Source organism: Gavia stellata, chromosome 3, assembly GCF_030936135.1.
Source record: "Gavia stellata isolate bGavSte3 chromosome 3, bGavSte3.hap2, whole genome shotgun sequence".
Classification (NCBI taxonomy): domain Eukaryota; kingdom Metazoa; phylum Chordata; class Aves; order Gaviiformes; family Gaviidae; genus Gavia; species Gavia stellata.
Window position 1 is genome coordinate 91,624,678 of NC_082596.1, and position 61,784 is coordinate 91,686,461.

General features: G+C 41.6%; 4 protein-coding genes across 4 annotated transcripts; all 4 read left to right on the forward strand.

Annotated features, from left to right (window-relative positions):
• Positions 1–387: 387 nt before the first annotated feature.
• On the forward strand, positions 388–6,953 carry LOC104254597 (ovalbumin-related protein X). The gene is made up of 7 exons (XM_009808413.2): positions 388–555; positions 1,214–1,264; positions 2,537–2,665; positions 3,450–3,567; positions 4,329–4,471; positions 4,791–4,946; positions 6,552–6,953. Exons 1-7 carry the CDS (start codon positions 388–390, stop codon positions 6,951–6,953), a joined length of 1,167 nt encoding a protein of 388 aa, XP_009806715.2.
• A 9,885-nt stretch (positions 6,954–16,838) lies between these two features.
• On the forward strand, positions 16,839–21,502 carry LOC132316807 (ovalbumin-related protein Y-like). The gene is made up of 7 exons (XM_059815886.1): positions 16,839–17,006; positions 17,660–17,710; positions 18,397–18,525; positions 19,299–19,416; positions 19,654–19,796; positions 20,144–20,299; positions 21,101–21,502. The coding sequence occupies exons 1-7, from the start codon at positions 16,839–16,841 to the stop codon at positions 21,500–21,502; spliced, it is 1,167 nt and encodes a 388-aa protein (XP_059671869.1).
• Positions 21,503–35,255: 13,753 nt separating this feature from the next.
• On the forward strand, positions 35,256–40,812 carry LOC104253013 (ovalbumin). Its single transcript, XM_009811000.2, has 7 exons — positions 35,256–35,423; positions 36,060–36,110; positions 36,706–36,834; positions 37,513–37,630; positions 38,873–39,015; positions 39,188–39,343; positions 40,417–40,812. Exons 1-7 carry the CDS (start codon positions 35,256–35,258, stop codon positions 40,810–40,812), a joined length of 1,161 nt encoding a protein of 386 aa, XP_009809302.1.
• An 11,234-nt stretch (positions 40,813–52,046) lies between these two features.
• LOC104261610 (serpin B10) lies at positions 52,047–58,139 on the forward strand. Its single transcript, XM_009817733.2, has 7 exons — positions 52,047–52,214; positions 53,158–53,271; positions 54,923–55,057; positions 55,455–55,572; positions 55,953–56,095; positions 56,675–56,830; positions 57,735–58,139. The coding sequence occupies exons 1-7, from the start codon at positions 52,047–52,049 to the stop codon at positions 58,137–58,139; spliced, it is 1,239 nt and encodes a 412-aa protein (XP_009816035.2).
• The last annotated feature ends 3,645 nt before the right edge of the window (positions 58,140–61,784 follow it).

Consider the following 61,784-nt stretch of genomic DNA (forward strand, 5'->3'; position numbering starts at 1 on the left):
TGAAATATGAAGTTTGCATTGTCTCAAACATCATTCAGAGTCCTCTGGATGGCCACAGGGGAACTCATACATTCAGTGTTATATTCATCATATTAAAGCATGGATGAAATTATCTTTTTCCTAAAAGGCAAGTACAAGATACTATCTTGATGATGAGCTAGTATCTTTCTGAAAGAAAACAGCATTCAGAGATAAATGGGTCAGGAGTTACAATGTTTCTAGCGATCACAGAATGTGTAGGCTTCACATCATTCATTGGTTCAGCATCACAAAACCAGCGATGAACTAGCAATTTCTGGGCTATTGACAGTACTTTTTAAAACAAGTGCCACGTATCACCACTATAGTGTCATATTTCTGTTTGCTTCAGACAACATTGATTTCACAATGGGCTCCATCAGTGCAGCAAATGCAGAATTTTGTTTTGATGTGTTCAAAGAGTTGAAAGTCCACCACGCCAACGACAACATCTTCTATTCCCCCCTGAGCATCATTGCAGCCTTGGCCATGGTTTATCTGGGAGCAAGAGGTAACACTGAGTATCAGATGGAGAAGGTAAGTTACAAATGGATACAAACTCCTTTTGATCCCATTCAACACAGCAACATATTATCCATTTACATCTTGGAGACTTCCTCCAGTTGAGGGGAGAAAGTCACACAGTCACATTTGGCACTGGATTCAAACCTGCCTAGAAAAGGAATGGCATTCCAAACTGTAAGGTTTGGATTTGGAGGTGAGTTTTCACTTACCATTGCTTTTCCCCATGAAGGGCAAGCCAAAACCAGCACAGATTTCCATTAAGAAAGAGTGGTCTTGAAGAATGGTTAAGGCAGGTCTCTTGCTTCCGCTTATAATATCTCACAGACCTTATTCCTTCCAGGTGGAAAGGACAACTTGTAATATACAAAAGGTGAAACATCCAGAAAAGAAGAATCACAGTTAGAAATACAATACAGTAAGGTTGTAGCTGTTTTATAGACTGAATACCATTAACCGGAAAAGAAGGTATCTAAGCTGAGGATCTTAGTCACCAATTTTCAGTGTGGCACATGCAGTAAAAAAACTGATTTAAAGCTCACATAAAACTTCTCAGTTCATCTAAGTGCTAATCAGACCTGGTTAGCCCGAATCTATAGTTTCAACACAAACATCAGTGACTCTCAGTGGACTTCACGTACTTAATTTTTTCTATTGCTACTTTCAATTGCAGGTTCTTCACTTTGACAAAATTGCAGGACTTGGAGGAGCTATTCAGACCAAGGTACAGAAATCTAAGGTACATTTATTTCTCTTTCACATTTTTCTCCTGAGAACAGACTGTTCTGACTGTGCTTCAAGTAGGTTTAAGACCTTCCCAAACCTTTGCTAATGCTCTTAATTTAAGAGATGTAAGTTAAAAAAACAGAAAAAGAAGAGAGACGGCACATGTTGCACCAGAATAAGTGACAGGACAGGATAGGATGCTTTGGGCAACCTTCTTGTGTTAGATGAGCATCTGCACACCTGCAAGTGCTTCTGGGGGACAGCACTTGAAAGGGGCTCAGCACCTGGAGCCAGGGTACAGCAGTCAGACTTGCAGCTGAGACTCCAAAGTGGGGCAGGAAGACATTTCAGCAGAAAAGAGCCCGCAAGCCTCAAAGGCTGGAAAGTAACCACACTCTTCTGAAAGCTACAGGGACTTTTCCAGCCTCCAATTCCCACTGCTACCTCAAGAGTACCATGAGGTGTCCCAGTACTTTGATACCATCTGTGTGCTTTCCTCCGTGTTAATCTGCTGCCTCTGTAAAGATAACACGAGCCATGCTCCCTGGCCTGTCCCCATCCACTTGAGATCCACAAGCACAAGGTGGGACTTGCAAAGAACAAGAAGACTTTTTTTTTAATAAAGAAAAATAAAAGTAATATCAGCTAGAGCATTTAGTGGATGGTTAAGCATTTAGAAAGGAGCAGTTCAACACAATTCTCCTCATAAAATGAAGTTCCCATCGCTGTTTATCATTGTGCATTTTTCTTACACGCTTTTGGCCTGTGTCACCTGGAACACTATTGTTGGGGCATTAGACAGCTGATCCATTTTTTCAGTCTATTATGAGATAGATACTTCCTGACTCCCTTGTCATCTTACACTCTTCTCCCATCTGCAGCTTCAGCAGAAAGCTACCATGAAAATGCAAGCAGAAGCTGGGAACTAGAGGCTCTGTATCTATGACAAGTCACCAATTGCAATCATTGGCACCTGAATTTTTCTTTTTGTCACCTCACTCCTGAGCCATTTGGTTTCAGATTCATCACTGAGTTTTTCTGCTTGTTATCACCTAGAATGAGTGCCATCATAAGCTATGAATTAATTGTACATCATTAGTTGCTTATATTGAACATGCCTTCCATGGAGCTTTTAGACTGTAGTACACGTTCATTTGCAAATGTCCAAACACTGTGCATTTTCCCATATTATTTGTACCTTATAAATAATTCTCTTGCTCGTGAAATAAGCTAACAGCTATACCTTTTTATCTTCTTATCAACAACTCAGTGTGGGAAGTCTGTGAATATCCACATACTGTTTAAAGAACTCCTTTCTGATATCACTGCACCAAAAGCCAATTATTCACTCCACATTGCCAACAGACTCTATGCTGAAAAGACAAGTCCAATACTACCGGTGAGTTATACATTGGAGTGATTTCTTGCTAAACCCTGTATAAACCTGTAATCCAGGAGGACTGGCCAGAGTAGGTGATCTGTTAATCCAGTGGTACCCACTGGTGGGGACTTCTATGGCTTTTCCCATTGCCACAGCTTTGACAAAAGCCTGAATGGAAAGCAATTGCAGGCAAAAAGATGGCCCTGTTAAAAAAAGAATGGAGTAATAAACAAAATTCTTTGTAATGTAATTCCCCCCTCCCTGCTTGCTCCCCCAAAGTTTTTTCATTTTAATAGGTTGTTTCTTTTTTTTCAGGAAATAATTTGACTTCAGCACATTTCTTCACTTGAAAACATCACCTCAAAAACAACTTTTGAAAGTCTCAAAATCTTTCATTTGACATTTTCAAAACAAGACATACAAATATTCTAAATCAGAGAAACTTATTATCCTTAAAAATAAGGGAAAATGCTTTAAAAAAAAAGAAGTGGACATAATGACAATAAAACACTCTGAAATGAACCTAAACCAGTGGTTTTGGATCAGGCTTTCTTCAAGAAAACATGTAAACATTTCTAATATATAGTCTTAATGGTCAAGTACTAAAAATGTCAGATCTGAAAATGTCATGGTTCAGAATAATTTTTCTGGCCCAGTTTTAGCAGGTTCTTCCAGGAAGTAAGCAATGAGAACAGCATAGCCGTGGCATCACTATAAAAATCCTTTTAGCCATATTTTATTTCACCTTCATACTGTTTTTAAAAAATGACTAGTTTGGTGGCTATAATTGCTGTCTTTACAGATCTACTTAAAATGTGTAAAGAAACTGTACAGAGCAGGTCTGGAAATGGTCAACTTCAAAACAGCATCAGATAAAGCCAGACAGCTCATTAACTCCTGGGTGGAAAATCAGACAAACGGTAAGGTCAGACAAGATTTTGAAATATACTTCCCTCTCACAACTGTTTTTGAACAACTTCTGGAAAGACTAAACATTAGAGGAGAAATTTCCTCCTCCTGTCCGCATTAGTGGATATTTCCTGTGGAATGTGATGACTCCACTGCACCTGTGTGGCAATGACAGTGTGTTTTAAACATATCTGGCAAAGGCAGAGGTGCCAGGATATGCACACTTTATATGCACACTTTTTGTGTCTGGAGAGCTTAACTCATCCAAGGTTAGTCCCAGCTTCTCTAGAATATTGGCATAATTTCACAAGGATATGCTGGATGGGTAAGAAGTGGGCTTCCAGGGGAGAAAGTAATGCATACACTAGGCTGATGGTGGGAAAGGAATGATTCAGGAGCTTGTGTACATTTATCGTGCTGAGATGGGAGGAAAACCAAGAGTGAAGTGTGAAAAGGAAGCACAGTGAGAAACAGAAAATCTATATCGCTGCTTCCCTCTCCTGTTCCTTCTTTTCTATATAAATCTTTTTCCAAGCACTGGTTAGAAATATTCCTGGGGATGTATACCACTTTTGAACCAGCTGTCTTCTTGCAGAAATCTCTGGCCAGGTGCCAGCTGTTCTGTATTAAATCATCCTCATGAACTCGAATTCCACACACAGACCTTTGAAGAAGAGGAAGTCAAATCAAGCAGCAGCATGTCAACTGACCTCTAAAATGCAAGACTATTACTGTGAAACTTACCACTTTCTGCCCTGCTTCTTCCTTAAAGGACAGATACAAGATTTCCTTCAACCAGGCTCTGTTCATGTTGATACTATGCTGGTCCTTGTGAATGCCATTTACTTCAAAGGGATATGGAAGACAGCATTTAAAGAAGAAGACACTCAGGAATTTCCCTTCAGAGTGACAAAGGTATGGGCACAGAGACAGAGCATCTGGCCAGGAAGCGAGGCTCTTGGCTTGCACAGCCAGCAGGCTGGGTGTTACACATACAACATGCTGTGGTCATTGCCCGGGTGATCTAGCTGGGCCCCTCACTGTCAGGTTTGCAAGAGCTGTGTCTGACCAGAGTGCACCAGCAGACAAGAGAGGAAAAAGGAGACACAGCTCTTCTTCAAAGGCAGCATGCTTGAAGATCAAGTCCCGTCCCTTTTAAAGGGCTTGTACATTTGCCTGCCTACAGAAAAAATTGCTGCCCAGTCACATTGTCTCACGTTTCTGTTCTTTGCAGCAAGAAAGCAGACCTGTGCAAATGATGTGTCAGAACAGTACCTTCAAAGTGGCAGCAGTGGCTGCAGAGAGAATGAAGATCCTGGAGCTTCCGTACGCCAGCGGGGAGCTGAGCATGTTGGTGCTGCTGCCTGATGACGTCTCTGGCCTGGAGCAGGTATGGCCCTGGCAGGGGAAGGAGAAGAGTTATCACTTCAGTGGGACTTGGCTACTGGCAGACCTTTTGCTCTCCGTTTGCACCCCCGCTGCCCACATCACGGCTGTGCTGGGCAGAGGGGAGCACAGCAGCTGCCCAAGTGCTACCAGGTGCTCAGGCAGAGACAGGTCTCCTAGGAGAGCCCTGGACTCAGCCTAATAAAATGAAGGTAAAGGAGCGTAGTGCTGCTGTAGCCTTGCAGAATAGGATGTATGTGTGGGCAGATATTTTTTTTTTCATTGAAAGGTAATTTCACCCACTCCCCCATATAAATTATTGAGGAAATGTTGCTAAAACTGATGAGAATTAGGCATTCTTTGCAGGAATCACTAATGGTTTTTTTTTTTAACAAAATCCTCATTAAACAAAATAAATGGGCTGCTTTCAAAAATTGCTCTGATTATGTTATCATGGAATGAAAAACAAAGTTAGATAAAGCATGTTTTTAATAAAATGTTCTTGATTTTGAAATGGTGAAACCAATGAAGTTAAACTAACTGATCAAGAACACTTCATCAGTTAAGACTTCGAGTCTTAAATATAGAGATGGAAAGGAAATGCATGGAAGATATTTGGAAATTACACATCAAACAAAGAAAACAGAAACGACTTGGTTGTAATGGGATGAACATAAACAGCAGAAAGAATCCATGAACATATAAGGAGAGAAAATGAGAACAGCATAAAAAGTAAAAGAAACCAGCAAAACTGCTTTAAGTAAGGTTGAGTCAGTTTTTGCCAGATGCATGAAAACTAGTAAAAAAAATGGGTTTGTCCTTTAAAGAAAAAAAAGTGGGACCAGCATGCAGTGAGGCAAGAATACAAATATAATCTACTGACCGTGCAAAGCTAAACAGAACTTTTGTCTTGGTCTTGGAAGAAAATGAAGCTAAACAACTGAGTGAGTGCAGGATGCTACTGGCAAAGAGGAAATAAAAATGGACAGATGCAAGGGAGAAACAAAATTTGAAACCTTAGTTTGTTTCAGTCAGGTGGACTGGATTATCTTCATGCGGGATTTTTGAAAAAAGTAGCAAAAAATCAGAATTCCAATGTCAATCATTTAAAATAAAGTTATCAAGGTGTTATCAAATTACCTACCTGTATTCAAGAAAGGGAAAAAATGATGAAGCCTGCATTACATAACCCATTATTCTTATTTCAGCAATTTTTTGGAATTATGTTATAAAGTAGAGTTATTAAAGATGTAGAAGAGTTTGCATTTCTTATGTACTATCAACTGTAGGTAAATTTTCATGGCCTTTTTTGCCATATCTTTCACAAGCTGACTAATTTACTAGTCTGTGAAACTGTTGGGTTGTGCCTCATGAGACACAAGATTAGTTGGACAGAAAGGGATGTGTCAGGTGGGTAAGGAACTGAATAAAAGGACAGTGACACAGGAGTACTGAAGAGGCAAATAATAAACTACAAGAAGGATGTTCATAGGATGCACTTCAGGAACCATTCTGGTTTAGTTTTTTTATGATAGCCTTGATTGAAATGAATGGTAGGAAGAAGTTGTATTAGCATCCCAGGCATTTCATTCCCTGCCTCTCTTTGCAGCTTGAGGACAAAATCAACTTTGAAAAACTTACGGAATGGACCAGTCCCAATGTGATGGAAAAGAAGAGAGTGAAAGTGTACCTCCCACGCATGAAGATTGAGGAAAAATATAACCTCACATCTGTCTTAAAGGCCTTGGGTATGACCGACCTGTTCAGTCCTTCGGCCAATCTGTCTGGCATCTCTTCAGAAGAGAGCCTGAAGATATCTGAGGCCATCCATGAGGCGTACATGGAAGTCAATGAAGAGGGCACCGAGATGGCAGGCTCAGCGGGGGTGGTGGGACACATCAAACATTCCTCTGAGTTTGAAGAGTTTAGGGCTGACCACCCTTTCCTTTTCTTGATCAAACACAATCCAACTAACATCATCCTCTTCTTTGGTAAATATTGTTCCCCCTAAAGAAAGAAAGAGCTGGAAAGAATGCTTTGCCTTCCCCTCAGAAACAGACCCCCTTCACCGTAACATTGTAGTGTAATCTCATCTCTTAAATACTTTCTCCAAGTGGAAAGCCTAATCTAAGAAATGCCCATTTGGGAAGCTTCCATAGCAAAGACATACCTGCAGGTGAGGAAACAGCAGTAAGCATGTTTACTCCTTTCCCATCTCATACTGGTTTCAGGATTGCTTGGGCTGAGCAAAGACTGAGCCAAGAGAGGCACCCACCAGCCAGGAAGGGGCCAAGTGATTTTCACTCAAGGAACAAGTTGCAGGCATGACTCCAAGTCTTTGGGAGTCCATTACATAGAAAGCCATGGGCTGTGCTCATCCCATTCCCCGGTAGCATCCTGCTGACAAACCCATGTTGCTGTTCCTGAAACACGGGCTTTGAGATCTCCAGTCTGGAGGAGGTGCTTGTGGATAAGATTCTGCTATGCAGGTTATTGACTGGTGCCTATGTAAATTTTAATTTTCTTTTACTTAGCTGTTGGGAAATGGTGTATGTCCACTATCACCGGAGTTGTCCTCTCACCATGAGTTCCTCACCTAATTCTGAATTTCTTGCAGAGGTTCTCCAAAGTCATGGATATTCTCCGTTACACTCCAGAGAGCATAAAGAGATCTAACTTTGTGTAAGTGCAGTTATGCCTTCTCACAGAGTGTAGATTCAAAACCCGAAACATGGATATCCAGATGATCCAGAACTCAATGAGAACTGCTAGGCAAAAAAGCTGTCTGAATTCTTGTTTAAAACATTGGAAAACACTTCAAATTTGAGAACATTTTGATTTTTGTGAAAACTCCTCCAAGTGGTATTAAAGAATCTGATTTCTCCATGGCAGTTTTGTGAAAAAACACAGCTTTAAAAATAATCCCTGTCTCTGTTGAACTTGCTTAGCAAGTAAACTTCAATTAGACCCTGGAAAGCCCTCAGGTGAGGTTCAAAACTTGAGTACATTATTCTTCCATGAATGCAGCTGGGCTTTTTTGTTCCTATGATACGTTCAAGGCTACATCTCTTGTTTTTAAGAAATATGTGAGAATCCTAATATTCTCTGTCTTTTTCTTCCTATGTGTTCATTGCCATCTCCAATATGGATATAATGGCTCAATAATATGTCCTATTTTCATTGTAATAATTCATTATTGATTTTGATGCATACAATTGATTTTTTTTTGTTAACATAATAAAAGAAAATCACAAATGGTTGTCATGAGAATTATATTAATTTTCTGGACCACAAACCCTTAAAAATATCATTACATTGGTAACTGTTGCGAGTAAAATGGGATTCAGTACAAAATCCTATTTTTAGACTGAAAAAAGCATGTAGATAGGAAGTTTCCTAGGCATTTATGAAATGCATAAATGCATACATCTAGAGTTTGATTCCTCTCTGTATTACAGATTACCAAGAAATAGCCCAATGGAATACTAATTTATTCTTATGTATTTTTCAATACAATTCCAATGGGTATTAAAGATGCACTGACAATTAGTCTGGTAAATATTTCAAGGAATAACTATTCCAGCAGCTCTGCCATTTTGGATGATGAAATCATCTGAAAATCATGTAACTCAAAAGGCATAAGAAAGAATAAGTAGATTGACAACTGTTAGGCAAAGCATTTTCCCATTGAGACTCTTGAGAGGAGGAACTGTGATGTTAATATCAGCTATTTCCACATGAGCACATAGTGTGGTATGATGAAAGCAGATCTGTAAAGGAAAGCAGCTAGTGCTACAGGTCTGACATCTACATTATTTGAATATCATCAGGATATTTGTGATACAGACTCAGCTGTTTTTCAGTGGTAAAACCAGCTGTTTTATCAAGTATACTTTAATTTTTGTTCTTTAGAAATGAAAGCAGTGATACAAACAGTTCCAAAAGATGTAAAAATTCAAATTCTCAAGGTTTATCACAAGCAGTTTATTCACCTTTTGCATCTCTTGTAGCCAGAAGCAGTTGATCCAGTCTGTTAAATTTAAAAGCTCGTACACTTAAACAATAAGAAGACTTGAAAAGGGCTACATTTGCAAACTAGCCTTACTATGATTATGAAACTGGAAAGTGCCTAAAGTACATAGATATGCCTCAGTGACCAGTGTTGTTTCCTGAACGATAACAAAGTAGGTCAAAATGAAGTAATGGGAAAAAAGCAAAGGAGCCATAATGCTTACTAGCAGGTACAAAGCTTCCCCTTTTTCAAAAGGGAAAACAGGAGGCAGCAAAAAGTGCAAATTCAGAAATACTGGACAAACCTGCAACAAAGTACCAACGGCTAGGACCTAGCCCTGGCCACCACAGACCAGGAAGGAGGCACATTATTTAAAGGGTATTGGAAAAGTATTCCCATGAAGGGGGTGGCAGCCCTGGATGGTGGAATGATGAATGCCTGCTGTGGCCTCTGAACTCTTCAAAACGCTGGGGAGATTTGGGAGAAGCAGCCCTTCGTGTGCCCCAGAGAGATGGGGTCTGTGGTTCGGCCTCTCTGTGCTCTCACCCACCAAGCAAGCATGCAGTGGAAAGGTGCAGCTGCTCCATGAGCATGGCTGGACCCTGTGCTCTGAGCACCTCTGTGCTTTCACCTGGCAAGTTTCATTTCTCAGGCATGGTTCTGGTTCTCATGCCAATAGGCAGCTGAGCATATTTGCTTCAAAAAAAAAAAAATGGCCAAAATTTTAACAATATTAAAATGCTCCAGAAGTTTTTATTTGAAAAAAGACAAAAATAAATAAACCTTGAAAACCTCCTTGTTGCTACTGGCATTTTTCTTGCAGCCTTCCAAAGGCTTCTGGCATTTTTGTTTTCTGAAGAATTGAGACCCTGTTTCTCTGACAGACTGCTGTGCAGCACCAGAAGGAAGGCTTGGAAGGTAACACATGGGGGGCAAGACAAAGTCTGAAACCTTCTGCACCTCTTGGTGCAACTAACACACCACCAGAAAGCACAAGAAGAGGTCCAAGGGCCTCCCAGTATGAGGTGACATTGCTCCCCGTACAACATGGAAAGAGTGCTCCTCTGTGGGACTTGCCATGCACTCCCATTCCAAGTGCCTCACCTACACCACAGTACTTTCTTTGCACATTAATGTGCCATAACCCCGCTGTCTCCATCTCCCTTGAGATCTTCCTCTACATGTAACACAAAATCACAGAACAGCTGAGATTGGAAGTGACCTCTGCCGATTGTCTGTTCCAAGCTCCTCCCTTCAGGCAGTGTCAGCTACAGCAGGTTGCTTGGGAACATGTCCTGCTGCATTTTGAATATTTCTGAGGATGGAGACTCCACAGCCTCTTTAGGCAACCTGGCTTTACCTCCCTCCCCATAAACAAATGTTTAAATGTTCTTATGCTTAAATGGAATTTATGCTATTTCAAGTTGTGTCCATTCCCTCTTGTCTGTTCACTGGAGAAAGCCTCCACCCCCCCATCAAGTGAGTTATGCACATGGATAAGATCCCCCCTGTACTTTCTCCTCCCCAGGGTAATAAGCCCCATCTCTCTGAGCCTCTCCTCTCATAACAGATGCTTTAATAACTTTATCATCTTTGTGGCTCTTCTCTGGTCCTGCTCCAGTATATCCACATCTCCGGAAAGCCCAGAGCTGGACACAGTGCTCCAGCTGTGGTCCCACCAGTGCTGAGCAGAGGGGAAGGTTAACCTCCCTTTACCTGCTAGCAATGCTTTTTCTAATGCAGCCCATGATGCTGTTGACTTTCTTTGCCACAAGGACACACTGCTGACTCATGGTCAACTTGGTGTCCACCAGGACCCCCAGTTCTTTTCTGCAAAGCTGACATGATGGCATGGAGCTTTATGCAGTGACATTTCTCCTTCTCTCCTTTTCTGCAGCAGTCTTTTCCTGCAGAGGAGGCAGGAAACATACCAGCAATATTATTAAGAACCTCAGTAGGCTACTAGTCAGAGGAGAGGAAGGCTTCATGGAAGGATGTCTGAGTTGAAACAAATGAAGAGGTTAGTTTATCCTGTTTTGTGCAGAAGAAAAATGCTGATTTTCCTGGGAGTGTGTGCCAAGATAACTGGCATGTTGGGCAGCCTTCCAGTGAATGGTGGGAAGTAAAGTGACAGGCATGGTGACATGAGCAGTGCTAGTCACAGGCTGCCACAAACAGTCTTCTCTGTGGGGAGGGACCCTGCTAACTAAGCTCCCATATGGCACAGACAGTAAACTAGTTCTGCCAACACCAGTGGCCACCTCGCCTGCACCACGTGTGTGCTGGGTGTAAGGGCCTCGTTACCATGCTGCCGCCTTAGGACCCAGTGAGGTAAGGCCATCCACAGCCTCACCCTGGTTGTTGGTTGATCCCAGGGACTTGAGGGATGATTAAGGGACTTCACATGTGCTGTGGTGACTGATAAAGGGACTGCTGTGTGAGCTGGTCCAGACCTGTATAGCAGCAGACCCTGGACGCTGTGTGCACTGCTAAGCAGACGCAGTGAGTAAGTGTGAGAGACTTGTGACCAAGGCCATCATAGGAACCTTCTGAAGGTGCCTTCACTGGAGAAATCCATTCTGCCAACACTGAGGTAGGCACATCCCTGTCACAGTCTGTGAATGATAAAGGCAGCACTGCAGGCAACAATGTCTGTCTCTTCAGAATGGCACAGTGCTGCTGCAGAAAGATGCCGGGTGAGCTACAAGCTCCTGCCTAAAGTAGCTTGACCAGACACCTCATTTTCTTCAGACTGGGGAAAGAACACAGTCCTACAGGACAACTGAGAGAGAAACCATCATTGATAGCTACAGCACCAAGGTCTGCAATGGCAAATAACTAAACAATCACTTGCAGTCACTCTGAGTAAGACAAACACAAAACAATCAACTTGCTCCGTCCTACTGGCAAAAGAGCAGCAGTGTGGATGAGAACAAAATCTCGAGTTCTGTGTGGATTGTTGTGATTGGATGAGAGGCTTTGGTCTGTGAGCTGACCTGGACTTCATATCCTTTTGGAAAGGCTCAAATGTCCAAGAGTCTGTTGGTTTAGGGACAGCTCCACAATGAAATGCCCGGCAGAGCAAAGGACAGCAGAGCCTTAGCTGACCTCCTTCTCGGGACAAGCATTGTCGAAACAAGGACATGTGGCAAAACACATCCTTTTGTGTTTGTGCTGCATTACACATGGCAATCCATTATCTTTTATCCCAGGAAGCGTTTCAACTACAGGAAGGTTTGCTTAATCTCACTAGACTCCATGACAGATCTAAAGTCTCTGAGTAGACTATGCAGTACCTCTTATATTATTTCGATTCTGCACTGATGGCTGATCAAGATTTTTACTTACTTGTGGAATGATTTTGTTGCTTCTGCAACGTGCTTTACATTAATCATTCATCTGACCAACAAAAAATAGAAATGCTAACAAAAACAGTAACCTGGGTTGTGTATTAAGGTACTTCTGGAGGAGTGTACTGCCCCTTCTCTACTGCAAAACAAACAATTCCTATCATTAATGAATATATTCAACTCAGAAGTATTTTGAAAACCGTGCCATTGCTAACAACATTAATGCTGCGAATTGGCTGTTATGAAACAACTGTACTGACTCACTAGACATCTTCGTAGCTACTAAGTTATAGGCTGTCTATGATGATCCAAATGTGATTCAGGTAGATGGTGCACAAATGGCAAGGTGGGTCACATATGGTGAGCTGGAGCATACTGCTAGACAATTTGATTGTCAAGGAAAAAGATTCAAGGCATAATCAAAAGTTAGAAGTGACAGGGTAAAACACATTGGCTAATCCTTTGACTTCTGAGCTGTAAAGTATACAACAATGGACCATGGCTGAGAGTGTTAAAGCCTGTTTGAACAGAAACAAAGCAGTCTTAAGCAGGAAAGGCAGAAGGGGCAGCAGCTGCAGGAACAGCTTGCAGTTTAGGGACCACTCCCAATTGTGTGATTAAAGGTATTCACCGTGTACGTACACATTCACCCATTTGACCCCTCTTTCCACCAGCATGGTGACACCATTTTCAGCTAAACGGGACTCACAACAGTGCTGAGCAATTTATGTACTGCTCCTGTGAGAGAATAACTCATTCTGTTTACAGAAGATTTGCAGAGATGGGCCACCAACATGAGGCAAGGCCTGAAGTTCTTTTCTCAAAAGCGTTGTTGCTGCATAGCAATGGCTGTAGCAGACCGGCCTGTTCTACACACTGTGCCATGTAAAGTACTAGTGGTGTGTAAGTGCACCAGTCCAGACTGAGCTCTTCATGGTTATTACTGCACTAGCATCTTCAGCTGAACGGGACTAATAAGGACTGTATTAGGGAGAAAGGTATGGATGGTTCAGAGGCTTTCCACTTGCACAGACAACTAAAAGGGTTAAAGAGTCCACCTCTTCTCTCCAGAGGCATAATTTGTTCTAGACAATTTCAGAGGCATTTTGTGTATTGACTTTGGATTTCTGTTTTAAAATCACATGGCATTCAGAGAGGTCAAAGCAGTTTCTTTTATTGTCTGTTCATTCTTTTATTTCAAAGGAATTATGCGACTGCTTTCTGCTTGCTATTGTATATTATGACTGTCCTGCAGACCATGAATATTTCTTCATCTGGTTTGTTCACTTGATGTGCCATGAAGTTACTTGTGGAAGATCTGTAAGAATGGTCTCTGTATGTACAAAAGGCACATTGTGAACCTAGCATCTGGTGCTGTGACCTGTGGAAAAGGAAAAGAACAGCTCACCTTAAACTACCCTTCAAAATTTTAGCAGTGAGTTCAAATCCTTTTCTGGTAGCATCTGACTGGGATCTAAATATCCTGATGCCTGAATTTAAAAAGCAACAGAAGCCTTGTCTTTCTCTTCTGCTCAACCCCTCTTTCCCCAACACACCTTTCTTCAGCTCTCTAATTATTCTCTATACAGATGCTCTGAATATTGCTTTTGAAATTAATTTGTATTCCCACAATATGGTCACTGAAGGTTTTGTTCCACTGATGTGCTGCGCAGACTGTGACTATGTCTGAGTTCCCTGAGCTAGATTGCTCTGGGATGAAAAACTGTGCTCTGTGAAACACTATGTCTGTGGTCTTTTACAACGTAGGCTGTAAGTGGCACCGGGCAATTACATACAAGTTTTTGCAGAATAATCTATTTCAATATTATTAAATTTGGCAACTAACATTTGAAGAATGTGCTCTTTCTGAAGTTCCTTGGTAGCAGAAGTTTCTCCATTCCTCATCAAGAGCTATGGATTCTGGTGGGAAGAAAGACTAGTGATATTGGTAGTCCAGCCAACAACAGGAGAGAGAAAAGTTGCAATAAGTGTAGCATGGGCATACCATAGCAAGCAGTCCTGCATATGCTGATCTTACTCAATTTTTTGAGTTCACAGAATGGTGACTCTGAGAGGCATCTGGCCTGTCAGTACTCATTACAGAGGAATAATAAGGAAATTAACTAAAAATTCCTTGGAGACATTCTGCAAGACTGAATTTCTCACTTTTTTTTGTTTTATTTTCATAAGCTGTGCCATGCTATTTGCTGCCATAACCACATCACACTTACTATTCAAGTTCCAATGAATAGCTTTTATCATTATTTTTCTTTCAGCCATTTCAATATGCTCCTTCCTTTTCTGCAAGGTTTCACATGCTATGATGAAAGAATCTTCCATTCTGGAAATTTTAGGGTAAAATCCTTCCATTCCAGCATTATCTTTTTTTTTGAAAGAATGGACTTATTCCAAGTAAAAGTGCATGTGTGACATTAAGCTCCATCCATCACTTTATTTGGTAAACACAGAACAGGCAGTGTGGGGCGTGTCACAAAATTCCACAAGATATATTTCAAGGAGTTCAGCAAGTCTGCCCCAAGTACAGCTGAGAAGCTGTACTATTACCTTTACAGGTGAAGCTGATAAGGTAAGCATTTCTTTTGATTATGATTTAAGTTCTAATCTGCAATTTTTAAAAAAATTATCTGTTACAAAACTTGCAAAAAGATTGATGTAACCTCATGTTTATGACCTTCAATATCAGTTGAAGAAACAAACGATTAAAAGATGCCTTCTGCAGAAACCTCATCTCACCTTCACATGTGTGTTCTGCATTATTTTACTGTTTCACATTCTGCCATGCATAAAGTCAAAGTATTTGTTTGTATGAACTAAAGCTTTTTTTACTAACTCTTGCAGGTTGAAAAGCTGGTGAAATGTTATGATAGCCTTTCTTTCTTCTTCCTGTATCGCTTTAATTTTTCATTTAGAATGAAAAGACAAAATTGAATGTGTTTCAATTCCAGTGGATGCAACTAAAGTTCAGTTGCAGGGTTTATGGAAGATTTTCTCTGTATGAAATTAATGAATGCAGCATATTGAGGTGACCCCAGCATACTGCAGCTCTGTGTTATCTTTGATAGTTACATTTTCTAACATTGAAAAAAAATAAAAACATCTTTTTCATGAATATGCTTCTTCACCATGGAGCTTAAACCCTAAAATATAATAGCTAGCAGAAATGGTAAAAAATAAAAAAATCTGCTTTATATCACCTATATAAGTGATTCAATTTAGAGACAAACTGAGCACCCATTCTAGCAGGGGAACAGCTACATGCACTGTTCAAATTCTCCCACATTAAGAAATGACTGTCACATGAATGCGTCGATTCCATAGGGACTGTGATATATATGGCAGAGTATACTGGATTTTGTTCTCTAGCAGCCACAGAGGGAAAAAACCTAAATTTTGCACTGCTTGAAGATCCCCAAGAGCTAGGGGCAATTCCATTCTAGCAAGGTTCTCTCTGCTTGTGTCAACATGTGGGAAGTTATAAGTGGTATAAACACTACATATTAGACTTTACAGTACTGTATTTTCTACTCTGTGTTGTCTTCTTTACTAAAAAATCCTTCCCTTCAGTGTTAGATGAAATGCTAAGTGCTGAAACTACAGGGAAAATATTACAAGAATATCAGAAAAAGTGCAGAAAAAATATTTAAATACTGAAGATGTGAAGATCTCTGCAAATTAAACACAAGGCTAAACAAGCACTGTCTTATTAAAAGGTGGATTTTATGGAAAAGGTGATAATAAAAATTAAAGAACACTTTTTTAAAACAGAGTGAGATATAATTGAGTCAACAATGAATGGAACGTACTAGTTATAAATGCTTGTCATAAGCCGGATGAATTTCGTAAATCATTTGCAGTTTCTGTTGCTGTGCCTTCATTATCCTATTTTAAAAAAATGGAGGTAGTATTGCTAACAGTGGAGACGTCTGATAAAGTAGCTGGTGTAATAACCTAGCTTCCGTTTACACTAGGCTGAAATTAGAGTAAATCTAGCAAAATTTATGCTGTTGCTTTAGACTTGCACACTGTATACTGGAATTAACTGTAGTTTGGATCATAGAGGGCAGATCTGCTAACTGATCTTAAAAGTGATGTTAAAAACTATAGTGAAGAACCTGGTTTGGGCTTTCAAAAAAATGAAGATTCTGAGAACAAATCTATGTGTGTTTTTTCCTTAAGAGATGAGAAAAGACTGTTAGTGAGCTTCTTTCAAGGTAACTAATATTCTTCGCAACATTTTTGACAATATGGTACACATGTACAGAGAAAGAGAACTCAAGTTTCAAATAAAAGAATCACCAGCCTATGCATAACTGGTAGCTATCCAGCATGTTGATTGTTCATGAATCCAAAAGCATGTCTGCCTTTTAAATCCACGCCACTGTGTTTGCTGAAAAACCCCCTGCACACCAATTTCAGGGGTTCAAGTGCACTGACTTTCTTGCATTGAAATTAATGTTTTTCATCATAATAAGTCAGATTCTTTCTGTTTGCTTTAGACAACATTGATTTCACAATGGGCTCCATCGGTACAGCAAATGCAGAATTTTGTTTTGATGTATTCAAAGAGCTGAAAGTCCATCATGCCAACGACAACATCTTCTATTCCCCCCTGAGCATCATTTCAGCCCTGGCTATGGTCTATCTGGGAGCAAGAGGTAACACTCAATCTCAGATGGAGAAGGTAAGTTACTTACATGGGTGTAAAGGGACCTCTACTTGTTTTTGTTGTCCCTTCTAACTAACATCACTGAAATATATTATTCACTGATGAGGTTCTCACCTGTTTTAATGTGCAAGAAATAAGCCAAAGTCACAAAATGGAGAACTGGATTGAGAGGTATTTAGAGAAAATACTAAAAAAATATGTATATTTTCACTATAAGGGGCAGTTACTTTTGACTTAGGAAAACAAATATCTCAAGGACAATAACAAAATGGATTACCAGTCAGAAAATTTTATTACATGATTTTTTTCTAAATTCTGACATCTTCCAGATAATGTGATCAGATTTTTTTTTAATAGAAAAAAAAAATAAATCCCAGGAAGACAGAATATTATTAGCAGTACATAATATGTAACTCAGTTAATTTCTAGACATTCACTAGAAAAAATATCATCTAAGCAAAGAGTGGTATTTACAGTTTCCAAGAAGGCCCCAGAGGGCATAAACTAGTTGCAAGCTCACTTGTAAATTTTTAGTTCATCTGTGTTCTCAGTTAGCACTTTTTCTTTTCTGAGCCAACAGCTTTACCTGAAGCATCATGTGTAAATCTCAAATTTACATCATTTTTGGTCATGCTTGTTATTTCCTCCACTGACATTTTTTCTTACAGGTTCTTCACTTCGATAACGTTACAGGAGTTGGAGACACTACTGACTCCCAGGTAAAGAAATAACCTGATCTCCCTTTCTGTCTTATTTCATCCTCAGAACAAAACTAGAACTGTTCTGCCTCTCCTCCTGGCAGTTTCAGACCCTGTCAAAAACTACGGCAATGCTCTCAAACCAAGAAGACTTGTGGAGGGAGGGAGGGAGGGAGGGAGGGAGGGAGGGAGGGAGGGAGGGAAAGAGGGTGTAACTCACCTATTTGTTAAAAACCAGGGAAAGAAAGCAGGTTGCACATCTTGCACCAGAACAAGGGATGGTGTGGGGCAGGATGCTTTGGGCACCAGGGTGCCTTCCTGGGCAAATGCTGCTGGGGGACAGCATGTGAAAGGGGCTCAGCACCTGGAGCCAGGGTACAGCAGTCAGACTTGCAGCTGAGAGACTCCAAAGCAGGCCAGGAAGATGCTGGGCAGAGAAGATCCGAGAACTCTCAGTGACAGGAACACAACTGCACTCTTACGAAAAGCATATTTCAGGGGACTTATCTTGAGAAGGATGAACTTGTCAGTTCAATGCACCATCACCACAGCACCTGCTGTCCCAAAGGTGACAGCCCAGTGTCTGTGGGGGAGGACTCCACTGCAGCATGACTCTTAACTGATAGGGACAATCCTTTAGGGTCTTATTTCCTAAATAAGAAGAAGCTAATGCAATGTATCTTCTTGTTTCCATGTCATCACCTCAGTGTGGCACTTCTGAATACATCCACAATTCATTCAAGGATCTTCTCTCAGACATGACCATGCCAAATGCTACATACTCACTCAAGATTGCTGACAGACTCTATTTTGAAAAAACATACCCCATTCTTCCGGTGAGTTGTACTGTGGCCTGACTTCAGCGAGATTCCCCATAAAGGCCCCTGTGATTCTGCCCTAGAGAAGCACCACCACCAACAGCCCACTGTCTGTCGATGAAGAGGTGGTTGTGAGCCATGAGGGGAACTGGTTCTGAATGAGTTTGAACCTTCCTGTGGCTGTTAGGTGGAGGCTAGGCAAAAGTATAATGGCATAAAATAAGCCCATGTTGCAACAGTGCCAGGGAGTAATCAAGATTGCTGTTCATTTGCTAGAAAATAGCTTTTAATGAAAAATGTAACTCTTAAGGGAAATGAAATACATGTTATGACTTTAAAGTATGAAGCCTGAAATTGTCAAATTTGGATTTTTTCAAAGCCAAATATCAAATCTTCCCAATGAAAGGAAGCTTTGTTTTTGAAATCTAATAATGTAAGAACATAGTATTCAAAATAAGAAGTGGGCACAAAGAGAAGGAAACAAACACTGTCTGCCTTTAAAAATGTTTGTTAAACTGAAAGTGTTTTGGTAAAACAAAGAAAATATTTCAAAATTTTAACTTAGAATCCTATCTGAAAAACAAGTGCCAGACCTAAATATATGAAGTAGTCTTTCTTGTCTGGCTTTAAGATTCAGTTACAGGAAGACAGCTGTGACTGACATGTTCAAACACAAGGGTAAAAGCTAACTGTTCTTTTAAATATTCTGCTTCATTTCACAATCTTGCATTTCACATTCATACGTTTTCAAGTTCTCATCAGTCTGACAACTGCAATCCTTCTGCTTACAGGAATACTTAAAGTGTGCAAGGAAATTCTACAACGCAGGGCTGGAAGAAGTTAACTTCAAAACAGCTACAGAAGAAGCAAGACAGCTCATTAATTCCTGGGTGGAGAAAGAGACAAATGGTAAGGACTGAAAAATGGGTAGCAGATATTTTCCCCTACCTACCATAATCTATACCCTTGTCTTCCTCTCCTTATAATGTCTAGAAAAAGTGGGTCAAGCAAGAGCAGGTTGCTCAATGCTATGAAAACAAAACTCCAGAAAGCAGCACCCCCCACCCCCATGCCCTTCATTGCAGGCATTTGTGCATACTGGAGGAGGTGTATCTGACCACTTTCTGCCCTGCTTCTTTCTTAAAGGACAGATACAAGATTTCCTTGAGTCAGGCTCTGTTGATCCCGATACTGTGCTGGTCCTTGTGAATGCCATTTACTTCAAAGGCGTATGGAAGACAGCGTTTAAAGAAGAACACACTCGGGAAGTGCCCTTCAATGTGACAGAGGTAGGAGGGCATAGACACAGCTTCTGGCCAGGACGGCTGTTGGCTCACACAGCCAGCACTCTGGGTGTTACACAGACAACCTTTTGCTGTCACAGGTCGGGTGATTTAGCTGGGCCCCTCACTGTCAGCGCCTGGGCCTAAGGCCAAGGAGTGTTTGCAAGGGCTGTGTCTGACCAGGCTTCCAGAGCACACCAGCAGACAAGAGAGGAAAAAAGAGACACAGCTCTTCTTCAAAGGCAGCATGCTTGAAGATCAAGTCCCGTCCCTTTCAAAGGGCTTGTACATTTGCCTGCCTACAGAAAAAATTGCTGCCCAGTCACATCATCTCACGTTTCTGTTCTTTGCAGCAAGAAAGCAGACCTGTGCAAATGATGTGTCAGAACAGTACCTTCAAAGTGGCAGCAGTGGCTGCAGAGAGAATGAAGATCCTGGAGCTTCCGTATGCCAGCGGGGAGCTGAGCATGTTGGTGCTGCTGCCTGATGACGTCTCTGGCCTGGAGCAGGTATGGCCCTGGCAGGGGAAGGAGAAGAGTTATCACTTCAGTGGGACTTGGCTACTGGCAGACCTTTTGCTCTCCGTTTGCACCCCCGCTGCCCACATCACGGCTGTGCTGGGCAGAGGGGAGCGCAGCAGCTGCCCAAGTGCTACCAGGTGCTCAGGCAGAGACAGGTCTCCTAGGAGAGCCCCGGACTCAGCCTAATAAAATGAAGGTAAAGGAGTGTAGTGCTGCTGTAGCTCTGCAGTAGAGGATGTTGCTATACACAGCGATCTCCATAGGTACCAGAAACAGAGATGCCAGCAGGATTTTTTTTTCATTTCGAGTGATTTCAATCTTCCAGGAGAGCACTCAATGGTTTGGTAAACAAAGAAAAGTTTATCCAAGCAGAAATAAAAAATGAAGTGATGAGGAAAGCATTCCAAGAGCTGACTAAAAGGAAAATGGAAGAGTAGCATTAAAAGGAACTAAGATGAGGGAAGGGATAAATAAAATATGCTCTAGGAGGAACAGTTTGGGGGCCAATTTGATTTAATGTTTTCAAGAACTGTATTTTCACAAAAGAAGCCTTGATCTGATGAAGAAATTTTCATATGACAAAGCTTTGGAGAACTTCATCAAGGCAATGAGCTATAGGCTGTAATCAGGAGGAAGCATACAGGATAAGCAAATACATTTAAGATTAAGTATCAGTTCTATTGTGTACATGAAGTAAATGGAAAAAAATAGTAACAAGTGGTATAAACATAGTGGTTAAGGCCACTGCCCTCTTGTCTCAGGCATTTCATTCCCTGCCTCTCTTTGCAGCTTGAGGACAAAATCAACTTTGAAAAACTCACGGAATGGACCAGTCCCAATGTGATGGAAAAGAAGAGAGTGAAAGTGTACCTCCCACGCATGAAGATTGAGGAAAAATATAACCTCACATCTGTCTTAAAGGCCTTGGGTATGACCGACCTGTTCAGTCCTTCGGCCAATCTGTCTGGCATCTCTTCAGAAGAGAGCCTGAAGATATCTGAGGCCATCCATGAGGCGTACATGGAAGTCAATGAAGAGGGCACCGAGATGGCAGGCTCAGCTGGGGTGGTGGGAGACATCAAACATTCCTCTGAGTTTGAAGAGTTTAGGGCTGACCACCCTTTCCTTTTCTTGATCAAACACAATCCAACCAACATCATCCTCTTCTTTGGTAAATATTGTTCCCCCTAAGAAGAAAAAGTGCTGGAAAGAATGCTTGCCTTCCTCTCAAAAACAGACCCCCTCCTTATTGTAGTATTGTAGTGTAATCTCATCTCTTAAATACTTTCTCCAAGTGGAAAGCCTTCAATACCTAGGGAGATACTCTTGAAGAAGTGTGCGACTTTTCAGATCTTTAGGTGCAGGTATTTCTGCTCACACAACTTGTATTCAGGACTTATATCCAGGATTGAATGAGAATTTCAGAAGGTAGCTTAGGAAGTTTTTCCATCATTACTGAATAACTTGAGAGACAGGGCCAGTGTTTTGATTTTTGTGAAAAATCCTGCCACTGCTATTGAGAAACTGGTTTCTCTATAGGAGTTCTTTGAAATAAACACAGCTTTCAGACTAATCCTGGCCGTTTCTGTTGAACTTGCTGGGCTACCATCCTGGAATTGATGCTTGGACAACTTGCAGATGAAATTCTAAACTTCAGCAAAGCATTCTTCTTCCAGGAATGCATTTGGGCTTCTTTGTGCTATATGTACTGTAAGGCTGTGTCTCTTGTTCTGAGGGAGCTTCCAGAAAGTCTACCATTTATTCATAAATCATCATCTCCAAATACAACATCTTCCTGACTGATATAATTTCCTGTCTTCATTCCAGTGACATATCCTTGATTGATGAATGTTAATTGGTGGTCCTTCTATTTATTCTAATAAAAGCATTGCAAACTAAATGCATCATTACCTATTCTGGGTTACCACACCACCCAGCCTGAAAAATGGTACAGTGGGTAGGTTTATTGACAGAAGCGGTTTAGACTAGGATTTGGATCCTATTTTCAAAACCGGAATGTACCCATACATGAAGTCACTGAACAGCTTAACAATGTTTTTAAAAATTTTGAGCTTAAAAAGGTAAACCCTACAGCTCCTATACTTACCTTGAGCTTATACATACAGCATGTCAAATAACTAAATTATTTGAATTTACCATTGCATTTCCAGATAGTTTTAAAAGATTTCCTCTAAGTAAATATACCAAGGTGATGCCTAAGAGATATAAATTCAAAAGCATGAGAAGAGTGTTTGTCTTAAAAGGTGGACAGCTTCAGCTCTCTCATACCCACAAGAATCATACAAGGAAATCTTTCTTATTGCCACTTGATGTGATAAGCCTCTAGAGATGTTATTTCCTAATTCACAGTCTTTAGAGGGAAGGTTCTTTATGTTACAGTTTATCTACTTAAAAAGATTATTAGTGTTAATTGCTGAGTTAAGCAATCTCCCTTCTGCTGGGATGCATATGCAGAACTGCAAATTACAGTATCAGTACTTAAAAAGTGCTAAAAAAAGGAGACACGTGGTTATATTTGGAGCTGTCTCAACCATTTGCAAAGTCAGCATTAAATATAACCTGAAACTATGATGCTGGCAGCAGGTAAACACATTTTCATACCCGCTATGAAGTCTATGGGAGGACTGCAAACATCCCAAGACAGTCATAAAGGATTAGCTATGGTTAACACAAGTATTCAAGCAAAAAAGTACTTCAAGTATTTCAAGGTTTACTGTGTACGTTATGTTCTGCTTCCTTATAGCCAAAAGCAGCAACACAGTTCTGCTACAACTAGAAAAAGAAAAAGAAAAAGAAAAAGAAAAAGAAAAAGAAAAAGAAAAAGAAAAAGAAAAAGAAAAAGAAAAAGAAAAAGAAAAAGAAAAAGAAAAAGAAAAAGAAAAAGAAAAAGAAAAAGGCAGGACTTCGAAGACATTGTCCTAAGGAGCAGAGTGTGTAAGGTTATTAAGCAATTATAAAACTGTTATTAACCTGAAATAAGCACGTCTGTCACTCTGCACTTTCTAGGTACAATAACAGTAAAACTATCAACACTTATTACGGAAGTATTTATTACATAACATAAAGAAAATAGCTATTCTACTGCTTAACCATTTTTCTGCTTGATGATTATTTTAAAGCAAAGAAATGGAGAAAAATCAAGGCAGAAATGGTAAGCAGCTTCCTAAAACCATACATGAGAGAGGTTTTCAAGGCACAGCACCCACCTAATGTCCTCACTGTGAAACAGAAGCATTTGACTCTTGTTTTAACCTGGTCCATTAGGTGTCACTGGGGATACGAAGTGATGTCTATCAGTCTTCTGAAAGACAGACATCTGTTGAAAACTAGGTTTGGGAGCTTAATGTAGGTTCCAATTTTGTTCTTACTTTAATTTTTGTTCAAGCAGATGATTCTGATCGATATACTGAAAATGTAGACCAGTGGCACTGTGCTTGGAATACAGTATTTTTTTAAGAAAAAGACAGAAATATTATTTGTTGAAAGTCCATAGACATTTAAAAATGTCTGTGCCTTGAGTGAAAAAATAATATCACAGTCAAATACTGTAGAAGGGATAGAGCTATTTGGTTTATGAAGGAGAAAGTATCCTCCATGGAGGCTAAAATGAGAGGTAATAGTGGAGATTCAACAAAGTTGAATAAAATCTATACCCCCTGTATCGATGGCTGGGCCCAGAACTGTGCCTGTGCATTGCTGGTCTGGGCCAGCAGGTTCTGCTGTAAAGGAGCTGCCAGCCCCCATGGGAAGCAATTCTGCAACGAGCAGCATGGAGGGTGTTACAGATGGATGAGGGAAGAGCAGCCATGAGGGGAGCAAACACTGCCTGCTGCTTCTGAGCTCTGAAGTCCAGTAAGACTTTGAAAACATGAGTTTCAAACATGAGTTCTGGTTCCCACGAAGTCTAGGTATTGTCCAATGGTCCTTTTTGTTCCCTGGCAGCATGATTGAAGCTGGCATATCAATAAATTGCCATCTGTCCATGTGCTACACTCCATTTTCACTATGTGCTGTGTTGTTTTGGATATACAGTACTGCTAGGGGTCTGTGGAACAGACCACCTGCAATCACATTCTTTTTAATGCTGCATAGGACAGCATTAGAAGTGGTCTGTGGACTAAGCGTGCCTTTCCTTCTCACGTCATTTGGGGAAGGGTTGGAGCTGACATATCTTCTCAGCCCTTTGGGGAATATAATTTTCTGAGACCATTCCATACTTCTCTGCACACTCGACTTGCAAGAAAGGCCTACCTTCTCTGAAGCAAACCAAATCCATGGCAGAAGGCACAAGAGTTTGCAGGCAGGATGCTCTAATCATAATCACCAGAGGAAGAGCACTCAGAGAAGCTCCTGGACCCCAGGGGGAAAGCTGTCCTGGGCTCCCAAATGGTATTTTGCTCCTAAGTGGGTGACAGGGCCCTGAATGCACTAATATGCCTTTAATGGTACTGACCAGCCACACATGGAGCCTCCATCCACACCTATGGGCCCAGGAGCTCTGTTTAAGCTATGCTCTGGACCTTCAGTCCCATTCTGTGCTACATCAGATGTGTACTAGTCTCCAGTTCAAACACAGCTGTGCCCATGCGTGGCCAAGGACTCCTAGCGTGACCTTGGCCCTGCCTTGTGATGACTGGACCTAAGCCTAGCTCTGACATGTGAATAGGCTTGCTGGCTTCTCCTTGGACCTGCCTCATAGCTATGATATTGCCTTATGATCTGGACTGATGGTTGGGGCTGGCTGTGATCTCTGGGCCTGCTCTGCTCAGATCCCATGGGACTGAGCCCTGGCTGGTGAGGCTCTTGCCCTGCCGGCTATGGGTTCCCCCTTGCCTCCTGGTTTGCCTTTCCTTGGGGAGAAGCTGGCCCTTGCTGCTCCCTGACATGAAGCCTCCTTGAGCCCTCTGCTGAGCACTGAGGAGCCTGGACTCTGGTCATGCAGGGCCTTGTCACTACAAAACTTCCTGATCTCTCCATAGCGCTCACCTGTTACTCAGCCCCAGGCTCCTGAGTGAACCCCCTTCCACCCAGAAAGACCCTCTTTCCCGGCCGGCTTGTGCCCACCCAGCCTCTGGGGCCCAGCGGGGCAGCCTGACCACCGCACTCAGCCCCAGGCCTCTCATGCCATGTCCCTTTCCAACCCTCTGCCCCTGCCCTGGCTCTGTGTCCCCTGAAACAGCCTGCTAACACCCCGCAGCCACTGAGCCACTCCTGAGCCCAGGCCTCTGTAAGGAGTGAGGACACACCTTGCTCAGAGGGGAGGCTGCTCTGCCTGAGACCTGATGGTGCTAACAGACCTCGCTGGCCCTGACCTCCCACGGAGCCTCCCCCACCTGGCCCACAGCCCAGGACCCCATGTCAGCCCCCGGGGCCATCAGCACCTGCCCCAGTGATGCCACAGCAGGGCCAGTCTCCAACTCCCCACAGCCCTTCCCAGCCATGGGCCCTCTTGATCCTAGTTTGCAGACTGATTTTCTGGCTTGGCCTTGGACCTGCCCTGTCACTATGGTATTGCCTTATGATCTGAACACTTGGTTGGATCTGGCCACCATTTCAGGGTCTGTCCTGCTTCCCTTGCTCATGGGACTGGGCCCTGGTTGGTGAGGCCCCTATCCCACTGGCTCCTGTCTCTGGGGCTCCCATCCCACAGGGAGCAGCCAGCTCTCACTGCTCCATGACCCTGGGCTCCCCAGATGAACCCTGGCCTCGGTTCTTCTCTTGCTGTGTCCGGGGATGTTGATGGACCCTCTTACTGGCATTCGTCTCTGCCTCCCTGGGGTCAGACCTTCTGGTGTGGCACCAGTTGTTGAGGGCATTGCCCACCCCGGGGTGACCCTTGGCCCGGCTCACTGTACTCATGGAGCAGCCCGGCTCCTGCTGCTCCTGGTAGTCCAGCTAATTTCCTGCCCATATTATTATCTGCTTACTCAGTCTTTATCTCTCTAATCTGGCTACAAGGATACTCTCGGAGATTACACTGAAGGCCTTACTAAAGTCAAGGTGTACAACATGCTCTGCTCTTCCCTTGTTTATAGAACAAGCCATCCCATCCTAGAAGAAAATGAAGTTGGTGAGGAGAGATTTGGCCTTGCTAAATCCATGCTGGCTTTTCCCACTGCCTTTTATTCCTTCATGTGTCTTGAAATGCTCCTAGGAGGCTTTGCTTCATAGACTTCTGTAGTGATTCAAACTGAAATACAATTGTACATCAAGGAGTTAGTGATCCACATAACAGTTGACACAAGAAGGCACAGGCCTGTGCTGTGACGAGCGTATAGAGTGGCTTCCCATCCTGTGCTGTGCTGCACATACCCCTGGGCTGCAGGGTGAACTTTGCATGCCAGTCAGAAGGAAGGAACCTGTAGGTAGCTCCCACGTGGCATGGGTGATTGCACCACCTGTGTCCTTGTATTTATTGTAAAGTGAAGTAGCATGTTTTCACGTGATCATTCTTTTGTTTCACAGCAGAAATGAATAGAATTGTTTTCTTTAGAAAAACCTGCAAGAGCTCTAAAGACCAAAGTGTCAGTGAACATCTATCGCCATGGATGGGACCTGCACTGCATGCCATGCCTTGACTGGTGGTCTGTCCAATGCTGCACAACCTGGGGTTCCCTGCATCTGAGGGAATGCAAGATTATCTATACTATACCCTTTTTCCTTTTAATCTTAGATGCAATAAATGTTATTTTAAGCAATATCTTACCAAGTCTGAGTGCCTTTCTTAACACAGATCATAACAAACATTAGCCCTAGTGCCTTGCAGCAGTGCAGTACACCTTTTCAGTGACTGCAGAGACCTGTAGTTTCCAGAATTCTCCTTTCCCCTTCCAAAAATTAGTCACTTTTTCAAATCATCAGGAACCTTCTCCAGTCATCCTGACTTTTCCTTAGCCTTCTTTTTCCTGTTCTACCTTGTACTGATTTTGGCTGGGATGGAGTTAATTTTCTTCATAGTAGCTAGTATAGGGCCATGTTTTGGGTTTGTGCTGAAAACAGTGTTGATACACAGGGATGTTTTAGTTACTGCTGAGCAGGGCTTACACAGAGTCAAGGCCTTTTCTGCTTCTCACACCACCCCACCAGCGAGTAGGCTGGGGGTGCACAAGAAGTTGGGAGGGGACACAGCCGGGACAGCTGACCCCAACTGACCAAAGGGATATTCCATACCATATGATGTCATGCTTAGCATATAAACTAGGGGGAAAGCTGGTCAGGAGACCGCTGCTTGGGGACAAGCTGGGCATCGGTCAGTGGGTGGTGAGCAATTGTTTTCACTTGCATCACTTTTCTTTCTTGGCTTTTATTTCTCTCTCTTTCTGTTATTTCCCTTTTCATTACAAATAATTATTATTGTTATTGCTGCTGCTGTTGTTGTTGTTGTTATGACTATTACTATTACTATTATTAAACTGTTCTTATCTCAACCCACGAGCTTTCTTACTTTTACTCTTCCGATTCTCTCCTCCATCCCACTGGGGCGAGGAAGAGTGAGCGAGTGTCTGTATGGCACTTAGCTTCCAGCTGGTGTTAAACCATGACATACCTAAAGAAGCTTTTCTTACTGCCCTTCACATCCCTTGTCAGTTTTCCCTCCAGCAGAATTTTTGCTTTTCAAATTCCATCACTGTATACATGAGAAAAGCTTCTGTACTCCTGTCAGTGGGATTGTCCTTGCTTCCACCTCTTGGGCACTTTCATTTTGTATTTGAGCTCATTCAGAATGAAGGCACCTTCATCATCAGAGACACCCTGTATATTGCTTCAGCAGCAAGATATGGCGTGTATGGGAGCAAATGAAAGGCTTTGCATGTAGGTGAGGCTAAAACTCATTCAATCACAGTGAGGAAGGCCCTCAGGTTCTGGGTCAGATACTCCCATCCAACCTGTTGCTGGCCTGTGGGATGTGATCATTGAAAGTTATACCATGAAGGCCACATCAGCCTATGCCAGATCAAATATTCATGGGGGACCATAAAGAAATCATCAGCTGTGCAATGAAGGCTGAGCCCATGTCAGGTTAAAATTAATGTAAGACCTGATATGGGATATCCCAATGACAATCAAGAGCAATGACAAACGCCCCTGTCACAATCTGTGAGAGATCATGGCAGCACTGCAGGCAACAATGTCTGTCTCTTCAGAATGGCACAGTGCTGCTGCAGATACCAGGTGGGCCACAATCTCCTGTCTGAAGGAGCTTGACCAGACACCTCATTTTCTTCGGCCTGGGGAAAAAAAATAGTCCCACAGAACAACTGAGAGAGAAACCATCATTGATAGCTACAGCACCAGGGTCTGCAATGGGCCCCTCACTACAACAAAGACATCAAGGTGCTGGAGTGTGTCCAGAGAAGGGCGACAAAGCTGGTGAGAGGTCTGCAGCACAAGCCTTATGAGGAGAGGTTGAGAGACCTGGGGTTGTTTAGCCTAGAGAAGAGGAGGCTCAGGGGAGACCTTATCACTTTCTACAATTACCTGAAAGGAGTTGTAGAGAGGTGGGTGCTGGCCTCTTCTCCCAAGGGACAAGAGGAAATGGCCTCAAGTTGTGCCAGGGGAGTTTTTGACTGGATATTAGGAAAAATTTCTTCACTGAAAGGGTTGTCAGACACTGGAACAGACTGCCCGGGGAGGTGGTTGAGTCACCATCTCTGGAGGTTTTTAAAAGATATGTGGATGAGGTGCTTACGGACATGGTTTAGTGGTGAACTTAGCAGGGTTAGGTTTACAGTTGGACTTGATGATCTTAAAGGTCTTTTCCAACCTTAGTTATTCTGTGATTCTGTGATTCTGTAAATGATTCTGTGATTGATTCTACGACAATCAGTTCAGCTGCAGCCACTCTGAGTAAAATGATTTCTTTCCCTATGAATGGTGGCTTCTGTCCCTCATGGAAAGGCAGCTTCCAGATTCACAATGTGGAATGAAGACAAACACAAAACAATTAACATGCTCCTTACTACTGGCAAAAGAGCAGGAACAAGGACGAGAACAAAATCTCAAGTTCTGCGTAGCTTTTTGTGATTGGATGAGAGGCTTTGGTCTGTGAGCTGACCTGGACTTCATATCCTTTTGGATAAAACGTGCTTTTTATACTCTCAGGTGTCCAAAGCTCAGGTACTGAAAGTGTGTTGGTTTAGGGAAAGCTCCACAATGAAATGCCTGGCAGAGGAAAGGGCAGCAGAGCCTTAGCTGACCTCTTTCTTGGGACAAGCATTGTCAAACAAGGATGTGTGACAGAACTGTTTGTACTGGTTTGCACAGCTGTGCTGGACAGGGCAATCCATTGCCAGTTGTCTCAGGTAGCCTTCCCACTGCAGGACGGTTTGCTTACTCTCTCTAGACCCCATGTCAAGCCAATCATACAAAACCTTTTGTGTGTTGGCGCTATCCTGATGGCCTGTTCTCATCCATTCATTTGCTCATGGGTAGATTTTGTTGCTTGCAACTGGCCTTTCATTAACTATCAGTTTGAGCACAGAAAACCAAAACAGGCCTCTAGGAAAGAGCGCAGCATGCCTTTCTCATACACTATCAAAGCAGAGCTTCTTATCCTCAATACCTTTGCATATTGTGGGTGTGTTCTGAACCTGAAACTCCAATTCTTAGAGAGAAAACATGGCTTTTGTATAACTTCTGAAACAAAGGTCTGCAGCAAACACATACAAAACTGTTGTGCAGGTCTGGAACCAGGTCACTACACAGAAGTCAAATTCACCAGGTATAAAAAACACCTCTGGGATTATTTTGATTCTATACTTACAGTGTGATAGTATGAAAAAATGATCACTGACAAACTGCAGCTGCACACTGGATATGTTTGTAGATCCTAAAATACAGGCCATTTGTGATAAGCTGGGACTGTGACACAGGTCTGGACACTTAGGTAATTCATGTACGATAAACCAGATTAAGGGAAGGGAAATCATGGTTGTTCAGGAGAGATTCTTGAGGGACACTTGGAAGGCAGATTTGTCTGAGTTAAATGTACTGGTCAAGTCTTATATGCAGCAATGGAAGATCAGTGCGGTAGAAATAGAATAAATCCCTGTGAACACAAAGTGGCTCTGAACAAAAAAGGGATAAACAGTGAAAAGAGTGGCATGTATCTGAGGTTCACTATAAACAGTGTGAGAAATCAGCTTATTAGGTGAAGGCACACAGATTCATAGAATCATAGAATATCTCAAGTTGGAAGGGACCCATATGGATCATCGACTCCAACTCCCTGCTCCTCGCAGGACTACCTATAACTAAGCCATATGACTAATAGCATTGTCCAGATGCTCCTTGAACTCTGACAGGATTGGTGCCATGACCACTTCACTGGGGAGCCTGTTCCAGTGACCGACCACCCTCTCAGTGAAGAACCTTTTCCTAATGCCCAATCTGAACTTCCCCTGATGCAGCTTCATTCCATTGCCTCATGCTCTACCACTGGTCACCGGAGAGAGGAGATCAGCACCTCCCCTTTTGCTGCTCCCCTTGAGGAAGCTGTAGACTGCGATGAGGTCACCCCTCAGCCTCCTCTTCTCCAGCCTGAACAAACCAAGTGACCTCAGCCGCTCCTCCTAAGTCTTGCCTTTGAGGCCTTTCACCATCTTGGTCGCCCTCCTCCGGACACACTCTCATAGTTTGGTGTCCTTCTTATATTAAGGCGCCCAAAAGTGCACATAGTACTCGAGGTGGGGTCACACCAGTGCAGTGTAGAGTGCGACAATCACCTCCCTCAACCAGACAGTTATGCTGTGCTTGATGCACCCCAGGGCACCATTGGCCCTTTTGGCTGCCATGGCACACAGTTGACTCATATTCAACTTGCCATCAACCCAAACCCCCAGACCTCTTTCTGCAGGGCTGCTCCCCAGCCTCTTGTCCCCCAATTTGTATGTATAATCAGGATTACCCTGTCCCAGGTGGAGAATCCAGGACTTGCTCTTGTTAAATTTCATACGGTTGGTGATTGCCCAGCTCTCTCGTCTATCCAGGTCTCTCTGTAGGGCCTCTCTACCCTCAAGGGAGTCCACAGCTCCTCCTAGTTTAGTAATGTTGGCATATGCTCACTTTGGCATGTTCTCTTCAGCCTTTTCATCTTCAGCTTTTAAGGACTCCTGATAACCATTATTTTGTAGACATGAAGTGTGATAGGGATAGGGACTTGCAGGGTCCAGGCACATCTCCCAGTATTTTATTATATGCCAGATATTCTTCTGGCCACCAGCACTAGAAAGCACTTCTGACTCTCCTGATGTCTGTGGTACCACCTCACTTCCTGAGCTACACAAATGAAATGGGGAACCACTCTGCCGGTGGAAACAAAAGAGGGAATGTGGGTACTCGTTTAAGTGTTTAGTGCCTTGGCTCACTGGTACACCAAACTGTTGGGTGAGAAACACCCTGTTGTTATTCCCCTTTAAACAGGTTATGGTGAAGTGTTAATAAAAGCATTTATTCATAACATCCAAAGGAGGCAACACACTAAACAATATTCATGAAAATGTTACTTTGGAAACACCTTGCCCTTACTGACCTGAGCTGGTGCCTGCTCAGAGAAAATGGCTGACAGTTTTGGCCACAGTGGGTAACTCGCCCCTTTTCTGTGGCAGAGACTCTCATAAGACAGAAATTATTCAGGATCCTCCATCTGACAACTCCGGCAAGGACAGAGCTTCTCCCAGAGAGTTTCCAGTAAAAAAGCACCGTATTCTCCTGGTTTCACAAGGCTTGTTCACCCTTACAGCTGCTCTCCCTTTGAACACAGGGGAGGGTGAGCTAGGAGTTGAGATACTAGCTGAGCTGCCCAGTCCCCTGGCTGTATCCATGTGACATTCTCTCAGACCAGGCCTCTAGAAAGACTGACATTTTCCTACTAAAACTGCCTCCTTACTGCATCCCTTTCAAGGAGATCTTCAGCCATTCTTCTTAGCTGTGGTAGCACTGTCTTAATGCTGTAAAGCATCTGGAAGCATCCCTTTGAGGCTGGATGTCTTCTCCAGCACCTGGCTGGCTGGTAAACTGTTCCTTGCCTCAGTGAGAGGCAAAACTGTCCTTCTTTTCCTTGTTATTTCACCAGGATGTTTCAGTGTGGCAGGACCACCTGGTCTACATTGATCTGTATATTAACAAACAGATACAAAGAGCTAAGTAGAATACATGTACACAACTCGTTACTGGTGTTTGATTGACCAGATGGTGGAGATTTTTGATTAACAATGCACCTGGGAGACTCATTCCCCATTCCCTTTCTCCATCAACATACTCACACTTATTTTATAAGTAGGGATAATGTTTTCTGATAAGCACTTCTATCATCAGGACAAGAGGAAATGGCCTCAAGTTGTGCCAGGGGAGGTTCAGGCTGGATATTAGGAAAAATTTCTCTACTGAGAGAGTGGTGAAACACTGGAACAGGCTGCCCAGGGAGGTGGTGGAGTCACCATCACTGGAGGCGTTTAAGGAACATGTGGACGTGGCATTGTGAGACATGGTTTGGGGTTAACGGTTGTACTTGATGATCTTACAGGTCTTTTCCAACCTTAGTGATTCTGTGATTCTGTGATCAGAAAAAGCAGGCAAGCTTTCTAGGCTTTCTTAAAGGCTGCAACAGAAGCAGTAGGCCTGACTTAAAAAAAAGTGAGAAGAATTATTCTGTGCTTAAGTATAGATACATCTCTGTCAGACTATCTGTGGGAAAACAAAAAAACCAAACCAAACCAAACCAAACCAAACCAAACCACTTGGCAGATACCTGTGGAGTAGAGTTCTAACAAAAAATAATACTTCCACTACAATCTTGTCTTGCTTAAGTCCTCAGATTGCCTTGGTGACAACCTGGCAAGGAGAATGCAGATTTCTATAGCATGTTTATTTTCACAAAAGGAAGCAGACTGAGGCAAAGAAAACTGCACTGTCTAAAATTGTGACAGCAGTACAGGAGCCTATCGCTTCTCCTTAACAGAGATCACCGTCATCTCCATATATGTTTTAAAGAATTATGTCGTACTGACTTTAAGATTTGTCCCCCCTTTTTTAAAATCACGTAGTGCTTTACAGAGGTCAGAATGGTTTCTTTACTGTTTGTCCATTCTATTATTTCAATACAGAACAATAGCTTTTATAACTGAAATGCTTTTATAACTGAAATATATTTGCTATTGTATATTATGATTGTTCCACAGACCATGAACACTCCTTTAGCTGGATTTCACAGTTCCTCCGTCATCTGCCAGGCCATTAAGTTACCCATGGAAGATCTGAGAGACACACTGCAAGTGCATACCACAAACAACATTTGGAATTGACTACTTCTTACTTTGTCGGGGGCTATGTTTTGCTATTACTCCCTAAGAATAAAAGAGTTTGCTATAAAACCTTCACACCCATCAAAAGATCTTTTTTAAATATCCCAACTTTTCAAAGAAAACGTGTCTGCTTTTAACTTTCATCTCAGTTGGTTTTCTCACATGCACCCTTCTTTATTTCTCCAGTTTTGTTAGTAGAATAATAGGCCAAGTCCTGTTCTGACTTATCTTCTGTCTAGCATGGCTCAGTTGCAGTTTGTACATACAAAAAGGATCAGCTGAAAGAGTTCTGGTCTGTTACTATAACCATAATAATAAATTGACTATTTATTGACAGATTGACTAATAACTGCTAATTATGTTTTCCATCTCTAAGGTTTTCACATTTTTTTTTTATTATTAACATCCCAGTATCTAGCTGCAAATGAGACTTAAAGGAACATGAGCATTATTTCCCAGTCTTTTCTCCAATCCAACAGTCCTGATGTACTCGTGGAAAACACTTTGTTATACAGAATAAAAAACTGGTATTTGCTCTCCCTTCAATAAAAAATGGACCCATTGAAACTAAAATCTGACCTAATCCCATTAAATTATTTTTATGGTGTCAGAGGTCAAACTTCTGAAGGGCAGCAGCGGGTGGGTCACAATTCAGACTGTATAAATTCCCAAGGGCTCAGCCAGTCTGCCTACATACAGCTGGAAAGCTGTATTGCCTTTGGTGCTGAAGCTCAAAAGGTAAGCATTTCTCTAGGAAAATTTACCTTCTCACTATATTATTTCTTGCTTATGCCTAAACTTAAAAAGAGAGCAATTATTGTGCTATGTTTGGTATCTTTAAGGACAGAATATTTATGTGATATTCTCTACAAATCTTCTCACCTGTGTGTACAGGTTCTACACTATTTTATTATGTGTAAAATCTGAGTATTTGTTTTCAGGAGACTTTTTTAAAGTTTACTCTTTGTGCTTAAAATATTATTTTGTGCTTAAAATATGATTTTATTTCAGAGCAGCTTAACCTCTCATTCACTATCTTTTAAGTTTGATTTTGGCAGCCAAAGAATAAATTTGCTTGATTGACGTCCCGTTCAACAGAGTGCACTGAGAGCAAAACTGTGGCATTCAGTGAATTTGCTAGGTTTATTTTACTGTGAAACTTCTCTAACAGTTGCATCCCTGGAAAATACAGCTCGTGAACACTACACAAGATAAAAACGTGTGTGGGTGTACAGACTTACATTTTTACAATATATATGTGAACTTGTATACAGAAAAGAAAGTGAGAGAAATGTGTGTGCGAGTATATGTGTATACTCACAAGCATAGTCACTAAAAACCTTGGTGGGGTTTAATACTCCAAAGACAAACTTGAGATCCCAGCATTAAGCACCTACATAAGGGGCTGGAAGAAATAGATTTATGACTACAGAGTTTCTAATAGGCATGAGAGGTGAGCATAGCAATAGGCATGTTACCACAGAATTACTTCAAAACTACTTGTTTATATTTCATTGCCTAAAACCTACTATTAAAGTGCACTGTGCTGTGTTTGTACGGTACATCATCATAACATTGTCATTGTACTTCTGCTGTTTGCTCTAGACAATACTGGTTTCACAATGGTCTCCATCGGTGCAGCAAGCACGGAATTTTGTTTTGATGTATTCAAGGAGCTGAAAGTCCAGCATGTCAATGAGAACATCTTCTACTCCCCGCTGAGCATCATTTCAGCTCTGTCCATGGTCTACCTAGGTGCAAGAGAAAACACCAGGGCTCAGATAGATAAGGTGAGGCTGCAGTTAAGGATTTAAATATTTCTGCTGCTCAATAGAGCCATAGCACTTAATTATATGATAATGTCCCTTGCATAGCTCAGAGGCTAAAAAATCTGGATTCAGAGTTATCAAAAGCTGTGGCCACCTCAAATTGCCGTAACGTTTAACAAACGCATCAGCCAGAAATCTTGAAACTGGATTTAAGTTTTCATTTTATCATTGTTATCAGTAGGATTCTCAAAGAGAACAACACATTCCAGTGGTCCTTTGTTTAGAGCAAGGAAAGTAGATAAAATCTCCAGGGAAAGAGCCAAAACATGTCTTCAGACTGCAGAATGTTTCATATGAGTTTCCTACAGCTCTCACTTCCTTCACAGAGAGTGACTGGCTGGTTACCTGGAAGAAAGTTATTATTATTAATAGCATAAACTGGAGCTGATTTCTAGATGTTCAATAGAAAAAGAGATCATCTAAGCAGGCAACAGTAGGCACAGCTATTCACAGATGGTACAGATGGATTGCACCTTTTGAGTCATCCAGCCTCCCAGTTAGCCAATAGGTTCACTTCAAACATCATGTGTTAATCTCAGTTGCATAACCTTTTTTTGTCATACCTGTTATTTCAACAACTGTTATTTGCAATTACAGGTTGTTCACTTTGATAAAATCACAGGATTTGAAGAGACTATTGAATCTCAGGTACAGAAAAAATTTAATCTCCTTCTCTATGACACTTTCTCCAGGGAGCAAAATCTAGCAGATAAAGCAGTCTCTTAGCAGTTCCAAGCCCCCTCCGATGAGCAGCTAGTGCTCTGCATCCAGCAGTTGGGGGAACACTTCATTCATAAGAATAGAGAGAGAAGGGAGGTAACAGAGGATTCAGAACAAGCATAAGATGAAACCCAGCACCGTAATATTGGGCAAATAGGGAAAATTATATATATATTCATATGCTTAGGTAAGGTAGCTGGATGTTACTGGTTAAATGGGACTGGTTGGGAATGGAGGAAAGCCTACCTGATCTGCTGGAGCTAGATTACGGTAGTGGGTAATTAAGAGTCCCCCTGAGATAGGGATGAGGAAATTACGGTATAAAACCAGCACAGAATTGTATATATCAGAAAATTACTACATTGGTATAGTTATAGCAACAAGACATACAGGATGAACAACAGTTTTGTAAGCAGAAGTGTCTGAACTACTCTACTCCTCATACAGTATGAAAAATCTACTAAGGACTAAAACTAGAATAACATAATCTATCTTTTTATTTGTATTCATGTCAACAATTCAGTGCAGCACATCTGTAAGCGTCCACACTTCACTTAAAGACATGTTCACCCAAATCACCAAACCAAGTGACAATTATTCACTCAGCTTTGCCAGTAGACTGTATGCTGAAGAGACATATCCAATCCTACCGGTGAGTTGCTCTAAGATCTGATCTGAGTGTATTTCCTTGTCAAAGCTGTACCATTCTGTAATGCAAAAGCACTGTCAGAAGTCTAGGTTCTGCTAAATAAATTTTCTTCCATATGGAAGACAGGACTCATGGCTTCTCTCTATCACAGCCCTAACCCTTTACAGTCTTGAGAAAAAGTGTGCCTAGCCAAAAAGATGTTTGTGCAAAGTACAATCATGATCCAACCATGTCAAAGTATAATTAATAAAGGTCACTTTTGTTAGAAAGAGTTAACTCCAACTGTTTTCTCAACTTGTAAAACAAACCTGAAAAATAACTTCAGGTTCTCAAAAATATTCCAATTTTTTGCACTGCAAGGAACATTTAATTTGAAATAAAAGGAAAATACATTTGCAAAATAAAAAGTTTAAAAGTGGGCAAAATGAAAAAAAAAAAAATCCTTCAACTGAAATGAATGTTATTTTTGGATCAAACTCAGTTCTGGAAAATTTTTAAAATAATGTGAGCATATACTCTTGTTTGAAGTAATGAATGTCAAATCTTAAGATGCTTATGATCATGGCTTACTGATTAGCCTTAATAAGCAGATTATTCATATCTGTTAATTTCAGTCTCGCATTTCACATTTGCAAAATGCTTTGACATTCTGATCTGAAAACTGCATACTCTCCTTTGCAGGAATACTTGCAATGTGTGAAGGAACTGTATAAAGGAGGCTTGGAAACTATCAGCTTTCAAACAGCTGCAGATCAAGCCAGAGAGCTCATCAATTCCTGGGTTGAAAGTCAGACAGATGGTAAGAGCAAGCCAAGTATTGGCATAGGTATTTTCCCTTCTGCCACCATGTTTGAACAGCATATGAGAACACTTAAGTCATGAGACAAAAAAACTCCAAAACTTCTCCCTCTGTTCCTTCTCCTGGATAATAAATCAGTTCCCAGATACGGAACTACCATTTAACATTTCTTTTTTTTCCTCAGACACATCCCTTTTAGAGGACCCTATTATCTGTAGGGGCTTTGTGGGTATGTAATACTTCCAGTCCAGATGAAAGGGACAGCACTAGAATATGCTTTGTACACATGGACAAGTGGTTTGACACTAATGTTGAGAATTTGGATATCCTTTGATTAGTGCGCTTTGCCCTCAAGCTTCCCAGAGTAGTTGTGTGCCTGTTGAGTAGGGCATGCAGTCATAAGGTACTTGGGAAATCTTAACATGTAAAGTGCAATGGAAAAACACAGAGTTAAGGAATGGTAGGGAGGTGTATGAAATGCATAGAAAGAGGTACACCACAACTGGGATTTTTACCCTACTGTGTCTCCATGTGGTTCCTCCATTCTTCCAGTCCCTTCCTGGCCCCCTCAAAACATTCCTTTCCCTCATGCTTGAAGCACATGGCCTGAACAGCAAACAAGGATAAAAGATGCTGAATTTTAATTTTAACTGAAATGAAAATATTCACAATCACACAACCTCTTGTGTGGTGTAATACTTTGAAGGAGAAAACCAGGCCATGATTAAGCTATTGGTGGGAAAGAACTAATGAAGGAGCTTGTTATGGGCATGAGAACTGCAGAATAAACAAGAACAAAGTATAAGAAGAAAGCAGAGTAAAATTCTGGTTTCCTTTCCTGCCACCTTCTTTATATAGGTATTTCCTTTCAACTTTGGTTTGAAGCAAGAAGTATTTATGTTCACTGTTTGGGTTGGAGACCATCCTGGGATAAAAGGTTCCAATGGTTCTTCCCATTGTCACAAAATATACAGGTTTACTCATTTTGTAACAAGTAAATCTCTGGGCCTTATAACTCATAATTCTTTGCAGAGAGGGAACAACAGCTATTGCCAACAGCAGTGAGCAAATCAGCCTCGGAAGTACAAGATTACAGCTGCAAAAGCAAAACAATGTCCCTGCACTACACCGTCCTCCCCACAAATTCTATACCCTTCATTTAATGTTGTGATTGCCACGCAAGATGTGTTATACACAGATGTGTTATATACATGTGTTCTCTTTTCCTATGCATTCTTAAAGGAATGATCAAAAATATCCTTCAACCGGGCTCTGTGGATCCCCAGACTGAAATGGTCCTTGTTAACGCCATTTACTTCAAAGGAATGTGGGAGAAAGCATTTAAGGATGAAGACACCCAGGCAGTGCCTTTCAGAATGACTGAGGTATGTGGGCACGTATCAGCTTACAGGTGTCTTCTAGAATTTATGAAGAGCAGACAAGTTGTTACACAATCTTCCTGAACAAGAGCAATCAGTAATTTTAACCATAAGTAGACATTTCTACACTCCAAGAATAATCTCTGTGAAAACTGTATTATCTTATTTGGTTTTGCAGCAAGAAAGCAAACCTGTGCAGATGATGTATCAGATTGGTTCATTTAAAGTGGCAGTGATGGCTTCTGAGAAAATGAAGATCCTGGAGCTTCCATATGCCAGCGGGGGGATGAGCATGTTGGTCATGTTGCCTGATGATGTCTCTGGCCTGGAGCAGGTATGGCCCTGGCAGTTGGGTTTCAGAAAACCATAAACAGTGAAACTTAGGTGCTGCAAAGCCCTTTGCAATAAAGTTATCTTAAAACACTTCACCTGCACAGATCTCAACACTGGCAGCACGGGATTGTTGTATAGAAGCATGCAGCTGTCTCAGTGTCCCTGCAATAGTTTGTGCTGAGCGTGGACTGCTTAAGGAATTGCTTTAGTGGGTTAAATATTGGTAACTGCAGAACAGATTCTTCTCAGCTAAGCAGCTGTTACTCCAGCAGCTTGAAATCCGAAGGTTTTTTATCTCCCTTCCTGCACACCTAGGAGCTTCCTGGGAAGTTCATGTTAGCTTTACTAGCTGTAATTATTGTTTGGTTTGGCAGCGCTCAACATGCTTACGTCATACCTTCAGAAATTAAACTATCTAAATCTGAATATAAGGGGTACTGGAATAGTTAAAGCAATTTCAGAAAATAAAATATACATGACATACTATTGTTGATATGAACAGAATACAGGCATGGAATACTGTCATTAGCAGCACTATAGATAGTCTGAATACGAAAATTTATGTAACAAATGAGAGTTCATTGAAATGTTTGTACACTAACTCAAGGAATCGACATTATAAAAATGAAGAGGTATTTGAACACAGCTAAATATCCTCAGTAATAACTGATAGTTCAGGTATTAGTAATTGGTTACATTACACCTGGTTACTTGGAGGTCTTAAATGTAGATAGAGCTTACAAGTCAAAAGCACAGAATGATTTTGGGAATATTTTTCCCAAGCAAAGAAGGTAAATAGGGAAGAGCTTTAGGTGAAATTTGTTGAGTAGCCATCTCATTAACAAAATCAATTGGCAGTGAGCCTATTAAAGAAATAGAAAGCAGGACAGAGCGGAGAAGAAAGAGTCATAGTTTGCTTTCCTCTCCTAAATACATTAATCTGTATATACCTAGAAAAAATGCCATGCCAAGAGCAGTCAGTTTAAGAGAGAAAATAAACACTACTGGTACTGCATTGCCACAAAGGAAGTTGTGCTCTTATCACAGAGATCTCAATTGCTTGTCTCCTTGTAGCTTGAGACTGCAATCACCTTTGAAAAACTCATGGAGTGGACCAGTTCTAACATGATGGAAGAGAGGAAAATGAAAGTGTATCTACCCCGCATGAAGATGGAGGAAAAATATAACCTCACATCTGTCTTAATGGCCTTGGGTATGACCGACCTGTTCAGCTCATCAGCCAACCTCTCTGGCATCTCTTCAGCAGAGAGCCTGAAAATGTCTGAAGCTGTTCATGAGGCATTTGTGGAAATCTATGAAGCAGGCAGTGAAGCGGTAGGCTCAACAGGAGCTGGGATGGAGGTTACAAGTGTCTCTGAAGAGTTTAGGGCTGACCATCCTTTCCTCTTCTTGATCAAGCACAACCCAACAAACAGCATCCTCTTCTTTGGCAGATGCTTTTCCCCTTAAAGAGAAGAAAGCTGAAAGAATTTCTGTTCCTCACAGCAAGACCCAAAGCACTGCAGTATCAAGGGTAAAAAGAAACACATACTCTCTCTTTCATCCACATTTTCTAAAACCGGAAGGCTTTATTTAAAAAAAAAAAGTTAAATCAGAAAAATTATGCCATAAAAACAGAGGCCCTTTGCCTTTCCTTTCTGCAAAGTAATACTATTTACTCATGGATGAAGAGTTAAGGGAATGAAAATTGGACCCAAAGAAAGCACGAGCATGAAGAGAGATGTTCCTGGTGCAAGTTAACAATAATAGTGCCGAACCATCACACTGAAAAAACAGAACCCCGTTTAACAGTAGAAGTTTTATGCAAAAAAATGCAGCCTTCTAATTAAGCCAGGTTTCTCTATGGCCAAGCTTCGTTGTGACTCCTCTGCAATTAGTCACTCGAAAGCTCCCATGATAAACTCTAAACTGACACCAACCATTCCTACTCTAACAAGGCAATTGCTTTTTCTTTGTGCTCGTGATACTGCAAGGCTCTTCCGCCATTTCTAAAGATGCATTACAGAAATCTTATAATTAATATTTCTCCTTAAACTTTTTTGACTCAATCATCATGACCAAATATGGCACGTTACTATTCAAATTGTTTTCCATGTATCCATATGTAATGGGTCTTGTGGATGTACTCTTTTGCTCCTTTAATCATAATAAAAATATGTTTAAGCAAATGCATTTCATTTGGAGAATTTCAAGTGCAGCTGGGACAGGGTAATCCTGGTTAAACGTACAAATTGGGGAACCAGAGGCTGGGGAGCAGCCCTGCAGAAAGAGGTCTGGGGGTTTGGGTTGATGGCAAGTTGAATATGAGTCAACTGTGTGCCATGGCAGCCAAAAGGGCCAATGGTGCCCTGGGGTGCATCAAGCACAGCATAACTGTCCGGTTGAGGGAGGTGATTGTCGCACTCTACACTGCACTGGTGTGACCCCACCTCGAGTACTATGTGCACTTTTGGGCGCCTTAATATAAGAAGGACACCAAACTATGAGAGTGTGTCCGGAGGAGGGCGACCAAGATGGTGAAAGGCCTCAAAGGCAAGACTTAGGAGGAGCGGCTGAGGTCACTTGGTTTGTTCAGGCTGGAGAAGAGGAGGCTGAGGGGCGACCTCATCGCAGTCTACAGCTTCCTCAAGGGGAGCAGCAAAAGGGGAGGTGCTGATCTCCTCTCTCCGGTGACCAGTGGTAGAACATGAGGCAATGGAATGAAGCTGCATCAGGGGAAGTTCAGATTGGGCATTAGGAAAAGGTTCTTCACTGAGAGGGTGGTCGGTCACTGGAACAGGCTCCCCAGTGAAGTGGTCATGGCACCAATCCTGTCAGAGTTCAAGGAGCATCTGGACAATGGTCTTAGTCATATGGCTTAGTTATAGGTAGTCCTGCGAGGAGCAGGGAGTTGGAGTCGATGATCCATATGGGTCCCTTCCAACTTGAGATATTCTATGATTCTATGATTCTTTTATCAGAGTTGGTTCATTGCTTACAGAGACATGAGGAATTAGATTCTCTCCTAACTCTGGGCTAAGATACAATATTGAGACCAATCTTTTGCCAGGAAGGGATCAGCATGACCCATAATCCCTCATGCATGCAACTCAAACTAGTCAAATACAACACTTTCAGCACAAACCATGATTCATGCAGTCTCTCTGAAACAGGAGCTGATAAGCAGTTTGGAAGGCAGCTGGATACGTGCAGAATCTACATCTCTCTGAGACACAACAATGCCTCGGAGAACACATGGGAATGGGAAATAGGAAGGAGTTTTCTAGTTATCTTTGTGGCGTGTTTATAAGGCTTTATAGGCTCTTATTTTCTAACTAAAGACAATAATCATGCTAAGAGAAACAATGTCTACGGCAAGTTATAGTTTCTGTCTGGAATTAATTATTCTTCCCTTTGTCACTGAAGCAAGAACGGGAACAGACCTGTGAGGAACTGTCACAGAGAAGTACCAGAATAGTGAAAGAGAAAGGTTTTGGGTGAAGTTACTGCAGAAAACTATGCTTTCCTGACTCCAGTATGCACAGCATAGCACCAGTGCTGGGTGGTCCGTGGTGGAATGTTTTTTCAGTATTTTGCTTGTTCTGCTTGTTCTACTTGTTTTGGCTTCCCCCCCATCCATCAAGATAACACAGGCAGGACCTAGGGGGAATAACTTGCTGGTAGCAAGCATGATCTTGCAACAGAAGGAAGATAACATGATACCATCTTCACTGGTGTATAAATAGTTCAAGTATTTTCCTTCACTTTCCTGTATCTTAGTCAATTGCTGGTCAGGAGATAACAAATGGGGAAATTTATTGCAAGAGTGCTAACAATGTGTTTACTATTGTCCTGGAGTTTCTGTTGATCTGGTCATGGAAATAGGGCACCTAAAATCCTCAGGACACTTAATTTTCAGCAGATTTGTTCTAAAACTGCACTACTTCTAGGCCGTTGTAGTTCTTATCAGTTAAAACATACTTCTTCACAAACTGAAGATGCAAAGAAGTACATCTGCTCCTGTATGTAGACAGATAGATTCAGTGCTGCCTCCTGATTTCTGCTGACTTCTGCCAGCACAGCAATGAGCAGTCATATTCTTGTCCTCAGTAGTCACTTCCTTAACCAGCTGTGCAGTCCATCCATCTCTAATATACAAATGAAAAAATAAATAAACATGCATTCTCAGCCCTATGTTTTCAGAGACTAAAAACTTTGAAACCATTTTGGGACTTGGCAAATCACGCACCCACTAAGGAATGGATGCTGGAGTCCTCAAATCTCAGACAGAGAAATATTTGCCTCACAGCTAAAAACTTCAACAGCCTTCCACACCTGAGGCACTGTAGCTTCTGTAATAACAGGCACCTAAAGAACAGGCCTCTAAAGAACAGGCCTGGATGTACCCCCAAGTTGGGTGACAGATATCAGACCTCCATCACCCAGCATGGAACAAGTCCTCTCTTTTGTGCCAACAGAGGAAGCTACAGCTTCTTCTCTCCATCCCCAAAGAAGCAAAATAGTTAGCACCATATCCCAGAGACTTTGGTTCTCTGCTGTGTCATGAAGTACAGGTGGATTACCCTCTCTTTTACCCCCAGTATTTCTTTCAGCACAAGTATGGAAGGAGGCTCAGACTCACAGCTTTAGGACACGTCATAAGAAGCTTTTACTGCTCTACCACCACATCCCATGTATATTTGTAATTTCACACATGCAAAGAGACACAATTATTTCAAAGGATTAGTGATTTGTGCAGATAGATACAAGACCACACTTGTTTGCTTGCCTGCAGCCTTACAATGGGAAAGTAATTCACATAATGAATTTCCATAGAGAAGACAGAATTTGACCCTGAGGCCCTACTGTTTATTCCAGTCCTAATTCTTCAAATACGTAAGAATGTAAGTAATATTGCTCAGTTGAACAAAGTCAGTTATTTGCAAAAATTGGTCTTGTGAAGTTCACAGAGTTAGAGAATAACTTAGGCTGGAATGGACAGCTGATAGTCACCTGGTCCTAACTTCAAAGATACACCAGATTGCTCAGGGCCCTTCCCAGTCAAATGTTGTATATCTTTAAGGTTGGAGATTCCACAATGTTCTGATTAATTTCATTTTAAACATAAATCCAAATCTCACTAGTGTAGAAGTACTGTAAGCCATCCAGCCAGCTTAGCTTTCCTTCACCAAATGAGAGTTGGCCACATGTGAGAATGAGCCCCACCAGTTCCTTCATTTTGATTCTCCCATGGTCAGCCCACAAAACTCACCGTCTTTCCTCACTTTTAACCCTCTTGGAACCAAAGTCTACAGAATATCTCTGTAAATCCCCAGCAGTGCTTAGCCACTCTGTGAGAAGCACATTTCTAAGATGGTTAACAATGCTTAGGAGCAAAGCTGAGATAATACATAGCTTCATGCTACACATTTTTAGACCCAGTAGTATAATTTATACTTTATCTCTAATTCATTATATGTGGGTATCAATGGGCTATCATTTGTACCTGGCCTCCCTTTCCTCACTGTTATATTCCTTAAACATCACAAGATAAAGACTTTAATACCATACGGTCTAACTGCCTTGTGACATGAGCAAACACTCACAATTGCATGCTACTCCTGAGAAAAAAAGATTCCAAACTAATTTTGAACTTTTATTTTTTCAACTTATACAGCACTTTCCTACTTTTTCTAAATGTTAGCAATAGCAACAACCCACAGTCTAAAATCAATGCAGGCAAACAATTAACTTCTGCTAGTGGCACCTTACAAATGACAGGAACAGGATCCTGAAGGTGAGCAAATCCTTGCAGTTGAAGGCTGACTTCTTAGTCACACAGGTAAAATTCCAGTGTTGTGGCTCTGATAAGAGGTCAATATGAAAAGAGAGAACAGTGAGGTGTCTGATGAGTTCCTGTAAGGAAGGCAGAGATATGGGAATGAAAGGTGAACAAAGGGGATGGAGGAGGAATCATTAAACTTCACAGGGCTGTGTGTAAGAAAAGTTCCTCTTTCCTCTTCCCTCTTTTCTCCTTCATTCTGCCTCACTTCCCCTGGGCATGGTTCATTGATATCCAGTAACTCCCTTTCCCAAAGGCGCTGACTATCCCCACCCTCACCATGTACTCTTTCATCCTCCTTGCCCTTCAGCAATCTCTATCTACTTCTTGGGGCAGTGAGGGAAGAGGGCAGGGCTGGGGTCAAGCCTTGTTTCTAAGAGGAGAAATGTCAGGGAGAGGAAGCTTTGAGACTAAGGAAGAAAGTGGGAGGAGAGCGTTGCCACTCCTACTGCCTCGAGGGATCATCTGCCGTGCAATAAGGCTGTGTCAACTACAGAGTCCAGGCTACATCTCAGCTGCATCTGCAGGAGATGGGGTGAGGGCCCATTCCTCCAGCCACAGAGAGCAAGTGCTCTGCCTCTCCTTGAATATACTCTGCTAACTTTCCTTAGCCTGGTGTTGCCTCTGTACCACCGAATTAAAATTAGTCTTGGTCTACGGCTTGGTCTGTCTATGTTCCCAGACAGGGAATTAGCAACCACAGAAGCAAGGAATATTAAGAAAGCTTTGGAAGACAAAGCCAAAACTCTAGAAAATGAAGGGAGATAGACCAAGAAGAAAGAAAAGTCTAAATCAGCTAAAAGGGACAATCACACTAGTTTTACACTACACAAAGAGAGTTCTGCTTTTGGCTTTGAAAGAGATAAAAGAGCCACACATACCACTCCAAAAGATAATGGAGCCATGAAGATCTGCATACAGCTGAATCACAGCTGGAAAGGGCAGCTCTAAAGAGCTTTGAAATGCTTTGGTAAAGAAGAGCAGATCATCATCAGTATATTTTAAAAGAAGGTCCTCAGTGCAATACCCTGCAAGTTCATACTTTTGCATCTCTCACAAAAGCTTGGGGAACAAAATCAAAACTTTCCATCTCATTTTGTCTGAGAGCAGAAAGGAACATAAGATCATCTTGTCTTACTTGGTGCGTATCACATTATTAATTTCTACTTGGTCACTGTTACGAACAGCTTGAACCACATAACTTGAACCACATAAAAGGATGTCAGGTCTCAAGAGACTGAGCTCCTTTGTGCAACAGGCAGAGAGCATAATAGATGGAAAGATAGAAGAATCTTGCAATGGCAAAGGCATTGGTAAGACATGTTCAAATGGTGCTAAAGACATGCCAGTTCATCCAAGGTCCTTGACAGTCTAAGGGCGAAATTCCATTCCAAACCCCCTTTTTGGGGTTACTGTCTTCCAGGACAAAGGCTTACTGCCTTTGTATGTGCACTTAACCAGGTAGTTCAGATCAGTCCCAAGGGTAGCCTAAAAAGCATGAAACTACGAAAGGCTGGCAGGTGCCAAGCAGATCAGTGAATTGCTAAGATTTCCAGTACATTTCCACAAGTGAGTATCGGGGAAATTCTCCTGATGAAACTTCTGAAAATACCAACTGCTTTGTGAAACCCCTGGTCATTCCACCAGGCAAGAATATTTGCAGTCAAGCTGTATGAAAAAATAGCAAATGTTTAAGTGGGTTTCTTAAAAGACAGCCCTTCCCCTATACCCTGCTCTTGCACATCAGCACATGGCTCCTGTTTAGGATGCACTCTTATTTAGAAATGTGTTTTGAAGATACATTGACTTGATATTCACATTCTTCATCCCACAACATGGCACATCTTCACATCTTGCACTATAGCACTGCAGCCTGGGAAACTCCCATTAACACAAAGCAGGGATCACCTTTCTGATTCAGTAGTTGTGCAGCTGACGTACAGTTACACCCGTTGAGAGATTTCTTTGGAAAAATGACAAGTTTCGGCTAAAGTGCATACAAGCCACACATACGTCATTACTCATAATGCAGTACTGTGTATCGTGATTGAGAAATTCAGGCCACTCTTCATATTTTTGATGTTAACTGCTACTCAGGATTCTTTAAAAATGCTCACTGCCTGAGTCATTCAAAGGAAAACTGCACCCTTGCATATGTGAAAACAGTGTGCATATTCATTAACAGATAAACTATCTCTTTTCAGATACAGAGATCAGTCTTTCTCAGAAGTGTTGCACTTCTTAACAGTGCTGAATTACTCAGGACAATCACTACCTTTATTTATTACAGTGTCTAAGCCAAAGCATGGAGAAGTAATAGTAAAGTATTATGAATTGTGCCAGTACTGTCAAATTTCACCACACCTTTGCTTTCTGCAGGCGTGGAGCAAAATGCCTCAGTAATATTTATACAGGAACCTCACCACACCCTCTGGCAACTCATAAGGTTTTAAATACTGCTAGAGTGTGTCAGCAAGGATTGCTTGGCAAGGGAAGGCTTGCACCTTACTTGCAGGAGGTACACAACAGATAGCTATCTACTCTGTTTCAAAATAAAGACACACGTGTTCTCAACCAACACTTTAAAGGGAAAGAAGATACCCAGAGAACTAATCTCTCTTAAAAACTATGTGAGATTTCAGGATGATACAAACTCATCCTACATAAAAATCTGTTACAGCACAACCCAGAATCTGTTATAACCGGTCTAGGTGAAGCATATACACTACTATTTTCTTTAGTTGACAAGGTTGGAAAAGCTCATGCTGTGCTCTCAATTACACTATGACAGAGGCATCACCCAAAGAAGAGTCCTCCTTAGCACAGAGAAGTTAATGTATCTAGTCACTCAGCACCCTTACTATTTCCTGAGTTTCTGTGCCCCTGTCCTCCTTACAGTTTTTAACTTTAAATCACACAGAGATTTAAAAACAATTACATCAGACCTCCAAAGAGATTAAAATATTCTCAGATTTCAAAATCCTTCTCCTCCCCATGTTTCTCATATCTCCTGAAGTCCTTTTAAAGCTTTGGGAATGTTTAATATCCTTTCATGTTTAAAATCTACTGGCCTGCTCTGGCTGAGCCAAAAACGTGAATAGAGTGCTCTGCTGGCTGAAGCAGAAATTCTTCCCTCCCAAGTAAATAAACAGTGCTTATACTGGTAAAAAAAAAAATTGAAGATGTCAGGGAAACTGAACAGCTTTCCTTCAAATATCACTTTTTCTTTTGATCTACCTGGAATATAGAACATGTTAGTTTTGAATTAAATCAGATTTCCAAGAGCTATACAGAGTTGATAGCTAAAATAAGCTACCGATGCACATGAAAACCAGCCATGGAAACTGTATCCTAAAATACTGTGTGAAAGCAGAAGCTACCATTTTTCTGTGACAAGAACGTCTTTCTCTCAAGACCCTCAGGAGCTTTTATAGAGCACTTTACAATGTTCTGTTTAGACATCAAGCATTTCACCTACTCCCAAACCCAGGTGCTAATGAACAGAGCAAACACACTGTGTAGGAAAGTCACAATGACTTGTGCTAAGTTACACTGAAACTGGAAGAAAACAAAATGCTTTTATATAGCTGAGATCTGGCCAGGGCACTGATGTCGTGCCAATATTTGTCCTGAGTAAATGGAAACATGAATGACTGCAGTGGAAGAGCCCACAGATTTACTTCCCACAGGAAGGATACTATTAATACAAATGTAAGTCTCCTAGTGTGCTGCTGTGTTGACTTAGTATAGAGTGGGAGTGAGAGTACCGCTGCTACTGAGTCAGCAGTAGCACCACCCATTGAGCTGTGTCCTCTGGTGGTGCTAATTTAAAAGGATATTGGAAAACTTTATCAATCCATCACGTTGATTTAGCATATGTTGTCCTTTGAGGTGAGTATAATTTTAGTTACTCAGTATGCCCTTTTTTTTTTTGCTAATGACCAGCCATGCCATTCAAGAGGTGTTTTGAAAAGGTAGCTTTAAAACAAACGCACAAGCTTCTCATTCAGTCTAACCCAGCATTTCTGCGTAAACAGAACACCCAGCCACTTCTTGTAAAGCACCAAGCAGTATTACAAGTTAGAAAATTAAAGTCACCCCTGCTTTAAAACCAGAAAATCCAAAGTAATTGCTCTAAAGGATGAAGTCTGTTCAGTGTATCTATCACTCATTCAACAACATGTCCAAATTTGCAAAGATTACTCAAATAATTTAGGCTTTGGAAATCACTTAAGGCCAATGTAAACATATTGCAACTTTCCCAGGCACAAAGGGAGCAATTAATTCTGCAGTGAACACCCCTCCTACACTATGCCACTCTCTGGAAAGTGTAACAAATGCATCTAATTACAACTTACACTGAAACATGCTGGTTTTGTGTAGCTACAATTTGAAAAGATCTGAGGGGTAGGAAAACACCATCTGATTGAAGTCATGCAGTTCCTCACAAGTAGGAAAGCAACTTCAACAAAGCTTTCGGTTCCCAAATTATATTGATGCAGAAGGTTCACCATTGACACAGGACCCTTTGCAGCTGCGCCCTCCTATGCCCTGCACCAAATTTTGCATGTATTCCCTTGGCTCATTCCTCATTACAGGATCCTCTGTGCCAGCCACTGACCTACAACGTAAGTCCATGTTAAATGTATGCTCATAGACAGCAGGTCAGAAGAAAGCTCTCAGAAGGCAGTTTATGCCGAGGAGATAGACCTTGTGTGTGAGTCTTGCTCAGTGTCAAGGAGGCAGCCCTGCAGAGACAAGCAGCTCCCATCCAAGTTTGCAAGGTTGTATTATCAACAGTGCAGAGAGGTGAAGAGTGAAATAAAGGGCAAGGGTAGGATTACACAGGGTGTTTCAGTTAGGGGTCAGAGTGGGGATGGACAGCTACGAAAAGGACAACAGAGGAAGGGACAGCATGACTGCAAGAAAAATGAGGGAAGGGGGTATTTTAGTTGCCAAGGCAAGAATAAAAAAGAGGATTTGACAGAATATCCATTTCTGGAATGGAAAATAAGGAATAGATCTCTGATCTGAGGTGCTACATTGGTCAAAGAGCAGCTTTCACATTAGGGTGGGGAAACAGAAGCAGAAGAAAAATGAAATCTAAGACCCACAGCAGGTTCTAGTGATGTTGCCACTGATAATAAAAGCAAGGGCCTGGTGCCTGTTTCTCAACCTTCACTATCTCACAATGACAACATTTCCCTGGTTGTACAGTCTTAGAATCCTCCAAGATTAACAAAATCCATTTTTCTAAAACAGAAACCCACCAGGAGTGACAAATAATTTCTCAGTAGGAAACAGGCAATAGAAAAACTCACACGTAAGAAGTCACTGTCTTCTCTTTGTCTGTCTATTGTTCGGAAATAATTTCTATTAGACAAATCATAAAAGAAGTAGGTCAGCATCTGCTTTTTTTTTAAACCCTCCAAGCCGTAAAAGAAAGTTTGTTTAAAGTGGTGTGGGTTCAAGTTGTTACTAGCCTGTTGCCACAGAAGTGTTTATAGAAATACTTCTGCAGTCAGTTTTGTAAGGTTCTTGTATGGTATCATTCTCACCATCACTTCACATCCTACTCAGAGATGATTCAGTTCTTCCACGGGGATGTGGCCTTCAGGGCATAATAAATTGCACAGTCTTGAGTCATAAGAACCTTTGCAGAACTGGCCAGACACACTATAAATTCACCCTACCCTTCATGTGAACTGCAGAAACCTTGGAGATACCCAGAGCAGCAGTGTTCCTCCCCGCACAAAACAAGGTACTGTAATGATTTCTAGAGATTATTTATCTCATATACCCTTGGATGATGTTGCTTTGTTGACAAATGCATAGAAAAAAAGGAAGCAGGGATCTGAATTGGAAACAACAAATGCTTGGGAAAGCAATTTACTAAGATGGCAAAGGCATGGTCTAGAAGGTGGAAGTCTTAAAAATACGCTGGAAGAGCAATTTGTTGTACAGAGTTCTGTAATTTCTAGAGCTGACTGGCTCACATATATATCATAGCAGAGTAAGAACTACTGTTTGCTTAAGTCAGCTAATTTGTTCCTGTGCTCTTCAGTTCTTACGAACATCGAGTCAGCTCCTGGTTTACAAGCTGCTCAGGACATGAACTGTCTTTATTCTAAGGCCATCCTATACCAACCAGAATGGCTCCTAGTCCCTGCCTAGAGCTCTCAGCTAAACCTGCAATGCAAATGACAAATAGCAGCACTTGTGGTCTACTGAATATGGAAACCCTGTCCTGCAGAAGAACTGGGAAGCTAGGATCTACGCTAGCACTGTAAGACAGAGTTTCAGGATGATTTTGAAAGTCAGAAAGGGAATTCAGGATGCTTAGCATGCAATAGTTGGGGCAGTGCTTGCCCAAGCATTGGAAGAAGTATTTTGTCCTGTCCTAAAAGTATAGTTTGACTGTTACTGTTACCAGAGTAGTTGTTCAGTACAGTTATGAGCATCAAAAGACTCTTGCACAAATTGAAGCACAAAAGATGTCATAAGAGACAGTCTCTCAGTATCCTCTAGTCCAGGCACTGGTGAGTAACGTTATCAACTGTCACTCCAAGGTGCTGTAAAGGACAGTGCAATAAATGGCCTGGTGAACAAATACAAAACAGGAGGCTGCTTTTTCCCTAACCCAAATGATAGCCAGTGCCATCAGTGAGACAGGACATTCTACACTTCCTATGACTTTATAATAGTTAATCCTTCTCATTCTTCATATAGATAAATACTTTCAGAACACTTTAAAACACAAAAGAAACTTCAAAAACTGAAGAGAAACTTGCAGGCACATAGCAGTCATAATTAGTGGTTCGCTAATAGCATCTTTTCTCCCTTTCTGTGCAGGTTCAGAACAATGGAAACTTTGAATAAAGCAATCACAAGCTTTGCTCTCGACTTTTTCAAACATGAGTGTCAGGAAGATGGTGACAAGAATATTTTGCTCTCCCCTTTGAGTATTTCATCTGCCCTGGCTACTGTTTATTTGGGCGCCAAAGGTAACACTGCAGATCAGATGGCAAAGGTGAGTCTGGCCTTTAAAAGGTAGCTGTCCAAAAGGGTTGACCTCTTGGAATAACATCCTCTATGCAGGAAATTTACTATGATGGAACAGAGGAAAGCCATAAGCAGAAAACTTACTCTAATCAAAACTCTACACACATATATGCCAGCTCCTGTCTCACCCCTGCTGTGCGCTGTAATGAATAGACCAGTTCTCCACTTGTGCAGGTCAAAGAAACAGTCTACTCTCTGGAAACAGGCTCCCAACAAATGAGAGAAGAGGCACTGGTGACATTGTCTCCTTTTAAATGCCACCAGCAGAAATAAGGGATCTTTATCCCAGAGCTCAGTAACTTGAGCACTCACCAGGGAGTGGGAGACCTGGATTCTCCTTCTACTCTACCACAGACAACTCCCATCTCACATCTCATCTCTTTGCAACTTGAGGCCATTTCCTCTTGTCCCACCACTTGTCACCTGGGAGAAGAGACCTGCACCCACCTCACTACAACCTCTTTTCAGGTAGTTGTAGAGAGCAATAAGGTCTCCCCATAGCCTCCGAGCAAGGGATTTAAGGCATGAAACTTCCCCCATCGTTTTCATGCTTTCTGACACATAGCAGTGCTCCACTTAGACTTCTGCTTTGATAGTCTCCATAAGGAGATAACTGGCTCTCCCCAGGTATTAACTGGTCAGCCCAGGGCATAACTCAAAGCAGGCAGATTCCTCTAGAAAGGCTAGTTACATGAGAGTTTTGCCCTGCAACCCTCAGCTTAGTGTTCACACCATTTTGTAGACAAGGACCTCAAGGCCTAAACAAAGATTTCATGTTTAGTCAGGACTGGACACAAGAATAAAATCTGAGTTTGGCTTTCTTCATCACCAGTCCCATGACATCACTGAAAGATTTTACTGAAACAGCACGTCTTCTATCGTTGCATTTATTATTGCTTTTTCCACTATAGGTACTTCACTTTAACAAAGCTGAAGGAACCAGAAATGTCACCACAACCATAAAAATGCAAGTCTATTCCAGAACAGAAGAGTGTCTATCAAATCGATGTGCCTGTTTCCAGAAGGTATCTCACCAAGTCAAGCTATGGGCATGGTCACACCTTCTCTTGCTTGTATTTTCCTTCTACATTTGCATTTGCTTATGTTTGCCTTCCTCAGATGTAGTGTACACAATTAATTGCTACAGCATCCTGTGATGCCTTCCTCTAATGCAATACTTATTACATGCTTCCCCTTTTTTGGCAGAATTGCAAAAACTAACCTCAAATTTGCAAGATTTAAAATTTAATGTTACCATTCTCTGTCAATGTATCTCTTGATCTTTTCCCTTTAGCTTTGAGGAGAGATTTCTTTCTCAAATTATTACTATTCAATAGCTAGCTATTTAGCAAAAACATATTCTTTGAACAGGCATGGTCACTACCCCTGAGAGCGAATCGTAAGAACATAGCTGCCCTCCCACACATTTGATTGCAGCATGAAGACAAAAAACAGAGTATTAACTTTTCCAGGCTACCTATGCTTGGTATGTAGCCTTCTTCAGAAATTAGTCTCCATTTCAGTTGACTAGTTAACAAAATAAGTTGACATGTTGAATTTCCCAAGGTAGACCAGTCTTGCAATAAATAGTAGAGAAGTGGAAATCATTATATTCCTGAGATATTGCTTTGACGTACTGGCAGGCATCTTGTACCAAAGTACACATCATTTACGATAGCAGAAAAATACAGAAAAGCAAACTTAATCCCTCTGAGTCAGTAAAGGCAGGTTTTCCTCATTGACAATTCAACCATGGTGGTGTCAAGCTTTTCTCCCTGCTCTTTCCTGTCACCCTTATTTTTTGTGGGAGTGAGCCATTTCCCTGCAGGCTGCCCACAAAGGCCCAGCAACCGCAAGTTCTGATGAATGGGAACATGGATCTGCATTCCACAGCCAAGTCCTATGGCGGGAAGATTTATTTTAGGGGCTATGTCAACAACTCATTTGCACTGCATGAACAGGAGAGGGATTGTTCCTCATGAGTAACACTTGTCTGAATTGTAAGAATTACAGAGTGCTGTGGGTAGGGCAAAGGGACTGTTCTAACGGTTTAGAGGTTTAAGTGTCTGTTCATGCCTCTGATTCTGATGTAATGACAGGATGAATACAGCATATATTCTTAGTTTACTAATTCACAGCTTAACTTTCTTGAGCTCATTTGAGAGTTTGAGCCCACATTCATTTAATCCTGTTAGTTCAAGACAACGAATTTAATGAATTACTGCAACATAAAAAAAAATTACAAAATATTAAGAGCAAGATTAAGACATTTAGGGACAAACTTTCCATGTAACACACTCAACTTTCATAAAAGAAAGGAGTCACACAGCCAAATATTCATGTATTGTTTAACAATTACATTCTGTATCTCACTTTCTGGATATACTTAGTTTCACAATATCCACTTAGAAACCCTTAAATGTTTTACATAGTTCAGGCTCTTACCACTTGCATTCTGAGACACTTACAGTGTTTGTACCATGTCTGCAACTTCTTTTAATACTTTCAAATGACTCTTTTAATAGCTGTCTGGTTTAGAACACCTCTCGTGTTGCAATACAGGTAACGGAACACCTCAACAGAAATACTTTACATGGAGCTGCATGAAGGAAGAAATTAGAAATTTTGAACTATTTTACACAAAAGATGAGTAACTTTTTTTTCCTTTTCTGCAAGACAGAAATTGGCAAATCGGATAATATACATGCTGGGTTTAAAGCACTCAACTTTGAAATCAACCAACCCACTAAAAATTACCTGCTTAAAAGTATCAACCAGTTATATGGAGAAAAAACATTGCCTTTCAGTAAGGTAGGTAGGCCATTTTTTCAAATTACATAGTGCCATTTAAACTTTATGATCTATCTATGACAACATATATGCTTTTAAATATTCTCATTACATCTGCAAATCATGTTGTTATCCTTAACATAAATATTTTCTGCGAGACTCTTCCTGAGACTTTGGACACTAAAATCTTAGTTTTATGGGATGTGTATGCAATTTCAGGGTGATTTGCAGATGTGGTTAGGTGCAAACATATAAATTGAGTATTTCCACTAAAATATATTTTGTTCCTTTGACAAAATGCTGTGCTTGTAGTCTATGTCACTTCTATCATGTTTTCTCTCTATTTGGCTGTAGCTATTTATTAGCATTCATATTGGCAGGCAACAAACATACGACAGCTGTCTCTCTTGCACTGCAGGAATACTTACAGTTAGCCAATAAATACTACAATGCAAAGCCACAATCAGTTGACTTTGTGGGAGGAGCAGATGAAATCAGAAGAGAGATCAATGCCAGGGTCGAACACCAGACTGAAGGTAAGCTCCTGCCTCTCCTCTCCCAAGTCAAAAAGAAGCCATTTCAGCATTGAACAAAGTCTCTGTACCCAAGGGGCCCAAGGCAGGTAAACAATTCACCTCAGAAGGGCAAATCAGATCAGTTTTCCTAAAGCAGTCATCCACTGACAAGCCCTTACTAAAATTAGTGTCCTCCATCTGAACAGGTGAGGACTGCGGCTTGCTTTTCTTTGTAAATCAAGGTTACTCCAGTAATCGCTTATTTGCGAATAATCTCAAACTAGAAGCATGCTACATCAACACGTAGAATTTCTCTGGCTTATATCTGCAGAAATTGTGCAACATCTACTCTGAAACAGTAACACTGCACAAATGTGTAAATGTCCTTCTATTTTCTCTAGGTAAAATCCAAAATCTGCTGCCTCCTGGATCCGTAGATTCGCTCACCAGACTACTCCTGATAAATGCACTCTATTTCAAAGGAAACTGGGCAACAAAGTTCGAAGCTGAAGCTACCAGGCAAAGGCCTTTCAGAATAAACATGGTATGGGAATATACTGACCTATGTCCTAGACCGCAGGTGGAAAAAGTAGTGAAAAAGATGAGGCAGAGAAATTCCTGTCAATCTTTAAATCCACATGAAATCTGGCATGAAAGTTATTTAATTTAATACATACAGTATATTGTCTTCACCACATCTTCAGCACAAAGACTGCACACACATATTAGCACCTAAGCCACAAGTAATATTGTCAGAAGCTGACTTGAAACAAGCTTCTGTTCTCTGGAGGCAGGGAAAACAAAGAGGTGAAGAAAACTGTATGGGTTAGTTCTTTACATTTTCATTTTTAACCATGTGACAAATCAGAGTGGAATACAGCTTCCCATAATAGGTGTCATCTGAGAAAGCTTAGATAGCTTGCCTAGCCTCCAAGTGCCTTTCCAGAAGACCAGAGGTCCTCTGTAGATCCTGTGTCCTACCACTTAGAGCCATAAGGATGTCTCAGACACACCGGGCAGCTTGTACAATAAATACAATAAACTTCCACTGTGCTACTTTAACTCAGTCCTTTACTGTTCAGTCAGAGTACAAATGGCTAACATCTAATTTGGTTTGTTGCAGCATACAAGTAAACCAGTGCCAATGATGTACCTGAGTGATAAATTTAACGGGACCTATGTAGAATCAGTCCAGACTGACGTTCTTGAGCTTCCGTATGTCAATAATGACCTCAGCATGTTTATCCTGCTACCAAGTGACATCACCGGCCTACAAAAGGTAAAGCAACTGAGAACATAAATCATGTGAAAAAACAAGAGTGTCATTATTTACTTATTTTATGCATCTGCAAGGTAAAAGGCCAGGTTGCAGTCATGTTTCCAGGAAGGAGGGTACTGATCAGGCTCAAGGAAAACCAAACCCCAAACTTGGCCTAGCACTGTGAACTTGAATCTCTTGGAGCTCAGACTAGATTTCTTACTCTTGGCAGCTGGCACTTCTGTGGTTCCTAATGTTGATCAGTCCTGGAAATAGGTAACCCAAACCCTACAAGACTGGCTCTTCTTCCAGCTGAACAAAAATGAGGACGGAAAGCCAGCCCTGCTTAGAGTCACTGTCTGTACTGATTCAAATAGATATGATTTCATTCAAAAAAAAAAAACCAAAAACCCAAACCCCAAACAAAAAAACCCACAAATTGGACAGCCTCCATTACTTTCCAGAAAGACCAGAGCTAACACATATGGATACTGCCACCTTCTGTAAAGAGATGGATCCTGCCTTTGGATAATAAACTCTTATTGAATTCTCATTTACATTAGTGGGTGTTGTGTAGAAAAAAACTCTTTTCAGTAAATTCTAAAATGTAGGGAGGACAGAAATGGGAACAGCAAATCAACCAGACTATTGTTACTTGACACTGATGGTTTTGTTCTACAACTACTTAACCCTGCTATATTCTCTGACAATTAATGAGAACAGATCAAATATTGCATTGTCCTACTGTAGAGCAACATACTACTTTAGTCAAAAAGATCTCCAAACTAGTCTTTCACTACCCTTTTTTTTGTACTCTTACAACAGCTCGAAAAGTTCTCCATTTAAGAAAAGAGAAGAAATAGCCCTTAGGCCACAGTTATCTGAACACACTGTAATTTTGTGATTCTTTTTTTACTAACTGCAGCTAGAAAGAGAATTGACTTTTGAAAACTTGTCTGCATGGACCAGCCCAGAATTAATGGAGAAAATGAAAATGGAGGTTTATCTGCCCAGGTTCACGTTAGAAGAGAAATACGACCTCAAATCTACTTTGAGCAGGATGGGGATACAAGATGCCTTCACTGAAGGTCAAGCTGATTTCACAGGAATGTCAGAGAATGGCGAGCTGTTTTTGTCACAAGTTTTTCACAAGTGTTATCTGGAAGTGAATGAAGAAGGCACAGAGGCAGCAGCTGCCAGTTCAGCAGCACTGGCATCACGAAGTCTTGGTGCTACTGTTATTTTTGTAGCAGATCACCCCTTCCTCTTCTTTATCAGGCACAATAAGACCAAGAGCATCCTCTTCCTGGGAAGGTTCTCTTCCCCCTAGAAACTCGACCATTACTAAACAGGCCATCGCAACAACATTAATGAACACCATACACATCACAAAGAGCATCTCAATAGTCTGTGGGCTACTTCTTCATTTTCCTGTACTGTTGACAAACCTCTCAATGTTAGAAGAGAGCACATATTAAAAATAACGTGGAATTTAAGCCTCTGGCTCATTTTCCTAGCCAAAGAACCCAAAAATGGTTAGTACTACACTGTGAGTACCAAACTGTGCACAGAACAACATAGATGCGTCTTTTCAGTGCTTTCTGAACCAGAAGTGCCACAATGCAGAACAGACTAAGTTGATCTAAAACAGTAATTCCTAACACACTTGCTTTGGTACATAAGAAAGGGGCTAAGACATATACTTTCTAATCTCTGTCCCACAGCAATTGGAAAACACTGAACAACGATATAGAATTGGAGGAAAATAAAACATATGTGCCTTGAAACCTTCTCCTTCGTAACCTTTCATGCATTCAACACTGTTGCCAGCCCAGCACTTCACTGCTTTACTCTCATTTTGCTTTGTCACTTATTTCACTGGTTTGAGGCAAGATCAAATTGGAGAAGCAAGCCTGTAATACTAACTCCCTAAGTGCCTTCTGGAAGGTTACATGCAAATCCCTCAGTACACATTTACTCCTGTCACAGATCTTTCTCCTAAGGAGGACAGTGTCCTAATCAGTCATGCACATTTGCAGGGGATGCTCCTAACTCTCTGAATTCAGAACAGACAGCAAAGGACTGGGCCTCTTACAGGACTTTCACACACCACCAGCACCTTACTAGAAATATTTCTTCTTGGGGTGGCAGGACTCCTTTTTCCTGACAGAGAGGAGACTGGTAACTGTCACTGAGTCCTTTCTGTTTTCTTCCATCTGAGCAGCTGCTTCCAGGGTCCCTTCTGGCTCTGTTTCACAAGTGGAAAGGAGCATAGGAAAAGTGTTGTGAAGCAAGTGCTTTATTGTATCCCCATACAACCTCAACAGCTCTGCCTTCTGTCTGACTCAGCTGTGAAACATGACACAGGATCCCTGTGCATTCAGGTGCAATTCTGCCATGCCCTGCTTCATCTAATGCAAGGGCTTCATGTCCCCGTGGCCAAGTCCCTTAAACACTTCCTGATGTGCCTCAGGAATAAAGACAGAGAAGCCACGCCTGGGAGGCCAAGGTGGAACAAAATCATGACAACGTGCACCCAAACTCACTCACAGGCCTTTAAAGTCAATGGAAATGTGAGTCAACTTTTCTCTCTCAACTATTTTAAGCATGATTGCGAAGATGACAGAGTTAATGTCCTTTTGGCAGTGCCAGATCATTACCAAGTGGCAATGGCCCCAACACTTGAAGGGTGAGTTGCACATTAGGGAACAACCTTGTCCCGGGGTGAGCAGCACAACACTGGAGAAGGTTGCCCAGAAAGGCTGGGGAATCTCCATCCTCAGAAGGGCTGTGGCTGACCTTATCTACTGATGGCCCTGCTCCAAGCAGGATGTTGACCTCCGGATGTCCCTTTCAATTAACATGTGTGATTTTCTCTCTCTTGTCTACAGCAATTCTGCCTTGCCACCTCCCTTTCTCATCCCGCCTGGCATCCTTGCATCTTGACTAGCAAAGGGAGCTAGCTTGCTCACACTCAGCACAATTCTTTGGGACTTGGAGTTTCCTGGCTTGGGCTTTCCCCCCACCTAACCATTCAGCTGACCTTTCTCCTATCCTGATTTCTTGAGGATTCACTCATCATACTACAACTAACACTTGTTTAATTTCTGCCATTTCCTCATTCCCTTGCACAACATTGATTTCTGCCACTTCTAAGAAGACTTGACCCACTCTGTTCCTGTAATCAGGTTTGCAGCAAAATGCTTAGCACACAGTACAGTTTCCTTCCCTTCCTCCATTCTCCTTCCCCTGTCCCCCAGGGTCTTACAGTTGTTGCCACCACCTTCTCCTTCTTCCATCACCCAACAGCAGCCCCGCTCTCTTCTGGGACTGCAGAGTGACAACTACTGTGCCATGTTTGCCCATCCTTGCTCGAGCCCTCCCAGTGGGGTTGTTTCAGTCCTTGCCCTTTTTCACTACATGCAAGTACTGTGCACTAACTCAGTGTTTTGCAGTGATCCTCTCAAATAATTCCCAGCTATGGCTGCAATGAGATTCCTTCTCCAACACAACCAGTGGGGTGTCCGTCCCTTACTCTGAATGGTCCTTCATGGCTTTGCTCCTAATGATCTTCAAACTGAAGCTGGACTTCCAGTGTCTAATTCAATCACCAAGCTGAACATTTTATGCTGATGTACCTCATTTGAAACCCAGGAGTCACAGATGCACAAAGCCAGAGAGGAGAATCAGGCCTGCAGTATCTGCTTATATCCAGAAACCAAAACCAAGCATTCTAGTTGTGTAACCTTTTTACTAGTCATCTGTTTTAAACAACAGACCGGTTGTCTCCACAACACCAGAAGACCAATGGAATGGGTGAACTGTTCTGCTATCCTGTCAGTAGACTACTGTGGTGTAACAATAGAGCAGAGATTTTGTCCTTTTGAAATGTCTAAAACTGATAAGTGACAAGGTCAACAAGGAGGACAAAATTACGTAAGATCTTTTGTGGATTTGGTAGAACGGAGCTTTGGATAGGTGAAACAAGCTCGATGTAAGGGAGAAGGAAAGGGAGGTGCAAGCAGTACTATATTTCCAAATTTATTCATTGCTTAACACACAAACGCAGAACCTGACCAAGGACAAGACCTAAGTCTTCTCTCTCACAGGATCAGAGGTAAATATTTAAACCAATTTAAGTAACTTTTCTGATGCTTTTAAAAAGTCATCTGTGGCTTGCATGACTGTATAGGTAAATTGTAATATACCAGTGTTACAGTGCATTATTCTTGCCTTATGTTTTTCTAGATATCAACCCTTACAGAAAATAAATCTATGAGGCTAAGGAAAACTGCTAATTTGGGGCAGAACTGATCATAAGAAGGAAAGTTTTCTTAGGGCAGTTAACTGTCTTATTAATTAAAATCTTCAGTTTGATAAAGGAGTTCACCCATACTTCAGGTGAACAAAAGGCCATTTTCATTCAGGCACAGCACTGCACATTATCAGCCTGGGGACTCAGAGGAGTATTCATTAGTGGAAAACAGAAATTTCCATCCGGATGCTCTCTTGGTTGTGTTCTCCAAGGGAAGAAAATCACTCTGTGGTACAGATTTGGTACTGACAGCACACTGACTGCCAGAAGAACTGTTGTGGTTTGGCAATCAAACACTTGATAAATACCTGTAGAATTCAGAGATTGCCCCACAATTTTTGTAGCTTCATTCCACAGATATAAATCTTATTAATAATAATAACAATAACAATAACAACAACATTTCTGGTCTCTTGACTGAAAAACAACATGAGGCAGGTACTACTCGGCAGGTATCTTAAAATCTAGAATACTCAACCTCAAGGAATCTGCCAGTTTCTGGGGAAAATAAAATTGCTGGAACACATAGAAGAGAAGGTAAATACACGTAATGAATAAAACTCCATCAGTCTAAAAGCAAATAACAGCTTTGCTGTTCATGATACTACTCAGAATAGGTGGCTGGCCAGGAAAAGCACATGAGCCTAAGAATTATGCCTA

Coding starts and splice junctions, on each gene's coding strand:
- LOC104253013 (XM_009811000.2), top strand. CDS start 35,256: ATGGTCTCCATCGGTGCAGCAAGCACGGAATTTTGTTTTGATGTATTC. Junction 36,835..37,512: donor AGACATATCCAATCCTACCG/GTGAGTTGCTCT, acceptor TCTCCTTTGCAG/GAATACTTGCAATGTGTGAA. Junction 39,344..40,416: donor ATGTCTCTGGCCTGGAGCAG/GTATGGCCCTGG, acceptor GTCTCCTTGTAG/CTTGAGACTGCAATCACCTT.
- LOC132316807 (XM_059815886.1), top strand. CDS start 16,839: ATGGGCTCCATCGGTACAGCAAATGCAGAATTTTGTTTTGATGTATTC. Junction 17,711..18,396: donor GAGACACTACTGACTCCCAG/GTAAAGAAATAA, acceptor TCATCACCTCAG/TGTGGCACTTCTGAATACAT. Junction 18,526..19,298: donor AAACATACCCCATTCTTCCG/GTGAGTTGTACT, acceptor TTCTGCTTACAG/GAATACTTAAAGTGTGCAAG.
- LOC104261610 (XM_009817733.2), top strand. CDS start 52,047: ATGGAAACTTTGAATAAAGCAATCACAAGCTTTGCTCTCGACTTTTTC. Junction 55,573..55,952: donor GGTCGAACACCAGACTGAAG/GTAAGCTCCTGC, acceptor TATTTTCTCTAG/GTAAAATCCAAAATCTGCTG. Junction 56,096..56,674: donor GGCCTTTCAGAATAAACATG/GTATGGGAATAT, acceptor GGTTTGTTGCAG/CATACAAGTAAACCAGTGCC.
- LOC104254597 (XM_009808413.2), top strand. CDS start 388: ATGGGCTCCATCAGTGCAGCAAATGCAGAATTTTGTTTTGATGTGTTC. Junction 556..1,213: donor CTGAGTATCAGATGGAGAAG/GTAAGTTACAAA, acceptor TTTCAATTGCAG/GTTCTTCACTTTGACAAAAT. Junction 4,947..6,551: donor ACGTCTCTGGCCTGGAGCAG/GTATGGCCCTGG, acceptor CTCTCTTTGCAG/CTTGAGGACAAAATCAACTT.